The sequence below is a fragment of the Gymnogyps californianus genome, chromosome 4 (assembly GCF_018139145.2).
Source record: "Gymnogyps californianus isolate 813 chromosome 4, ASM1813914v2, whole genome shotgun sequence".
Taxonomy (NCBI): Eukaryota; Metazoa; Chordata; class Aves; order Accipitriformes; family Cathartidae; genus Gymnogyps; species Gymnogyps californianus.
This window is the reverse complement of record NC_059474.1, coordinates 20452499-20524254: the sequence shown is the minus strand read 5'-3', so window position 1 is coordinate 20524254 and position 71756 is coordinate 20452499. Positions and strand designations below refer to the sequence as shown.

General features: G+C 40.2%; 2 protein-coding genes across 3 annotated transcripts; one reads left to right on the top strand and one right to left on the bottom strand.

Moving 5' to 3' along the window:
- The first annotated feature begins 12126 nt into the window (after positions 1-12126).
- Positions 12127-65479, top strand: CCDC149 (coiled-coil domain containing 149). Its single transcript, XM_050895647.1, has 14 exons — positions 12127-12184; positions 21604-21765; positions 22305-22343; positions 33341-33448; positions 38981-39097; positions 40590-40762; positions 42248-42320; positions 43659-43743; positions 45020-45164; positions 51489-51565; positions 52913-52945; positions 56666-56788; positions 61321-61911; positions 62528-65479. The coding sequence occupies exons 1-13, from the start codon at positions 12137-12139 to the stop codon at positions 61908-61910; spliced, it is 1773 nt and encodes a 590-aa protein (XP_050751604.1). The 5' UTR covers positions 12127-12136; the 3' UTR covers position 61911; positions 62528-65479.
- Positions 65480-66336: 857 nt separating this feature from the next.
- On the bottom strand, positions 66337-67819 carry SOD3 (superoxide dismutase 3). 2 transcript variants are annotated; one of them, XM_050896120.1, is made up of 2 exons: positions 67731-67819; positions 66337-67293 (listed from the first exon to the last, which is right to left on the bottom strand). In XM_050896120.1, exon 2 carries the CDS (start codon positions 67256-67258, stop codon positions 66545-66547), a length of 714 nt encoding a protein of 237 aa, XP_050752077.1. In that variant the 5' UTR covers positions 67259-67293; positions 67731-67819; the 3' UTR covers positions 66337-66544. The 2 variants fall into 2 exon arrangements, with proteins under 2 accessions (XP_050752077.1, XP_050752076.1); XM_050896119.1 differs by having other exon boundaries at positions 66337-67274.
- Between the last annotated feature and the right edge of the window lie 3937 nt (positions 67820-71756).

The following is a 71756-nucleotide window of genomic DNA, read 5'->3' as shown; positions in this document are numbered from 1 at the left end:
AACAGCACGCCGACAGATCCATGTCTGTCACACACAGTCTCTGCTTACACCCCGGTCCGAGTGTGCCGCTCAGTCTGCTGCTGGTAGTTACTCCTGTGGACTGACTTTATCCTTGGCTCACATTACTGGAGGCTCAGGTAGGATGTGCTGTAGTGCCTTGCAAGTGCTTCCTTCATGATGCTCTGCAATGGCTTCTGATCAAACTGCAAATGCACCCCGTGCCCAAAAGTAACTGCCAGAGTTACAGCAGACAGCAGTCCTCACTCTGGTCTTGTTTGAGAATGAGACGGGAGCCATGGATGGGCCAGTGACAGATCTGGGGATTCAGGAGAGGAAACCCTCTCTGATCTGGACTTCTGTAATTGTGAACTAGTCCTTCAGTCAGGCCCTGGGGTGGAGAGCATGGAAAGCTGCTCAAAGACAGACGCACAAAATAAAGTCAGAGAGAAAAAGGGCCCATCTAGAGCCAAAGGGCAGAAAGAGATCAAAAATAAAATACAAAGAGGAGGAAAAAGAGCCAATGCAACAAAAATAGGGAAATTTAAAGTAGATTTATTGTAAAGAGGGAGAAAAAGGGAAAGGGAAGCTGAAAGCTAGAAAATTACCCAGTAGGCTAATAAAGGGCAGGTAGATGCACATTCTCAGGCTCTAATTGTCCCTTCAGTTAAACTTTCATGCTTTTATTTAGAGTTAAGAGAAGGAAGATGGACTTGTCAGCACATAACGAGCTACTATTTTAGGTCACAGTGACTATCTTAGATCTTGCAGCCCTAGGGATAATATTTTCTCTATTACTTGTGGGCTATCTCTACAGCACTCAATTCTGATGTAACCATGCCACAGCATGCAAAAACTTTTATAACTCCTGTCTCAAAAGGAAGGATTGAAACCTTGGCCTTTCTAACGTCAATGAAAAAACTCTATTTCACTTCAGTGTGAATTCAGGATTTCACCTCAAACATGGAGTTTGTTCAATACTGAGAGCTCTGTGAACTTAAGGTCATCACTAAAGCCAAATCTTGGGAGTTCAGATGTTTTTTTCCAGAAACTAATGTAAGTTGGCAGGAGTTTCTCCCATTCCTCATAAGTGGAGAGGCTGTCCAGGGTTAGTATAAAATAAGCTGCAATTCTTCTTACTTTGAAGAGGAACTGCTCTGTGTGGTATAGCAGGGGCAGGTTTCACAAAGGTGATTAGAAAACAAGCATTTGCACACAGGACTTGCAATGAGGACGTTATCTCCTCTAATCCGAGAATTCTCTCTTTTTTTCCTGGCTTGGGGTGCGCAGCACTTTACAGGCAAACACAAAGGCAAAACAGCCATGTGCTCTGAATAACTTACATTCAAATTAGATTGACAACATAATGAAAGCTGAATAATGTTATATTTGGAAGTTGTTGATAGAAATCATCCCCAGCTCGTATCTTGAGAGGATAGTAGGATGAGTGGTTATCTATGCCTCTGCTGCTCTGCTTCTTCTTTCACAGTCATTTTCTTCTCTCATCTTGCCTGGCACTCTTCCCAAATAGCCTCTTTAAGATATGAAATTTATCTCTATTCTTCTAAAAAAATATCCTCCTAACTTTCTGGATGGACTCTTATAACGCTCCGATTATGTTTTAGAGTTGGTGTACTCAAATCCTCACTGATTTCCAGGATGGGTCTTAAATCACACATTATATACCCTTATCCCCCAATACTCTGCTTTGGATTTACAGTTCCAGTTAAAGTTACATCTGTGAAGGAAGATGACATCTCGCTGCTCCCTATCCTTTTAAAATACCAAATCGATTTAAGGGCTTAACTTATTGTTATAGTTTATCCTGAACCTTCTGAATCAGTTCATTGAATTTTAGCTGTAGCTATATAAAATTCTATACAGTGAAATTATTTGGCCATACTGAGAATGGCTATGCCATGATCCATCAATGCCACTAACTGTCAGCAATAAAGAAATCCTCCTTTATTCTCCATTCATTTCAGTGAATTTCTAAAACAACTATTGAACACCAGGAGTATATTTTACCAGGTTTTAATTTTTTTCTTCTTCTTTTAAGGAGCATATCAATTATATTTACCTGAAATGCACTTCACTGTTGAGTGGCTTCAGTAGCTGTCAAAAAGGGACACTGGGAAGGCCCAACGAAATACAGACTTGTAAGACTGACTGTAATAGTGAGCAAGATAATGGAAACATTTATAAGGAAGAAGATTACAATTCAGTTAGAGATGTGATTTAGTAAAGGGAAAGCTGCATGGTTCTGTTAAAAGAAGATCATGTATGACAAATGTATTAGGGTCATTTCAATGCAGTGCTGAATTGATAAAGATGAAATCGTTGACATAATTCATCCAGATTTCAGGAAAGTATTTGTTACAGACTGTACAGGAGATCGATTTACAAGGTCAGAAAGCCGAGCATAGGGGACAACTATTGAAATGGAATACAAATTGGTTTAGGCACAAGAAACAGATGGTGTCAGTAAAATGAAACAATTCAGGGTGCGATGAGGTACGGATATGCCTGAATGCGAATACTGAGTACCACATGATTCAGGTCCCAAATAATTTGTTGCGCTAGGAATGTGGACATGGGCAGGTCTTCACCGCTTTGGAATGAAAAGATTTGCAAACCTCTCTGGGGTGATTGATTGAAAACAACCATGAAAATGCAAATCATCATGGAGAAACCCATGCAGTAAATGTACTTCTAAAGTCCTCTATGGACAGCAGAAAAATGCCTAAAATTCACAGGTGATTAACTACTTCTACCTGCTTTTTAACACCATCTGTGCACCTTGTTAAATACCAAATTGAAACAGATACATTTTCCTGGTGTGTCAGAATCTGCCCAACCACTGAAGTTAAGAAAAATGACACTGTGCTGTTAGTGAAACCCATGAACAGTGCAGAATTGGAGGGCTGGAGAGTGCAGTGTGCACTCTCCATCAGCAAAATGTCCAAGAAAGTGCCTTAACCAGGCTTCGACTTCTTTTTTCTGACTGTGTGGATTTTTTCTCTTTATTTTAGGAATAGACTGAGAACAGTCTAGAACTGAGAACAACTATGACTGAGCACAGCAAGCTCATAGGAGGGTCCTAAAAACTGGCAATGTTCCACCAAAGTCTTACTCCTTGCGTACACAAATTGGCTGCCATCTTACTCAAACACGGAAACACCAAGGGGCCACATTACTCAGTATCCTCTGTTAGATGATAGTGTTATTGCTTCTTGTAAAGCAGAAAGGCTAAATGTCTTAAAGTTTGGATGGGAATTAGGTTCCTCGTAGCATTTAAAGTTCCACCATGGGTCTCTCCACATCTTCTAGCCCTAAAGTTGCTTAAACAGTGTGGTCCTCTTGGACACCACCTCCAGTGCTGAAAGCACTAGTTAATTATATTTTTTCCAGCCTTTAAATGTATGTATTTCTGTAAAGCAAAGATGCTTCTACCTAACAGGAATCTTGATATAGAATCATAGAATCATGGAATCATAGAATCATTTAGGTTGGAAAAGACCCTAAGACCATCAAGTTCCACCGTAAACCTAACACTGCCAAGTCCACCACTAAACCATGTCTCTAAGTGCCACATCTACATGTCTTTTAAATACTTCAGGGATGGTGACTCAACCACTTCCCTGGGCAGCCTGTTCCAGTGCTTGATAACCCTTGCAGTGAAGGTACAAAAGTTTTAAGTCCATGATGGAGAAAACCCTTCATGGAGAAAATATTTCTGGCAAAATCATGCAGGGTCTGACCTATTCAGCAGAGATTTGAATGTCTTTGGCTCCTTATCCCTGCATACAGCTAACCACACCAAATTGCTTGTACACACCCTCACAGCCCCACCTTGTGCCCTGTTGGCAGGTTTCAGGAATCTCACTTGCAAAGGAAGGCAGATACAAAACAGATGGCTAAAGAAAGTACCATAGATACACATGTGTCGTGGTTTAACCCCAGCTGGCAACTAAGCCCCACACAGCCACTCACTCACTCCCCCCACCCCGGTGGGATGGGGGAGAGAATCAGAAGAGTAAAAGTGAGAAAACTTGTGGGTTGAGATAAAGACAGTTTAATAGGTAAAGCAAAAGCTGCATGCACAAGCAAAGCAAACCAAGGAATTCATTCACCACTTCCCATCGGCAGGCAGGTGTTCAGCCATCTCCAGGAAAGCAGGGCTCCATCACATGTAATGGTTACTTGGGAAGGCAAGTGCCATCACTCCGAATGTCCCCCCTTCCTTCTTCTTCCCCCAGCTTTATATGCTGAGCATGACGTCACATGGTATGGAATATCCCTTTGGTCAGTTGGGGTCAGCTGTCCCGGCTGTGTCCCCTCCCAGCTTCTTGTGCACCCCCAGCCTCCTCGCTGGTGGGATGGGGTGAGAAGCAGAAAAGGCCTTGACTCTGTGTAAGCACTGCTCAGCAGTAACTAAAACATCCCTGTATTATCAACACTGTTTTCAGCACAAATCCAAAACATAGCCCCATACTAGCTACTATGAAGAAGATTCACTCTATCCCAGCCAAAACCAGCACAGCGTGGCATATACAAACTAACTGAAATCCATTTTCATTCATTTCAGTACACTTGGTTTAAAATTGTGCTTCAGAAGCTGTTTCATGATTTTCATTTGTCCCTACAAGCTGCCTCTGGAGGACAAGGCAAGGGCCAGGGAGAATACCCACTTCAGCCTGTGATTTCTGCCCACTGCTGAATACAAGTCAGAGCCCTCAGCCCTTATCTTACCTAGTTTTATGGGGTTCTGCTTGGTACTGACTGTTTGGTGCCTTCACCATTTGTCAGAGTAAATAAATAAACATACCATCCACATATGACCTGTCACTAGGACCAGGAGATAATATGTTAAATTGATTCAGTGACCAACAAGCATGAAGAAAAAACCCTTTCTTGGTGAAACAGTTTATTTAAAAAATACACAGTTAGGAACTGAGAATAAAAAGATATGGAATTCAAAGGTAAAGCAAGCAGCAATGAATAAATTAAAGGTATAGATCTACTTTCACTGGAATAATAATTTAATAGGATCATAATCTCATCAGTAGAATTGTCACCAATACAAGAAAGCGGCAGGGGCAAAGAAAAGAGACGGTCAGTTTAGAACAGCATCTACTCCAATGGCTCCTGTGATAGGGGAATCATGGGGTTTAACTTCTTTCCATCTGATTCAAACCTGAACCATAGAAATAGATCTCTTAATTTCTTCTGTTAAAGCTGTGGCACCTTTATAACTAGTATTTCTGTGAAGGGAGGGAGGTTATATCCTGCCAGTTATGAAACACAAGCTTCAGCTCCTTGATCCAATTAACATTTAACTGCTTTTACCAAGTAGAGAAGCTTCCATGGAGATAAAAGAACGGTCACCAAACTTCACTTAGAAGAGGCTGAGGTTGAAGTCCCAAAGGTCCGCACAATTTGAATGTAAAACAAGCAAACTTAAGCTCAGTGTCTCTGTATGGTGCCATTGCCCATTCTAAGGCACACAGTCACAGTTTGATGAGAAATTTCCTCATTAATCCAAAAAAACTGCATTTTGTTTTTTCCAGATACACATTTTCAAGTGGAAAATCATTTTGCTGTGATATTCTCAATAAGTTCTGTTTAACTTTTCTGCTATCAGTCAGTGAGCTTTCTTCCTTTATTCCCTCTAAATTGACTAGGAAGCACAATATCAGGCTGGTTGTCCTTCGTATTCTCCACCTTGTTCTTTGCTTACAGTCTGCTCAGTATTGACCACATCTGTAAAGTGATGGTCTTTGTGCCAAAGAGTCTGGGGTGGTCACAGCACTAAATGTCTCTGCAATGGTCAGACAGCTTTCAGGGATTTGATATACCCCACCAGTTGGAAAATGAACTTAAAAGTCTGAAAAGCCACTCATGTCAGATCTGATGACAGTAGTAGGTCACTCTTCAATTCATAGTAACAGAAAGTAGGCTGAATTCCCCACCTGGATTTCTTAGTAAAATGAACTACTTCTTATATTTTTCTAACACACTCAGAGGAACATAAAATGCAGTACACGTTTCCTTAGTACCCATCAGTTGTGCCTGTCTGAGTCACTTGACAAAATATTTTCTCTGATCTTATACTGCATTTTTAGTTACATCAATAGCAAGATATTTTAAGGGAAATAATAATAATGCAGAAGGAGGGCAGTGAGAGATTTTTGAGTCTCTCCTGAGAGACTGTCTTGACAGAAGGAGTTTGATGCCTCTGGGAAGACAGAATTCATTTACATTAAATCTATATTCAATTGTAATGACAAAGCCTTAAAACAGGCTCTGAGATTTGGCACTTCTTTTTTTTACTGCTCTGTTCTAGTTCCTACTGAGTTTTCCTTATTCTTAGGGTGAGGGGAAGAAAAGCCATGAATTCTGCTGGTGAATATAAAATAACTTATTCATAATCCCTACACAGTCATCTACTATCACTAGCAGAGATAACAGTGCCAAACTTTTCCAATATAGCCTAGATCAAACCAATTAATTTTGCAGATGTTTTTAAAGAACTTAGAGCCTTCTTGTCTGACTGCCCCCAGCATCTTCCAGAGCCTCATCGACAGCCTGGTGTTCTGGGGAACTTTACTGAAGTCCATGCTTGGTGTCAGGCTAAGTATGTCCACAAAAGAGAGTGTTTGAACGGAACAGTTCTGTATAATGGGGGTTTACTAGCAATATCTAAGGGCTGGTAACCTGCTCAAACACCTGTGCCCACCATCCTACCCATTTTTTGAGCATTTCAGCCATAGCAAGCGAGGAAGCACCCAACCAGCTGTTTTCCAATGCAACCTTCTGTATTGCCTGAGGCTGAAGATTTCTCTAGACAGAAGTGTGCCTAGGAGTTAGATGCTGCAACATCACAGGGCCTTGGAGATACTAGCCTTTAAAACAAAATTGTGCAAAGCACTTGCATATGAAGTTATACATAATACAATACTCCTAGAAAATCTATACAACAGAACACTTGACTTTGGATTTTCACTCACTCAGAAAACCTCAGAGTTAGGATAGTTCTCTTGTTTATATGTGTTTGTTCATTTTCAGAATCAGTTTGTTTTCAAACTTGCAGTCTCTCCTCTGCCCCGCCACCTTACAGCTTTCCCCTCAATTCTTTCCATGAGCATCCCACCCACTACCTGCAGTCCTCCCTCTTGGCTGCTGCTTTGCGTCATTTTTCCCTTCCCTCCTTTGGCCACACCTCACCACCTAGCTCCTTCCCAGAGCTGGTTTGTGCAGATCACAGTCTGTTCCTGTCTCTTCCCCCAAATTATCTTTTTTCCACTCACTCTCTCTAGAGAGAGCTACTCTGCTCTGAACTCCAGTATCCAGTCGCACCAGCTAACAGTCATACAATAGCTTAAAAAAAAAAAGAAAAGAAAGACTGTCTCCAATTTTAATGCTACACGCAGCATCTAATACACAAAGGAATACAATACATTGAAGGTCCAAAACTGTTGAAGAGGAAAAAAGAAACACCATCACTTTAAAGATCTTTGTTGTTTGCCTAAGATGTGTCCTTCACAGACTTGGCTGGGCACAAAAGGATTCAACATAAATGAATAACTGCTAAACTGCTTCTGATCTGCAGATCATATTGTCCTGCTGACAGATCATGCATGTGAAGTAGAAGAGCTGATACAGGACAGTGAAACCAGCAATGAACCTGAGAAAATTGAGAAGGCGCAGCTGGAATATAAATGGACAAAAAGCAGCCTCTAAAAAGGAAACGCAAAAGCAAAGGAAAGAAAACAAATAGGGGAACAGATAAATGCTAGAAGTAATAGTACCCCCCACAAACATAGGATGCTTCCTCCAAAATGTGTGCATAAGGGTTTGAGAGTGTATTTATCTGTCATTAGATTAGCAAGAACATGAAATAGAATAATGCCGACATAAATTACCAAAAGTACTAAAATGGATGTTTTATCTATGATAGGTTATATCCTCATTCAGAGGTATTTAAACCCTGATTAAATGGAACCCTGAAACATCTGTGGAGAGTCAGATTGAATCATCCTTCAGGGGACAAGCACTACATGTTTTCATTACTTTTCAATTATGTAGCCTGTCCAGATCTTAAGGATTTACACTGGTTTTTTAATCATATATTTCTTTAGAGTTGGACATGGATGTAATGATGATGTTAGTGCAGTAGACAAATGCTGACAAAAATAAGCAGCAAAATTTGAAGCGATCCATTCATTGGCTTACCTATGGATAAAAAACTGCGTTGTTTTCTTTCTTAATGCCTGACAAAGACATTGATTTCTGAAAGCTGTGTTTTAGAACTGTTGATTAAATCTCCTACAAGTGAAAACTGTTGGTTAAATCTCCTACATATGTTTACCTGAGTAGTTGCATCAAAGAGCCACGGTAGCTTGGATCTGATTCTGAACGTGTAATTTGTCCAGGCAAAAAAAAGTTTTTTAGAAAGTCTGGAGCCTTCTTAATGAAATGTAGAAAACGCTTAGAGAAGTGGAGGGTAATCTGGTGAAAAGACAGATGAACTCGAGATACCGAAGGAAAGATTGATCACAAAGCAGAATTGCAGAGAAGGGAGATGAAACACTAGAAGCAGATAAGTTTATCTATCTACTGAATGTATAGAGGAAGAAAGCAAAGAAGATAACAGATCTAGAGACAAAGACAATGGAATGGTAGCTGAAGAGGAAGGTTGAGAGATGATTTTTTTTCTCAGATGTTCAATGACAATACTGTATTCTTCTGATGTTGGCAAGGTGACAGTGCAAAAGCAGTTACTGCAGCAGGCAGGAGAAGAATCAAGATACCTTCTTAGTTTTGCAATTAAAACAGCAGACTGGTGCTCCTGAAACCTGCAATTTCGCTTCCTGGTTATGTTTGAAACTTCAGTTTTCTCAGGCAAGGCACTTTTACTTCTCTCTTCAGTTTCCTATTTATAAACTAGGGTGATAGTACTTCTTTTCTATCATCTTCTTCTTGACTTGTTTGTGTGAGTTAAGACAGGAACCATATCTCAATACCTGTCTGCCTAGAGGCTAGCAGAGTAACCTGGTCCAACCGGGAGCATTACATAGGAGTGTCGCAGTAACCACTGGTAAGTAAGGCAGAGAGGATCAGGAAAGCTGAAGAAGCTGCCAAAAGGCTTAATATCAGGCACTAACAGTGATTACCTAAAAATACATATTTGGGTTCTTTTATTTCCTTTCTGATCCTATCAAGCGTACTCAAGGCACATTTCAGCTTATTTTTTATTTATTCCCTTGAATCTTTCTTTTACTTCAAAAGAAAGTGGTTATTCTCATCCAAGAGCTTGGGCTTTCTGAAAAACACCACCTCTCATCAGACTTTTGATAAAATCATAAGAGCTGGAAACATTGAGAGTTCCTTTTGTTTTAATAACCTATCTTTCATGAATATTTACTTCTCATTTGAATAATTATCATCAATAAAAATTAAAACCTTATGTTTGCGGGGAGTGCGAGCAGCTTTAGGATTAAAATGAGTGACATCCCTCAAAAATGAGGGCTATTAGAGGGTTATCTTTCTTACAAGAGGAGCTCTTTCTGCAAGAGCATTCTGAGTCTGGAGTACTACAAGACCAAGAAAACAGAGGAGAGAAATTCTGCAAATAAGAAGCAGAACTGGGAAAAAGATTGTTTGGTTCATCTACACTAGCAGTTGTATAGCTTTAACTATTAACAATACTATGAAAATGATGGAGTTTCTAATATCATTAACGATTCTTTTAATCAGTGGGTTTAAATTATAGTTCTTGTTCATTTAATTTTCATTATTTGCTATTTGCCTGTGCAAACAAGATGCTGTTTTCAGCAATGGTTTGCCGAGAAGTCTGCGAGGACATGCAGGATTGTGATATATCACACACATGACAACATAAACCACAGAAAAATATGAACAAAGAGGAAAGACAAATGTACCCTCTAGAGCACTAAAGTTACAGAATGCCTAGAGATGAGGAACAGCTAATTTAGGAGAAAATGGGCTATAATTTGGAGGCAATGTCTAAGGCTGATTTATAATTTGCAGGTAAAATGTATGAATTCTGTATTCATCAAACTAAAGTCCCATACTAAAGCTAGCTGCTCTCCTGGACTTTTTTTAATATGGAGATAACCACAGGCATTTATTAAACCTGATAATCTTACATTCAAAGAGAGCTCCTGCTGGGTTTAGATGTGGCCTATGTTTCTTCCCATATAAGCCGTTAATTAAGCATCTGGAACAGAAATGTTGTCACTGGTGAGGCCGAGGCATCACTTGCTCGAAGGGATATGAAGTTGTCAAAGGAGGATCTCTCAGCCATTTTAGAGAACAGAAGGACACTGTGCCTAGATGCCAAACTACAAACAAATCTTAACAGTGGGGAAATTGTGGTAAGGAAGGAGGCACGCATATTTTATTGTGTTGTCTTGCACTGTTTGTTGTGTTATTTAAAACAAAGAGTAATTGTGGGTTAAACTGCTCGAACACTCCATGCAAGTACACTTGGACTTTGCCTGGAAAACCTAAGTCCTAGGAGCACTCGCCGTGTTAGGAGTACAAGAAAGATTGCACATGATGTGCCTCAAGGTAGACCTGGTCAGTGGGGACATACTGTGCAGCAGCTGTGGCCACAGGGCTGCAGAGGGTGCGGCTGAGCCATGGAGGTATCTGGAAGGGTGTGGAGTGCCACATGGGTAGTGTGCTTCGCTTCCAGTGCTGATGGAGGACTCTGCACGAGCAGGGAGAAAAAGAAGCCAGACCAAGTCCTGGGCCATAACATTTACACCTTCATGAACGAAGTGACAATAGACATCTGTGCCCAAAGTGGGCAATGTAACAGTATCATGTTTTGAGAAGATGGTTTTCTACCTCTTTGTCCTCCTGCTGTGTCTTACTTTACACATACAATGCGAGCGTGTACCTAATTCGCAAGGGTTTTGTTACATACAAATAATATCTATGGTGGATGAAAAATTGGATGTGAGCTGGCAATGTGCGCTTGCAGCCCAGAAAGCCAACTGTATCCTGGACTGTATCAAAAGAAGCGTGGCCAGCAGGTCGAGGGAGGTGATTCTGCCACTCTGCTCCGCTCTCGTGAGACCACACGGGGAGTGCTGTCTTCAGCTCCAGGGCCCACTGCATAAGAAAGACACAGATCTGCTCGAGCACGTCCAGAAGCGGGCCGTGAAAATGATCAGGGGGCTGGAACACCTCTCCTATGAAGAAAGGCTGAGAGTTGGGGTTGTTCAGAAGAGAAGGCTCCAGGGAGACCTTATTGCAGCCTTTCAGTATATAAGGGGGGCTTACAAGAAAGATGGAGAGAGACTTTTTACCAAGGCCTGTAGTGACAAGACAAGGGGTAGCAGTTTTAAACTGGAACAGAGTAGATTTAGACCGGACTTAAGGAAGAAATTTTTTACAATGAGGGTGGTGAGACACTGGAACAGGCTGCCAGAGAAGTTGTGGGTGCCCCATCACTGGACGTGTTCAAGGCCAGGTTGGATGGGCCTTTGAGCAACCTGATCTGGTGGAACACGTCCCTAGCCACAGCAGGGGGGTTGGACTAAAAGATCTTTAAAGGTCCTTTCCAACCCAAACCATTCTGGGATTTTATATTAAAGTCTCTTCTGCAATACAGTATCCTGATGCCCGTCCCCTCGTTGACCGCTCTACGGGTATGTCTGGCTGTTCAGTGCCTGGGATGGCAGCAGAGCCCTGCTGTTAATTAGGAGGAGAACGTAAGGAGAGGAGGACGCTTCTCTGGGCAACGCATCTCAGACTTCTGCACAGCCCCAGGTGGCTGTCTGTGGTGTGACCCACGCTCCCCTCAGCACACTAGCCCTCCTGCCCGGGCACCGCGGCCCTGCACGACTCTGTCGGGGTACTTCGCCGTGTGGAGGCGGCCTGGGTGCCGGCACCGCTCCGCGGGCAGGGCCGCGCTAGGCCGCGGGCGGTGAAGCACCGCCGCAGGCCCAGCTCCAGCAGGCCCGTGCCCGGGACGCCGCTGGGCGTCCCCGGCCGGCCGGCAAGAGGCGGCCGCAGGCCCCGCCTCTCCCCGCAGGCTCCTCGGCGGAAGACCGGGGCGGGCGGAGCCGCTCGCCGCCGCATGCCGCCGCGGCCCGCCGCAGCCATGAGCTCCCACCGCAGCGAGAGCGACTGGCAGGGGCTGGTGAGCGAGGTGAGGCGGCGGGGCGGGGGCAGCCGCGGGCCGGGGCGCCCTGCCTCCCGCGGCGCGGCCTGGACGCCGGGCACCGGCCCCTCCCGGGGCCGCCGGGGGAGAGGGGCGGGCGGGCCGACCCCGCCGCAGCGCCCAGCTGCTGCCCCGCCTCTTGGGGAAACTGCCGGGGCGAGGGCCAGAGCCGGCGGGAAGGGACCCCGGCCCGGCCCGGAGCCGAGAGGGGCCCCGACCCCAGCGGCTGGGGTGGCAGCAGGTGGAGCCGGCGGGGGCGGGGGGGCTTTGTACTGCAGCCTGGCAAGGCTGAGCTGTACGGCCACGTCTGCCGTGTGGCACAGCCCTGCCACGAACCGCCCTCACGCCGCCGGCCGCGACCCCCTGCGCGGCTGCTAAATACCGGGGACGAGTGTCTGCAAACCTCTCGCGTGTATTAGCTGCCGTGTGGCTGCCAGAAAACAGGGGTTTAGGCACCGAGCCTGCTGTTGGTTTGAAGTCGGCGGGGATTCACCTGTGGCGATGGCCCGCGGGGCTGCGGCCTCGGGCCTCGCACTGCTGCCAGCTCGGGGGGAGGTCCAGCAGCAGTGCAGCCCTGCTACGGCAGCCAGCGTGGGTGGCGGGTTTCCTCCTGTGAGTTCGCTCCTCTGGCATATGCTTTGTTTTCTTACTTCACTTGAATCACAAATGCAAGGGTTCTGAGACCCATAGTGTCATTTATAAAATGGGAGAAAAATCTGTAATAGCACAGTGGCCATGAGCTTCAACAGGTGGAGGATTTTCAGAATACAAGAGTAGAAAATTTTATTATCATCTACTATGTCCACATTAAAAGATCCACAATGTTTACAGGTACACATTTTCATGTAGGATAAGTTACCAAACTCAAAACGACTTTAGGTCAGTATAATTTAAAGTAATATCATCAAAGTCAAGTCTGTTTAATAGTCAGAACCATGAAGTTTGAAGTAGGTTGGCATGCTGATTTTTGCACTGCATTTTGCATTACATTAATTTTGCATAACTATAAAAATAGTATTTTTATATTTACAGCTAGCAAACAAAACTTCTGTGCAAATGGCACGGGCCTAGATCAACCTGACTGAGTCTACTGTCGTAGGGTACGATGCACACAGGTGAATTCCTCTGATTGCAGGAGGGCTTTGCCTCTGTTATATTATGTGAGCATGGCTTAAGGCCCTGACCTGTCAAAGAGATGCATGAGTTCAGGGTCCTGAACCTGTCACTTCTCCCGGTGATTTCAGTGGGAGTTTGTGTGGGCCCAGATCTGTGCTAGTACAGTACCTCCAGAATCAGAGTCTACCTATGCACACAGTTCTTGCAAACACACAAAATAATCCAGAAGAAAGTGAAAAGTGTACTTTTAGTAGTATCCTGATCATGCAGTGTTGCATCTGATATCTCATTTCCCAAATGGAGTTTTATTTGGAGGTGCGGGTGGTGTCACATGGCAGGGAAGGGTAAGAGATAGAGACAATTCACAAGGTGTATTCCAAGGAAACATCCCTATTCTTGGCTTTAAAAAGTCATTTAGAGTTACTTTGGAACTTTTTTACTTTTGATATCATTTAACCTAAAAACTCAATCCTGAAATTGAACCCTTATTTCTGGTTTAGGGGCGTCTTGATTGTAGCGAAGTTTAATGACTGTGCTAAGCTACATTCTTGCAAATACTTAAGCATACATATAATTTCTTTTTTTCAGGAACAATTAGAGGCCTAGTGATTTATATTCCATTTTTCCTTCCTTTCTCTCTGTTCCCACAGCAGGCTTACAGCCTGTTTTTCTGCGTGAAGTCTGTAGCACATGCTGTCAGTATATAGGCTTCCCTCTTTTGCCTTCCTCTTTCTTTGGCTGTTGTGATTAACTTCGTGCAATTTACCCATTAACTCCAACATCCTAATGGGTCTGTGAGAAAGTGGCTCTAACTTCTGAAGTAACTTGTAATAAGTTTTTCCAGTTTACTGTATCCCTCAGTGGTACAGAGCTTCTCCAGGCCTCTTAGCTTCGGTATCTGCTAGGTAATTTAAGTTTTGTTCTCTATGCATTTCATAAACATTTTGAAGTGCTTTCAAAATATAAGATAACATAGGCAGGAAAAGACATGGTAGCTCTAAACAAACACTCTCACGTTGCTGATGCTGGACAGCTGAAACATAGAATTGGGTTCAAAATCTTGGTATAAAAGACCAGAAGCTGGTGGGTTCAGATCCATGTTCACATTCTTTTTCATTTCCACAAGCTCAGTCCTCCAAATTTGAAAGGTAGGAGTAATTGAAATACTCGTCAAAGCAACTGTAATATTTTTAAAAGTCTGGTATTGCAGGTGTTAAGAGAAGTGGTAGGATGTATTTTTGGTCCTTATATATATACATACACAAACAGTTGTACACATAGCTGTATATTTTTGTAGTTTGGCTCTTCTTTCTTCATTAGATAAAAAGAATGCTTGGGTTTTTTGGTGTGTTCCAGTCTTTTTCTGTATTTACTCTTTTTTTTTCCTTTTGACTTTTGTTCCATTTCAGTGTCTTTTGCTCTGTACCCTTTCACGTATCTTTCTCTACTTTTATTATGCTCATCACCAACTTGCTGCTTGTTCTTTTGCCTCCGTGTTTATGTATTTTCCCACTTACTCTACAGCCACATGCATTTCAGGCCTAGTGTGCACTTGGTACTCTGAACAATCTTTGCACCACATGTGCCTTGAACAGTCTTTAAACTAACTCTGAATTGGATGACGTAGGAAGGAATGCTGGGACAAAGCCAACTTAGCAAATACTGAAGGAGCAGAAAGAGTCATTATTTCCATTGATAATCTCGCAAACTGAATGCAGAAGAACAAGCTTCAGGAGTGAGAATTCATGTAAATTTTGCTCATTCTTTAGCTGAGTTCAAGTATTGATGGTGGATGAATATACATAAAAAGTAAAGTACTCTGTTTGGTTACCACATAATTTTTCCTTGGAGTCTGGGTTTTTGTCTAACATTTACCTCACTGAATGACCCATGTTTAGGATATTTAAAAGCCTTTGTAAAGCTGTAGGATGAAGACCTGGTCAATAATTGCTTGTTTGACACAAATGAAACTGAGCTGTAGCAAGAACTTTCTTGCTGGCTGGACTGAGATGGTGGCCTAAGTCCTCCAGAAACAAGTGATCTTCATAAATCTCAAAATACTATCCCAAGAGTACGGCCCATTCCTCTGAACATGCCTTCGAATGTCTCTTATTTTAAAAAAATAAAATCCTTAGTGCAAACAAAATACCTCTTCCATCTGGAAGAGGATGAAAAGAGGAAAGTGTGACAGTTATTAGTTGCTTTGCTGGGTGCACTGCTAGAAGACAGTCATGGAAAGGTGGTTATACCGTACTCTTCACTGAAGAGAACAGAATTCTTGAAAATAATTTTGGTCACCAAAATCTTGGTTGCAGAGGTTTTTTTTTTACTTTTAAGTGTTTTTAAATGTCCATACTTACTTCTTAGCCTGACAGCCATGTTTATGGGTATGCTAAGCTGTTGACTTACACAATCTCATGTGAGTCAACTCCTTAGTGGCTCAGTTTTCCTGTCTCTATAAGGGAGATGAAACATAACTAAATCCCATGAATATGAATGAAAAACACAATATGTGAACTCTGTTCGAGGGTAGTTGGGGGCTTCATTTTGAAAGGTTGTAGAAGCTTCCAACTCTGTATGTTCTGCTGTGGAAAAGGGTATGATTTCTGTTTTTGCCTGAATTCCATGTCATCTGTCTTGGAATCATTTGATCTAAGGATGATGACCAAATCAGTGACAGAGAAAGGAGTAGGTGGTAGCATGATCTTGGGGTGGTGGGATGAGTTGAACAGTACTGGGAGATCATGTGTGGCAGGGAAAAAACACTTCTACATAATCTGCAAGACCACCTCTGTCCTTGCTTTAGAGAGCTGACTTCTACGAGTTTGGTCTCCTTTCTGCTGAAGTCAGTGAGTGTGCTTCCATTCAGTTCATTGAGAGTTGGCACTAGTCCTAATTTAATACTGCTTGGAGAACGTGTACTTTTGGCGGTGTTTTCCACTGGAAGCAAGAAAGGTTTCCTAGGAAACCCATAAGACTAAAGTGGTTGTCCTCCGTCCTTTCTGCTAGCTTCTCCCTCAGATTTGCCAACTTCTAGAATTAAATCCAATGTCAAAATGCTTCTCTCTTCCTTGTCACCTCCCACACATTAGAGCATTTACTGTGTGCTATTTACAGCTACTCATATGTGACTGTGCCTCCTAAAATTAGTTTGAAGAAATTTAGTCTCCATTTAATTTGTCATTCTCAAGAGGGTATTTCTTGATTATTAACTGCGTGTGGTCTTTGGCACTACAGAGGGAAGTGATATGCTTGTGCTCTTGAGCTCCCTTGCCTAGTAATCACCAACTTAAAACTTGGAGAAAGAGTTTTGGGGAATTGTTTATCAAATGCACAACTATTGAGCAGGAGTTCTAGTTGAAATAGCTAAATGTTCCAGATGTGAATACTGAATAAGAGTGAGAAACCAAACCTGCTTGTAATTGGCAGAGCATACCTTTCCCATTGGTTGCACAAATTTTTTTTCTGTGGACAAGAGAGAAGAGGAAGGAAAATTAGTGAGATTTTCTTGTTTGTAATCTCTCTCTACCTTTCTGTCACGTTGCCTTTTCAAACAGAGCTTGAAGTGTAATTCACCAAACCTATATGAGAGGACTCGACAGGCTTTGGAGCCACTAATTTCAGAGCCTTTCTGAATGCAGGCAAATGCCAGGGGCTGTAGGGAAGAACAAAGTGGAGCGGATGCTCTGAGGTCCCTAGGTGGTTGGGTTGGCATTGTAATGGCTTTGTCATTTGGAAAAGGAAGTGGAAACACTATAAGAGCTGGCACTGTGACTTACTGCTCTCCAAAGTTCTCAGGAGCTACGGGAGAGGTGCTATGGAGACTTGCATGCTGGGCTTTCAGGCAACAAAACAAGTGTTTTCTTCTCATGTTTCCATGTTCCAGGTTGGACTAAGATACCCACAGGGATGTTGAGGAAAAAACACGGAGAAATTAATAATGTAATCCGGTGCACAGCATACAGAACTTTCAAGGGCAGGGCCACATCGCAAAATAGTGTTATTTTGACTAATCAAATGATGGTAATTCCTAAATGACTGGTGAAGATGATGTGGTATAATATTGTCATCAAGACAAGACGCGATGTTCTGGGCAGCTGCTTGTATCATTTACATCATCAGTGAATGACACCAGCCTGCTTTGTGTTTCAGCACTCAGGAGGTAGCTAGCGAAGCGAGCGCTGGGCAGCAGGAAAAGCAGAGTTGATATTGTGGGATAAAACCAAGGACACTGCATTGTCTCAGGTTTTATCAGAGATAAGGACATGAGATGAGATGGCAGGCAAATGGCCAGTAATTGTGTATTTCTCTGGGTTTGAGTGCTTGACTCTTTCAAATAAGTTGAACAGTTTAATCTGAAGTCAAAGGGAGCAACATTACTGCAACACGGTCAACAAACAGCCCGAATAGTGACGTTGCAATGCATTTTGGGACTCTTCAGTTTGTCATTTCCACAACAAAATTGCCTCCAAGAGTACAGTGAGGAGAAATTTGATAAAACTTCAGGCAGTTCAGTAGCAGTTGGATCTCTTGTCCAAAAGATGGTGAGTAGAGTTCATGGTTTCTCTGAGAGCGTGGTGGATGATAGGTTTCCAGGCCCATGTACAATGTGGTGGCCCATCGACATTTGGGAGGACACTATGTCCTGGAGTGTTGAGAGAACACAGAATATGATCCACAGTGATTCTGAATCACAGTTTGGAGATAGTATCTCTGCTTTTACCCTCAGAAGATTAGGCATTTTCCTTCTTGGCCCTAATTGCCATTAAATACCCAAGTACAGGCCAGTAATTTGCTCCAATTTAAAAGAAATTATTTTGTGATAGGAATTCGGTGTGTTTGTTGGTTTAAAAAAAGAAAGTCTAAAACCTTGACAGTGTCCCAGCTTCATCAGATTATTAGACCATGTCTACGGCGTTGTTAATGAGATCTATCCAGATTTGTCACTAAAAATAGCAATGGACAAATAGTAAGTGTTCGATATAGAGGGTCACCTTGGAGCAGCTACACTCTCCTGTAATGTCAGTCTCTTTTTACTCAATTTCACTAAAGTAGTTATCTAGCTGTAAAGCAGTTCAGGCAGTAATGTTGGATGTCATATATATTCCTTTAATTATTATGATCTTCCTTGTAGCAATTATAATTTGCTTTATTGCAGATAACAGCGAATTGGTAGATAAAAGTCACTAGACAGATATGAAAAGTTGTACGTTGTAGCGTTTAGATTGAAAGTATAGCAGCTGGTTCCTGGTTAACTTTTTTAAACTCAAAGATTATTTTGGAACATTGATTAAAAGAAACAAAAGACAATAAGAATATTTTGTAGTAACTAAAGTGCATAACAATTCACTTGTTTGTCTCACTGATAGACAGTACGTGAGACGTAGGCTTTCCTTCAGTTGCAGAGAAAGAAATCTCTATGTGAATGCCAGAAGCATCTATTGAATGCTTTTTCTCAGACTATATGAGAAAATTTTCCTTATTGCTTGCATTGCTCCAAAAAGACTGTTCAACTCCTACGTTCCTTTTGACAGCATACCAATTTTGCTGCACTGACTTGTCCGTATATGGGAAATTGTTGGTGGGACTGAGTTGTTTCCCTGAGTAGAATCCATTTCTGGTGTACAGTTGTCTTTATATAATTTGTTTTTCCTTCAAAAATGGTAATGGGAGTTGGAAACATAGCTCTGTCGAATAATCAAATTCCACAGAAATGCTGTGGCTTTATTGTTTCTTGTACCATAAGCCCATGGCAACAAATTACAATACATTATTACTATTTTTATCCCATTTATTTGAGAAAGTCAATATATCCAAAGGCAAAAATGGCTTCAAAAAGTCTTCTAGGTGGTCATCTTTATAGTAAAATCCAAACAGTACATTGATGAGAGATGCCAAGCCCCTTCCTTCCGTATGGCACATCATCAGTATATAATTCATCAAGTTAAAATATACTTTAAACAAGGAGGAGATCATTATTCTTTTTCATTTAGACCCTGAACACAACTGTCCCCACAATCTGTTTATGGTTCGTTATCCTCAACCTAATAGATAATGGAGAATTCCCTTGCCCCCACCAGTGGTGCTGTGAAAGATGAAGCCTTCTTTTATGCTTTGAGTGTGTCCTTTGTGGAGAGCTGTGACTCATGGCAGAAGCAAGATTTGTTTAGCACTAGGTCTGCGTCTCCTGCCTGATAAATACTATTTTTTATAGTCTTATCCACATGCTCCAGTTAGCTTCCAACTCTCTTGTACACTGTTTCATATACCAGCACTCGTGGCAAGGCACCTGCTGGTGGTGTGGGTGTTGTAAGGTGAGGTGTTTAGCTTTGCTCCCCTCCCACTGTGTACTTTGTATAGGCTGTTCTGCTCCACGTAGGTGTTGGCTGGATGGGCCAGCTTCGTTCTTCCTGGTGGTTAAAGGAACAGGACAGCTGCTTGGTTCAGGGATTTGGGCTGTTGTTTTTTTTTAAAGTGATTGTGAGGTTTGCTTTTACTCATTTTTATTTGCAATTACTGTATCAGATTGTTAGTATTTAAAACAATTTAGTGAAGGCATGTTTTGGAATTGACTAAGACATGAGATGAAACTGGAAAAGAAGAAGAGATATTGTCAGAGGCAAATATTTCACTGTAAGGGAAGGAATTATTTTATCAAGTTTGAAGCAGTTTACCATGTCACTGTAATCACTTGCTGACAATACTAAAGTTTAGCTTCTAATACCTTTCAGTGCTTTATCAGAGGACTTGACATTTGTGTAAGGTATCAGTAAGGACATAAGTACATAGGTACAGTTGCCTTTGTTGATGCCAAGGCATCATAATCCAGAAAATTTATGGCAGGCTTTCAACTTCAGTATTGCCAGAAATAAAATTAATCCAAGGTGGAAGTGTCCTTTTTGAGAGTTCAAATCCTTCTCGGAACTGCTTTTCTCATTCCCTTCCTGCTTTTTTGCAACTAAGCGTTTACCATTTTTGGAAAACATTGACTGTACTAACATACCAAACTCACTTTTCTCTTTCTCATTGACTTGAAATTGAGGTTAACAAAGTCAATTCCAAGCAAGTAGTACATACGAGTAATGATTTTTGTCCCAAAGAACAGCACTGACTTGAACAGTATGGAAGTGCTGATGCTCTTGCTTTGTGCAAGAGCCTATAATGACAAAGTATTCTTGTCAGAGTATATAATGAAACTATAAATTGTTTTCATGACTGCTGTGATATTTGGTCTCTTGCAGAGCACATTCAGAAAGTATTTAGCGCCACGTTTTATGTGAGTAACATCAGAAATAGAAATACATGCTTTAGCATGAGCAGTGTCAAGTGGTGGGTAGGAAGAATCTGCTGATTGAACATCAAGTTAAGTGAAAAAAGTTGCCTGAAACTTCTGATAGATAACGTTCAGCCACTGCAGGAAAGGGTGACATACATGTTACTCTCTCTTCCTGTCAGTGGGGAAAGGCAATGAAGCCGATCAGACTAATGCAGAACAGCTAAGATTTGCAAGTTCTGCTTTGCTTTGTGCATGAGCCCTACGCATAAGAGGCAGTGGCTGGAGGGGAAGGCTCACCTCTGCTTTCCCTCCTCATTCAGGTGTTTGCAATATTCCTGCATTATTTCCCATTCTTTTGACTCAACAAGCACGTGCGTATAGTATCACAGCTGAATTAGTTTCTTTTGCTTGTGCCGATAGGGTATCACACTGTAATTGTTTCAGACTCAAGGTGAATTTAGGTTGCCACTCATGCTACCCCTTCTGCTGTAACATGGTCCTGTTTCACTGTCCAGGTGGGAGGCTGAGCCCATAGGACATCGCTGGTAGCGGGGACGAGGAGGAGGGAAAGGGGAATGAGGTGGGAAATGCTGGTTGCTAACTGAGAGCTGGGTATTGTGGACACAAGTAGAAAAGGGAGTTTGCAAAGGCTTCTTCCTTCTAGCAGCCTTCCCAGGGCTGCTGGTTAAATTGTGAGGTTCCTCCTACTATTGCATATGAGGAAAAAGAGGAGAAACTTGAATTGCTGAATTTTTCTAACTCACAGTGGTCAGGTGAGCATGTGGCCTTACAAATGGATTTCAGGCTTCTGATACAACAGATTTCTTTCCCGTGATTGTTATTAATAAGCTAAGACGAATTGTGGCAGACTTCGATCTCATGCAGAGAGTCTGAGGCTCAAGAGGCTCACAAGAAGGCTCATGCAGAAGCTCAAGAAAAACTTGAGCCTCTTGAATCCAGTATGGCTGGGGTAGAAATGGCTTGTTACAATTACGGGTTTTTTTCTCTTCTGCAGTATCTAGTGTGCAAAAGGAAGCTCGAAAGTAAAAAGGAGGCATTGCTAATCCTTTCCAAAGAGCTGGACACCTGTCAACAAGAAAGAGACCAGTACAAGCTTATGGCCAACCAGTTGCGGGAACGACACCAGTCTCTGAAAAAGAAGTATCGGGAGCTGATTGTAGGTTGTTCTTTATGAATACTGTATAATTGGGGGACAAGGGTGAACCTCAAAAAAAAATGTAAAGAAGTCCATAATGACTGCTGTAGAAATGTTCAGATACTTGTTTACAATAGTCCTGCAGTTGTACAGCCCTAATCATATTATTACTCATTTGTTCTGCATTGATGAGATAGTGCCTGTTATATAAGACACAGAAAGACAGTGCGAGCTCTGAGAAAATTAGTTTCAGTCATAATTCCATTTAAAAACTGACTGCGGTATTATTATTCCACAGCAACTTAATGTACCGTTATGAAAAATAATGCAACATAAATTTGTAATGACCTGCTGTTCTAGAAATGTAAACAAATCTTCAGCCTTAGACAATTTTTTGAGTTGAAATTAATATTACTGGTATTAATCAAGATGCAGTATTTTAGAAACAATTTTGATAACATTTTAGTTAAAATATGTGTTTTAAAATTTGATCCACAGAGTTAATATAGTTGCTGGCTTCAGAAGTAAGTTGCCAATAAAATATGTCCATTTATTTGTAGGATGGAGATCCATCCCTTCCACCTGAAAAGAGGAAACAGGTAGGAATTATTTTTCAGTTGACATTATTTATCTGCTACAAAAGTACTTCGCAAAAGCGTGAAAATATTAACTGAGAAATCTGGTAAAAAGCAAGCATTTCTGTCTATTGAAAAGCTCAGTCTTAAACTGTGCTTTTGTCTAAACATATTTCACTCTGAAATATCTGAACTATCATTAATTAGAATATATGGCTATTGCCTTTATGTTCACCTGAGACTGAAATTGGTCAGTGTAGATTGTTCTCCTTGTTGTTTATCCTTCTTGTATTGAGTCCTAAAATGGGTTCGTGACAGGACTTCTCATACTTAAAAGCAATCTAGGAATGCATTGTCTGCATTCCATAATTGTTAATTTATTGTTGTGAGTACTGTTTTCCATTAGGTACTCTCCTGGGTCACTTGGGCTCTATGAGTTATAAATGGTAAGAACAATGGTAATTGCATTTTATGGTTCCCCTGAAAAACTTTTTGCCTGCTCACTTTTTTTTTGTTCCCGGAGATCCATGTAGTGTGTCCCTGTTGTGGAGTGTTGGTTGTCACATCTTAAAATTGTCTTAATTTTTAGAGAAAAATGGCACCCTAAACACAATGTGTGAGCAGGGAGAGGAGGACAACCCAAAAGAACAAAAACTGTTACTGTAATTGCTAGTCCTGAAAGTCTTTTAACCATGTTTAAAACTTGGTTATTGCATTCTCTTAATGGATCAGAAGTTTTACTCATCATCCTTTCCCTGGGAGTTTGCATGTAGTTTTTGCTATTTTCTTAAAGTTTTAGGGGCTTAAACTAAACTTTCAGAGGCAATATAATTACTCCTTCAGGCACTTAAACAAATAGCTGCCAAGAAGTCAGCGGCTCGGTGTAAAATCATTTAACTTCCTCATTATTTAGCATAATTTATTTGAAATTCTGTTATTTCAACAGAGTTCTAATAAAAGTTTATGAGCAGATACAGGTTTATGCATTCTGACTACTAAAATAGGAGCTGAAGAATATACAATTAAAAGGAAAAAACCAATGCAGTATATGGGTCATTACAGAGATAAGCAGGAAGGGAGATTTATCATCCAATGGATGTTGTTCTAATTCATCTTCCATCTTTCAAAACAAATAAATCTGACACTTGTTTCTAAAACACTAGGAAAATTTAGTCTAAATTCAGAAGCTGCGATTATATTAAGTTTTGGCAAATCTTATCATGGTAAGTGCCTGGAAATCATTTAATAATCTAGCTAGGAGTCTTTTTTTCTGAGGAAGTTATGTATTCATGCTAAGTAACAGTGAAAGAAAGAAAGTCTTGTTCTCAGATGGGGTCATTTATAGGTCTCCCCCAAGGACAATATATACTTTAGGTTGTACAGTAATAGGCTGTTAGTGCACTTCTTGAGTTTTTATTTTCCTGAGAAGTGTGTCTGTAGCATACAAGGTAGATAATCTGGAGTAGTTAGGGCAACCTTTCTGAAGAAGAGTATAGTTTTGCTTTGAGAAATGCATCAAAGAGTAATAAAGTTATGAATATTTTTCCATTATTACTGTACGTATATTTCTTAACATTTTCTCATCTAAGAAAGAGTGAAGTTCTCTGTGCTCTTGTGCACTTTTTCCATCCTCTTTTTGCCTGGAAGCCTGGTTGCCTGCTGGGAGAAGTTTGTGACCTCAGTTACTTTATAGAAACAGAGGCCCTGATCCTATAATGAATTTTGTGTGACACAAAAATACATGCTGTTCTCATGGTCGGAAATGAGATGAAAACATGATATGCTGAATAATTTGCTATCTGTTGCGTTTCTTTACTGCAACTGAGAAATTACTGTTGAAATTGCAATCTAGAACCTTAAATGTAATAGGGGGGTTGTAATTGCTACTTTCTTCTCCTTCATCTCTTCGTTTTTCACCTTTATGATCAATTATGCTTTGTGACTTCTTAAAATACCTTGTTTTCCACACCGTGCCTTCTCTCCCTGTTTTGCAACACAGAATTTTCATGTGTTGTATGGAAATACCATGTAACCAGGCAATTTCTATCAGCAAGCAGTTAACTCAGAATGTGTTTTTGTAAAATTGGTGTTACTTAGAGGTGTCTTTAACATGCAGTGCTCTGCAGTGTTTTCCCTCTGAAAGCTGCGTGTGCAGTGGTACACGTCTCTGACATAATCCAAAGATTGCTCCATGTGTATCGCTTTCTGCCAACCAACAAAAGCAGGAAATGAGAAACTCTGCTGCTGAAATCTCTTTTCCTGCAGTAGGTGTTTTACCATTAGTGGTGTTATCACAGCCTGTGAGCTGTCAGTGCTTTCCTGGCCCCTCTTACCAAACGTTCACAATTAAATGCTGCGGTTGAAGGTAGTTTTACAATGTCTTGTGGTGTCAGGTGTAGGGTAATTTTTGGATAAGTAATGGAGAGGTGAAATGTTTCAGGAGGATAGGAATAATGAAGAGTTGATTTTGATGTTAAAATTCACCAGAGATGGTAAACAATAGACACTCCCATTTTGAAAGGCATGTTAAAATGTTGCTCTGTCTACAGAGCCTCTGTTGTGCATCCTATATAAATAGAAATTCTACCATTCTGCAGTGGTATACAATTACATGCATTTGCTGTGATACAGAACATTTTTGTGACATTGGCAAACAGATACTGGATATCTGTTGGACAGTGTTGCCATGCTGGGAAACTTAAAGAAGAAAACATAGATGGGATTTCTAGCTTGATTTATGCTGACTATTATTTTCGTCTACATTGCTTGCATTTTCAGTATGACTTCAGTTTGGGAGAAGCTTTGTCATTCATATAACAGATCAGTGAATCCTTTGACCTTCTATATGAAATGGAAGTTCTTTTAATACAAATGATATCCTTTGAATAAACAAAGGTGAAGTAAAATGCATGGTTAGGAAAATGACTGTGCTGGGCCGCAGTCCTAAATATGCTTTGCTTAATTTGATCTCAGTGAGACCACTCAGTTGGAGATAATGGGTTTGCAGTGGGGCTGTGTGTCAAGAATAAAGCTGCAATGCATATACTCACTGGTGAGGGCTTATATTTGTATTTTAAATGTGTGAGGCATCAAATTAAATGGAGCTAAACATCACAAGATCACAGAATGGTTCAGGTGGGAAGGCAGCTTTTGAGATCAACTAGTCTAATCCCCCTGCTCAAGCAGGGCCACCTAGAGCCAGTTGCCCAGGATCATGTCCAGTCAGGTTTTGAATATCTGCAAGGAAGGAGACTCCACAGCCTCTCTGGGCAAACTGTTCCAGCGTTTGACCACTCTCACAGTAAAAAAGGGGGAGGGGGTGGTGTTCAGATACCTGCAGCTATTGGGGTGGCTGAAGTCCCTCATGAGGACCAGGGCCCGTGAACATGAAGCTTCTTGCAGTTGTGTGAAGAAGGCCTTATCTACTACTTCTTCCTGATCAGGAGATCTATAGCAGATACCCAATACAACAGCACGCATGTTGATCTGCCCACTAATCTTGACTCAAAAGCTCTCAGCTGACTCCTAACCTGTCCCAAGGCAGAGCTCCATGCATTCCAGCTACGCTCTCACATAAAGGGCAACACCCCTCCTCGCCTTCCTGCTGTCCTTCCTAAAGAGCCTGTATTCTTCCATCGCAGCACTCCAGTTGTGTGAGCTATCCCACCATTTCTGCATGATCCCAATGAAATAGTAGCCCTGTAACTGCACACAGACTTTGAACTCTTTGCCATGCTGCATATGTTACAGTAGAGGCCTCCGAGGGGCATCCAAGTGTGCTGGTTCTGCAGTACCAGCTTGAGAGCTTTCCCCACAAGGCTGTTCTGCAGGCACTTGCTGCTTTACATGCCTATGCTCAAAGGCATTACACTTCAGCTCAGTTGCTTTGTGAATTGCTATGTCCCTTCTCTTCCCATCATCCCAGGCTCTTGGCTTGCCTACCCTATCCCAAGCCTCCTTGTTCCCTCCCCCATAATTTCTAGTTTAAAGCTCTCCTTATGAAGTTGGCCAGCCTGTTGGCAAAGATACTTTTGCCTCATGTAGTCAAGTGGATCCTGTGTCTTCCAAGCAGCTGTTGAGCCTTAGAGAGGGTCCCGTGGTCATAGAACCTTCTTTGAGGCTCCTAATAATGAGCCTCATAACATAATGATGACATAGTCCTAGCAGCGTGCTACCCGCTCACTGAGACGTTGGTCAGACAGCTTGACTTCTGCTAATGAATAAGTTCATGAGCATGGCATTTTGGGGCAAGCAGAACATCAGAAGGACCGGAGGTTCCAGACAGCAGTATGTTGTGACATACCACAAATGGACCCGTTTTGATCCCTTTCATTTCCACTTCCAGCTTCTAGGTTAACGTACTCAGCTGTCACAATTCACTTTCGAAACAAGCTTCAGGAATTACCTTATGACCGTTTTTGACGTCATCAGACGAAATGACTAGTGTGACTATAGTGTGACTATTTCTTGTAATTAATGAATTCAGGAAGTTTTGCTAGTCTTGTGCTAAGGCGCAAAAGCTGCATTCAGAGTCCTGTGAGATAAAATCTTCAGATAAAATACACTACAGGGTAAGCAATCATTTTGTATTTATCTCACGAGGGTGCTGTGAAGATTAATGTGATTTCGTCCTCTCTTCAGAGAGTTTGAAGATGAAAAACATTACGCGTGTGCCAAACTTAGACCTGTGCACTTCGCTCTGGTTTGTAGGTGCGTGTGTTTGACTCCCATAGTGTGAGGCAGCAGATGGAAAACAGTGAGATCGTTTGCCCTTGCAATGCATCAGAGAGCAATATTCCCATGGGTTTCAAAATGTGCCTGCTCTGAGAGTGTAGCTGGTAGAGAGATTTTGGTTTCTGCACGCTGAAATTTGTTGTTCCATTGATGGGAGCAGGAGGCAGTATGCAAACCCTAGAACTTCTTAGCCACACTAGGAGTCATGCTTTGTGAAGTGACACTGTTGTTTCTTCAACACATGGGTTCTGCAGTAAACATGAGACTAGGAGAGAAGACATGTTGATTCTAATAATAGATGTGGTAGTCCTTCTTTAAAATTTGGAGTGCTGTTCAGACCTGACGTGTACAACAACCTCTCCTCTGGTTGCTATGTCTTACCTTAATGGAATAGAGAGACACTTGTCCACACCTCTGCACCTGAATACTCTCAATAAATAGTCTGTTGGTTAGTCACAACACTCAAAATGTTTAAGGGATTTTGATTCTTTTTGTGCATTATCTCAAAGTTTAAGTTGTCCTTAGGATCTCAAAGCAGCTAAATATTTCTGATAAAACAAGCCAATGAAACAATCTTTTCTTCTATCCTAGTATAGTAGTCTTTGTATAAGTACAAATTAATGATTTCTCTTTGACTACATTCGTCTGCTTTCAATAAAAATTTAATGCCTATATGAAGTATGGGGAGACTGAAGTACCTTATTGAACCTTCACAGTGAAGGAATTTCTGCCAGGTAACTTCTCATGATACTGGTAGCTCATACTGGCACCCTCCTTTGCTGCTTAGGATGTATGTTAACAAGTTGCTTTGCAAAAACAGGCCTCATAAAAGAGTCTGTAGTTGATGCTAACCTTATTTTCTTTGGCAGCCTTCGACAAATGCTCTAGGTCTGTCTCGGTGGTGTTTGGTCATGTACAACACTATGCTAATCTAACACACAGAAGACTGGTTGAAAAGCAGGAAAAAAGTATTCATTTTATATGTCTACTGCTAAAATGGCTTTTTGGTTCTATTAATGAGCTCTATAAAAATTCCGATTGCTGAGTGTCTTGAAGGTATGTGAGCGCGAGTGAGTCTGTCTTGTTCTGCAGAGCCTTGTCAGATTTTGACTGGTGTGCTTCTGTGGTGGGATTCCTGCCTGGTTCTCAGAGAGGCAGATACTCAGAGGAGGAGAGGATTTTCTTCTTCTCTTGTTTTTTGTCAAGTGACTGCTTGGCAGGGCTTTCATTTTTGCTGTTGTTTTTCTGTGGGGAAATATGACCCATATGAAGTGTATTTTGTTTAGTATGCCCAGGACCTATAATTTCAGAAGTCTTCTCTACATGGTTTTTCAACTTAAAGAGAAAAATACAGTAATTTTTGCTTTTTATTGTAAGGAAGCTAGTACTAGGGGAGGTCATCAGTTCTTCTACCTTGGAGTGAACAGTGGTAGTTGGTAAGCAAAGCAGGTTTTTCTGTATTAATTCAGCCATTGCAATCATATAAATGCATTGGAGGAGAAACTGCAATTAAATTTGCTATCAGTCACACCCATCAAGTGTGCTTAATGTTTCATCAAACTTTTTTTTCTGTCAGCCCTATAATTCAGTGGTGTTCTTTGTTTGAAGGTGTGGCTGAAAGAAACATAAAAGACTGTAAACTGCAGTATAGAAATGCTTGTTTGTATTTAAAAATATTTTTAAACTGTAAAGGTATGTTGGAAGTTTCCCCCTCTTCCCCCTTGCCAAATTACTGTTTCAGGCAGTATCTAAAGGCAGAAAGTCCTTTTTTTAAAATTCTTTTTTTTTTTTAGTGTCGGATAAGATTTATGTGCAAGAGAATTGAGAGCTATATTAAAGACTGTGTTACTATCCATCATTTTTAAAGTGGTGTGAAGAAAAATAACACTGTATGTATGTGTGGCTAGATTTGCAAAATTGTTAAAGGAGCCAAATTCAAGTGTAATGCATAATGCCAGGGATGACTGTTTGGAGTTATTCCCCCCCGCCCCCGCCTTCTTCTTGGGTCATCGGTCAGTAGTGAGCAAAGATCTGTTGCTGTCTGACAGGTATTCACTGGCTTATGTTAATAAATATTTATAGGTATTTTTGTCAGTAGTTTCAGATGCTCATCTGTAGCTAAAAGTAAGGTTCTCTCCCACCTATCCCAAAAATGTTCTTGCAAATTTTAACAAAGTCTAAGTGGAAAAGGCCGAGATCTGTGATCCCATCCCATTGAATCTTTCACTCTCTGGTCTGTTCTGATTTATGGTGTTTCTTTTCCCCTATGTAATACAGGTACGCACTTCCCACTTGGCACTCTCACATCAATCTTTTTCTCTTTCCTTCCTAGCTTTGTGTGGGATTGTTGGCTATGATCATGTCAGAGGAAAAAGGAATATGGAGACAGTTTCTTATGTCTAGTACTGCAGTGGGGGTTTGGACTGTGCTCAAATCATACTTCACTGAGAGGGTGGTCAGTCACTGGAACAGGCTCCCCAGGGAAGTGGTCACAGCACCAAGCCTGTCAGAGTTCAAGGGGTGTCTGGACGACGCTTTTAGTCATATGGTTTAGTTTTAGGTAGTCCTGCAAGAAGCAGGGAGTTGGACTTGCTGATCCTTATGGGTCCCTTCCAACTTGAGATATTCTATGATTCTATGACACATACAAGCTTCCTGTGACAGATGGATGTAAAACAAATAGCTTGTCATGCTGCAGAGGCTCAAGAATACCTGCCAGAAACTGAACGTCACCAGAGGTGGACAGAGCTCTAGAAAGATTGTCTGATACTGGCCAGTTAATCAGAGACTTGAATGAAGCACTATCTGTTATTTAGTATTACAAACAGTTGCATTGAGAGAGGGTAGGAGAAACAAACAGTTTCCACTGCTGCGGGTTGTTGCAGAGGCAAGACAAGATGAGGCAGCAGAAAGGTATAGACCTCTGCGTCTTTCCCTCCCATTACCCATGGCTCAGAAATCTCTCTTCATCAGTACTTTGGAATTAGTTTTGAATAGTGTGAGTGAAAGAAGTCTCTGACAGTTACAGGAGTCTTTTTAAGGCTTCACCTAGAATCAAAAGAAACTGTTGAAGAAATTGAGTCTAGAGAAGCTGAATTTGGCTAATTTTCAGAGAGTTGTTCTCTGTTGCGCAGGTAAATGATATGAGCTTTATTGTCTGCTGAAGTAACTTGTCTTGAATTTCTAAGTGAATTCTGTGTTTGTTCTATGAATATTGAAAAGAAGTTGCCAGGTGGAAAAATGAATCGCCTTTCTCCTTGCATAAATTTCTCCCCTTTCCTCAAAAAAATACATGCTTACAGGTTCATGAAGGCAGTCCTCCATTGTTAGTTTTATCATCTTTCAACCATATGATATGTTTTCTTATATATGCCAAAGAAATGGTACCAAGTCCAGGTGTTGTTCAACATATCCTCTTGGCCGGCTCTCTTTAAGCCCAGTAGAGCACTTTTGAAAATCAAGTATTTCTCCTTCTATGCACATTTAACCGAGAGCTTTAATGAGGTCTTGCCAAAACCTTTAAAACTGAGAACAATCTAAATTATTCGTTGTATGGAACCTCTAAGCCAGGGAAATGAATAATTGCTGGAGACTACTTCTGTGACATAGTTTGGTTGTTTTAGTTTAACAGAAGTATAATAGAAGCTTTGCATTAAGGAACAAGTCTATATTTAGCTTATTGTAATGCTCTTAGCGTGCTTAAATGAGGCTGTTTTATTTTGGTGTCTAAAATTCTTCGTTTAAAGTTTCTTCCAAAATCCCTGTCTCAAGTATAAAGGGTTTTGTCACGTTAAGTCATTTATGACTGACAAATAAAATTCAGCATAGAATTGCAATCCCAGAGAAATGGTTTTAAAGGAAATAAATCTGAGCAGGAAGATTTAGTATAGGCATGATAATGCCTTTCCTGTAGCTACTGGGAGCCAGGTTTTGACTACAGACTGCTAGAATCCTGGTGTTGTGGCTGTAAACACTGATTAGATTAAGTTCTTCCCAGGTGTTGAAATTACACATGCTATTGCAGTGTTAGGAGTTGTTCAAATTCATCATAAAAAGGGACTTTATAAGTAGAAGTGTTTCAGAGAGGTTTATGCAAATTGTGTTCCTTTTAACTAACTCAGTCTGGTGGTTGGATGGCCTTTACTGAAAGTCAGCTTTCTTCAAAAAAAAAAAAAAAAAAGGCATCTGAGCAGTAGCCATAGATACTTCAGTTTAAATACAATTATTTCCTGCAAACATGGGTTCTTTGTTTTCTTTCTTTCAAACAGCCATTAAGAAGTACCTCTCAAAACCATTGACTGAATGTGTTCTGAAGCTCCTTGATTCATTCAATATATGAGTGACTATTACACACTTTTTTAATGTGTAGAAAAAAAATCATTCTACCAAAGCATACTTGAGGAACCTTTTGCATTGCTTGAATGGTTGGTGTCTTGAAAATAAAATTAGAGGCAGCTTAATTTTGGCCCTATAATTGGCTATTTACGTTTTTTACTACTACACTCTTTTCCCAAATTGTTTGCAGTCTTCAGGTTTATCAGTAGTTTAAAAAATACTTTAATCTCTTCCAAAACTGTGGGAAACTTACCTTACTTTCTTCTGAACTTTTGATCTCAGAGTACCAGAAGTACAGAAGCTGTAGCAGTGAATTAGGCTTGTTGTTCGTCAACTAGGATATATCGGTTTCTCAAGTTATTTTTCCTGTTTAAAGGTTTCAAGCTATTGCTGTTTTACACCAGGTGGAATTTGGAGCTGGCTTCTTCGTATAGTAGCATACAAAAGTTCCAGTTGATTATAGTTTAATGGTTTAATAGTCTAATCCTGCAAATGGTCAGATGCATGCATAGCTATATTCATGTTAATATTCATGTTAATACATTTGTGTTAATAGTTCTCTTAAAAATAAAACAGGACATGTGGAAATAGCAGTTGTTAGTAAACAAGGGGAAAGATTGCAGGAATGGCTATGAAACACCTTGTTGGTTTGATAGCGTATGAGTTTTAAAGATAAAACTCACAAAAACATCCTGTGAGACTGTCAAGTGGTAGTGAGAATGACTGGGTAAAAGAGCAGGGCTGAAAGAGAGAGAGATATCACAATAGAGAAATGGGAGAGTTGAAAGAGAAGCACAGCAAGTAGGGAATCTAAAACTAAACCTAAAATACCAAGAGAGAACTAGGAACAGTCAGTTCATGCATTGGCCTCAAACCCAGGGAGTATGTGTAAGGGTAGCTTAGAAATACTGACTCATGGGGCTTTACCAGGTCATGCTTAGAAGATCTGAAAATTCTTTTTTCATTTCTTTTTATACTCTTCAGATTTATGGCAATGGATGACACACCTAGCTGTCCATAGGCAATGTCTTGAAAGGCTGCACATTAGCCACTCTGATTATAACTCTCTCAGAAGAGATGTCCTTGGTAGACTTTTCCTATGCTGCGTCAATGTTTGTGTATTTGTGAGATATTTTTAGGGTAAAAATATAATAAATTTATCTGTAGTATTTGCTCATTTTCAGGTATCATAGATAGAAAAGGAGGAGATTGCATTATTTTTTGGTTAGTGATCAAGCTGATGGAATTTAATTGTAAAATTATAGACCAGACTGCTCACCCTGCTAACTTGGTAGGTTAATGTGAATGATAATTTTTGACCTGGATTATTTGGGGGTGGGGTAGGGTTGTTCTTTATCTCTAGCTTTCACCTCTGTTTTTCTAGAAGTCTACATACTAGCTAACAACACAAGTCAGGTCACGTTTGAAGTTTTGTGCTACTAGATATCCATGGTACAGCTCTGTGTAGGGGCAGGGACTCTGGCTGGCATCCTCTTTACTGGCCAGGAGTCTGCTCTAAACACTATGAGGGAATATAATTATATCATAATTATTTCTCAGCTGTGTCCTTTGTCTAAGTATATGCAAGTTTAAAACTATTATTTTGGCAACTTTGTATAAATATTGTCAAAGTACTCTGCATTTTGCTCTTCCCACCAGCCAAGATACCAGAACTGGTGTAGATGTTGTCGCTTTGTCTTGTTTGGGGTTTGTGTGCTGTTCTGGGAGTGTGTATGCACACATGCTGTATGTATTTCCTACTAGTAAAGGTAAAGGAACCCCAGTGACTTTTTTTGTTATCTCTCTAATGAAGCATGAAGTCTGGGTACCAACAACAATAAAAGTAAAGATTGTTGGCAGATAAGGAGTAAGTCTAGGGTTTCTTTTCAGTCACCACTTAACACTTCTCTCCATAGGCACTGACTTCTGACTGATATTTACTCCTTTTCTAGGCAAATCTTGCTCAACTACTGAGTGAGGCTCAAGATCGAAATAAACATCTTGGAGAAGAGATTAGAGAGCTTCAACAGAGACTGGGAGAAGTACAAGGGGACAACAAGGTATTACAAACTTTTGTTATCAGTAAATGGCATAGAATGTGTAAACTGGGCTGGAGTTTTGCATTTACTTCTTAGGAAAACAAAACAATGGGTTACAGAACTTCTAGAATACTTTGATTACAATAAATGCTCAAAACAGTAGGACAAAAGAAGCTTGTACAGGATACCAGTAAGTGCAGCTGCTTATATATTTTTGTATGCTGCTTTTGCTCTGTTGTCCTTTACTATGTATTTTGCACCTAGCCTTGCTTTAATGATCTCAGACTTTCCTTCTCTCTCTTCCTTCTCTCTTTTCTTTCATATATTTTATTAGTGGTATTTCCTCTTACAAATAAGTACGGATAAGCATGTCTTCTTCATCATGTGATAATTTTCTTTTTTTTTTTGCATTAAAATGCAAAATTTTAGTAGATGATAAAACCAGGGGAGGCATAATTTTTCCCTTCAAAAATATGGAGCAGTTGATCACAAATATATATAGTGAGCTTTGTATTAAGCCCTCATCCTATTACTTGTACATAACCAATCTATTTTATTGCTAAATTTAGCAAGTTATATGGAACATTGCTCAAAATCTGCCATTTGGTATTAATCAAACTCCTGTTGTCTCTGTTAATTGAAATATTTAAACTCAAGCCAAATGTGTGTAACATTCACAGCTGGAGCTGTATGCAAAAGTACATTCAGAGATCAAACTAGTGAGAGGTTGAATTTGAGAGTCGAGGTGGTTAACGAAGTAAAAAATGAAACAAATAATGAATGATAACTTCCCTCCCTCAACTACAGTTTTAAAGTTACGGGATTTAAAAACGTGAATAAAAATGTTGCGGCTTTTAATTATTCAGGTGGTTTTTTTCTTCCCATTTAAGTTAATTTTATTTATTTTATTTTAAACATAAGTATATTGTGATAATGCAGTTTTATCCATTGTTTATCACAAAGGACTTGCTTGAAGGTGTGCAGGGAGCTGGGAGAGGGTCAAGTGAGACCTGAATTTGTAGTATGCATAGCATTCAGTGTAACTTGCTCAAGTCTTCAAAGACCAGCTTTCCCAGTGTTTCTTTTCATTTGCATGTTATTGTTTGAACTATATTACAGTGTAGAAGACAGTGCCTTGCAGCTCTCCAGTACCAATATTATGCCCTACAGCCTTTCTCAAGCCAGTCCTGAACAGATAACAAGGGTTTGTAGATACAAACAGAACACAAAGGTAGTAAAACTACAACATATTTAAAAATCAAGGTTATGTACCTATTCTAATTCCTTATAACAATATGATCTTGGTGACACAGAGCCTACTTCTTTGTGCTTGAACTGGCTTTGTTTAGATTTGCCTTTGTGGGTTAACTTGATATTAGCTGGTCATCTTTGTGACATCTGTATTCTCAGCATGAATTTAAATTTATGATCCTCATAAGGAATGGAAAAATACAAAAAGAGTTATTCTGCCCACTGTGCCCCTCTCCAAAAGGTGCAAAATAGTGCATCACTAAATAAAGAGGAGGAGGAAAGAACTGCATCAGACAGGGATTAATTTAGACTAGGATTTTCATTTTTGGAACACATTCTTCACTTTCCTAGTAAATGAGAAATAGAGCTTATTTTAGAGTCAGGTTGCTGTTTGTTGAAGTGCCTAAAAAAGCATTGCCATCTCTCTGAGGGATTTAACACTCTCCTCCTGTGTCAAATTTTGCTCCCTCCTAGCTTCGGTGATAAAATTCTAGGCTTGTTCCCGAAGCCATTCTGTTTTGCTCATCAGTTCTCCTGTACTGGCAGCTGGGTTACTTCAGGCACTGGAGTCCAGATAATGCATGGTATATACAAAAACAAAGAACTATAATAATTTGCTTGTTCTTACATTTTTTCCCCTGCATTATTCTCTCTGCTTTTTCCAAAGTGAGGGAGGGCATCCTGCCCAGCTGGTCTACGTCAACCTTACTTCTGGCAAGAGATGAACAAACAGCTGCTTTTGCAGCAAGTGAAGCTGCTTATGGATGAACAATTCTGCCTGTGTCTGAGCAGGGGTGACTCATGCAGGCTTTGTCACTGAGTGGCGAGAGCTTTGTAGGACTAAAAAAGAAAAAAACTCTTTAAATATCACACATTAGCTCTATTGATAAAGAATTGTTTTGATAGCTTGACTTGTTTTTCACCACTTTAATGTTTGCTACTAGTAGGATACAGTCACTTGGATTAGCAAGACCTTAAACTGGTGACATTTTACTTGTTGTTGAAATCATGTTAAGTACGTCATCAGTTAGGCAATAACAAATTACTTGCATTTGGTTTAACTGGACTAATTTTTTCCTTTAATTTCAGCTAGAATTCTGTTGGCACAAATAATAAAACTTCTTCAGGCAGTCTCTGGAAGGATTTGTTGCTGCAGTTTGAGAAATACAGCAATAGTTAGACTGCAGCGCTCCAGCAACAGATATCTAAGGCTATTTATTTTTATGATTGATCACAATCTCTTATCAGCTCTGACACATGAAAACTATTCTATGTTTATGATAGTTATTTGTAAATCTTTCTCCTTCCTAACATTCTGGCAGCAATGCTTGGAGAACAATTACTGAAACTTAGAAGAGGATAGTTAGGAAATCTAATTCTGTCTTGTAAAAGGGTGAAAATGGAAAGCATAAGACAAACTGGAGGCTTCTGGAAGACTAGATGACTCAGTTGCCTTCCCTTGAATTCCTACCCACGCAAAGAAATGGTTTTGTAAGCTGTCGAGGGCAGTGCTAAGTGAGAGGAAGGTGCATGGAAAACAATGGCTGCGGTATTACTGACAGTTTGTTATTATAAGGCAGACAATCATTCATGCAGCAACAGTGCAAAATGTTAAATGTAGTGCATATGTTCTGCTAGAACTGGGACTTAAAGTAGCGAATTTGCATAGTTCTGGTCCGCTTTTTAAGATTTTGTAGGCAACGTGGGGAAGACAACTGCTGTCAGTGAGTGTGGCTAAACATGATGGTTTCTGCCTTCCATGAAGAATTTACTGGTTGTGCTTGTTTCCCCTTTCCTTCTGCATGTTTTATCAATAATCAGGAATGTACAACTTTGGTGCAGGCATTGTCTGTGGACTCCTAGCCTGCACAGAAACTACTGCAGTGAAGCCTGTTTGGGGCATTGTGGGGCTGCTACAGAGTTGCTACTTTATAAATAATTATTTTAGCTGACACTGATTAAGAAAAAGCTGCAATATTAAAATAATAAAGACTAGTGGCTTGCAGCACTGGATTGTTTTGGTTAACAATCTATGGGTTCTTGACAAACAGGAGCTATCTCTGGTAAGGTGCCATTAATTTAAATACACTTTGCTGTGGATGCTGTTCACAGAATCCTGAGGGGCAGCATTAACCTATTCTCTAGCTGCAAAATGGAGTGCTCCTTTCCTCAGTGATTTCTGAATGACGGAAATAAAAATACAGCAGCCAGAGGGCAGGTGTACAAAGTTTATAACAAAGCACTAATATATGAAATAAACCCTTAACCCTCTGGCATAACACTCAGTGTCTCTTTGGGTCACTGCATTTTCAGGGAAGAATTTTATAGCAGGTGGTCCAGCCTCATGAGACATTCGCAATGCAGAATTAAAGGACTTGGCCTGTTCTGCCCTGTCAACTCTCTGATTGGCCAACTGTCTGGAAAAAGCACTCTCTTGTTTTATGGATTGGTATTTTACTTTACTTTATGTATGTTTATAATGCTGCTTTTACTGGCTGAATTTGGATTTCTGAAGCATTCTTTTCGTAAGACTTCATACATATTCTTTTTCGCCTCAAAATTAGTAGTAAATAAAGAGTTCTCCTTTTATTGGCAGACTGTTTGACCTTGCAAGTAATAATTGCTTGCAGTTATAATTGCATCTTATGCCTCACCCCCTCCCGGGCTGGAGGAGAGTTGGTCATAGTGCATGAGTCACAACTCTGATCCAGTTTCCAGCCTGGTGCCAAGCGTTATGCAGAGGTTTTGCTCTGCTGCAGGCATTGGAGGCATTGGTAAAGTGTGATTCCCCTTCCCATTTCCAATTTTTCTGAACAAGATTAAGTCCTCAAAGTGTTATTACGTTTGTTTCTTACTGCCTTTCTCACTAGCGAGAGATTCTAGAAATTAAATTGATCTAACTGAATTAAATCACATTACCACACTTTTCGTTCATCAGCCTTTTAGCATTTAAAAAAACCAGTCCCATAGCTATGAAGCCATTCCAGGATTTGCTAGTTGCCTTCTTGACTTATTTGTTTTGATAAAGAAATTAATAGGAATTATATCTCCTAGGATCCATTCAGCCTTACTAACTGTGCAGTGGTTTGTACTTTCCCTGTGGGGATAGGGAAATGTAGTTTGCCAAAACCAGTTACTTTTGGGGGCACAGCTTCCCCTGAACAAGTGAACTGCTTATCAGAACAAGTTGTACTAACTTCAGTGACTTGCACTGAACTGGAGCTGAAGTAAGTGGGGAGGATGATTTTGGTAGTCTTGTCTTGCGTCAGCAGGATTTTAATTGGCACATTGCAGCTATGGTGACTGGCATCCCATAAATACCAAAGATAGATTTTAATGTACAATCTTCTGCTTCAGAAGATTGATTTTTTTCCTAACTCTACAATATAATGATGTACATTAATTCCTTGGTGCAGTCAAAGATATGAGGAAAGTCAGGCTGGTTGTTGTGGTGGGTTTCTCTAGTCCCTGTGGAGCTCCTATAAATGAGGCCATGGGGAGGCAACACTTTTGCCTAGTTGTACTCAGTATAAACAACTGTAAATGCTGAATGCCTTATAGACTGTTATTTTAATACTCCATGATTCTTGAAAAGTAGTTGCTTTTTGCTTTGGATATTGAATATAACTGTGTATTAATTCAAGTCAGACTGTTTTCAGCAGTCACAAAGCTCATGAGTTCATTAGCTGTTCGAGCATTTTGGCCAAGTCTTGTTGTTGTTGGCCTGTTTTTTTGTTTTTAACATGAATTAACTTTTGTGAGTAGATGAAAAAAAAAATGCACAAGCAAATGTATTAGCAGCTGTCAATGCAAATTATGCACTGATGTAGCGCAGTGGGATTTTAAGTGGTATCAGTAAAATGAAGCTGGGCAAGCCACTTCGTGCCTTTTTATTCTTAACTAGGAAGAGTTCTCTGCTGCAGAGAATTTTAAGATTTACATATGAAAATGGTTTTCTGAGAATTCTCTAGTTTTAGTCTGACCAGAATTAGTTCCTGTCACTCCTAAAAAACATTGACCACGTGTCTGTGTTTACTTGGTCTTTCATCATTTGTATACTCGGTGACTATTGTTGCAGGGTCTAATTCAGCTCCTGTTGATGCTTTGCGTGGTTGACTGGAATTTTTCACTGAGAACAGGATTGAGCCCTCAGCTCAGAAAATTCCCTCTGGTTTAAATAATACCAGCTGTTTGGTCTGGAAGAGATGAAATCTATGACAGCTTTACTTTTTCTAATGCAGATGTACCCTGATGCTACAGCCTGTGTTCTCTTGCTTACCGAATCGGATTTTGTAATTGCAGCTCCTTCGAATGACAATAGCAAAGCAAAGACTTGGAGATGATGAAGTTGGGGCTCGCCACTTTGCAGCACATGAACGGGAGGACCTTGTTCAACAATTGGAGAAGGCTCGAGAACAAGTAATAACTAAATGGGCATATACTGTCATGTTTTACAGAGCTAGTGCAGTAGCAAGTAAATGACTGCTTCTGTTGTGTTTGGAGGGCTGGTAGCTGATTAACATTGCAAATAGTGGTGAAGGTGTTGGGATTTTTACTAAAATAGTTCTTATTGAGCACTAACTTAAACATGCATACGTGGTTAGAGTGAGTTTCCTAATCTCAGGAATTCCTTCTCTAGATTATTGATTCTCCTCTTTTTCTAATGTGCAGCAACAACTTGTGACAATTGAATATTGTCAATGAATGTCAATGAGAGAGACTCCTTAGTGAAAGCTGTTACAAGTATTCAACACAGTATGTGGTGGCTGATGCATCTCGTAAAGATATCCTCTGAATCAAATTTTCTGTAGAAGTGTTGTTATTCTCCTCTTCCTCCTGCCTCTTAGCTATTTCTTCCCCTCTTTTGAAAAACTCTTGCATCAGACGTCTTTTCCCTACCTCAAGTCTGTATTAATGCTATGTACCATGCAGCATCCAATTCATCAGACTCCTCCCCTAATACCAATACATAGCTTTCTGGACAATTTTGGGGGTTTGTGTTCTCTGTTGTTCCCACACTCATTCCTACCAATGTCAGTTCCACCCTGAATGAGCCATTCTGTGATCCAGCAGGAGGTGCGTATTTCTTGGTTTTCAGTCTTCACTCAAGTGCAGCGCTACTTTAGCTTACCAGAAGGATTGTTGACTGCACTTGGTCTTCTTCCAATGTGATTCTCTCTGGTATCTCTGTTCCCAAGCTTCAGTTCTCTCTGTTCATCACCTGGCCTCTTTTCACATGGTCTTCTGTTGTCCTTCCTGGCTTATCAGTGTTTTCTGAGGTGCCAGTGGAGACTTCTCAACTCATTGCAGACTTTTCTCTCACTCTCCGTTTCCTCTCCTTGGAAGTTTGAAGCTCTTTGTCCTTGAGTATCTTTCATACTGGACTCCTTCACCCTTTTGCTTAATAGCAAAGCTCACCCTGTCAGCTCCATGCTGGCTTATTTTGTACTTTTCTCAGTTCTTCTTCCTATTCTGTGGAACTTCATTGCAGAAAGTCCCATAATTAGTATAAATTCCCTCTTACAGACTTTTTCTTCATCCTCCAAATTTGCCAAATTTTTATTCATTTGAGTTCATTCCTGGAGTCCTAGAAATTATATCCTAAAACCAGCTTAGTATGTTTGTAGCAGAATTACAGTATGGATTAAGGTTTCTTTCGCTGTTACGTTTTAGTTGTTTTCTAGAAATTTTGTAAAGCAAGTCTAACTGCTGAAGTTACTTAACTTCAAATTAATGAAATAATACCGAAATAGAGTAGAAGTACCAGGGGTTATGAGCTTTAGAAAGACTTTTGACTGTCCAAAATCTATCCTGTTCAGACATGCAGTGATTGTTGCTGTTCTCAGTTTGGGTGCTATGTAATCTCTTATTTAAACTTCAAAATAGTCATACAGCTCTCCTTTCTTCTCAGATCGAGACTCTGAGATATGATCTTCAGGCTGCACTGGATGAGTTACAGGATGTGAAAGAGGAACGCTCTTTTTACCAAGATAAGTCTGACAGACTAAACCAAGAACTTAATCATGTCTTAGGAGGGCATGAAAACCGTATCATCGACATAGATGCTCTATGTATGGAGAACAGGTGAGTGCATTGCAAACCTTACTGTTTCCCTAGAACAAGCAGTGTATTGCTTTAACAGGAGCATCAGGAAGTCAGTAACAACAAAACTTTAAAGAAAATACATCCAAGAATAAAAGTTACGAGATTTTGGTAATTTGTTTTGTCTGTTTTGTTTGTACTATAGCTAACCATCAAATAATATTGAGAAAGTTAGGCTGCAGGAAATTACCCGTGTTTTATTTGGCTACAGAGATGTCAGTGATATTCCCAAATAGAGCTTACAAGGAAAAGGAAGAGAAGTGCAGACCTTTTTATTCCCATCACTGTATGGCACCAAAAGCAAGAATATTAAAAATCGGTGTCTTCAGAAACTCATAGTGAACTGTAATGGGCTAATCTTGGATTGGAAACAGGGACTTTGAGTACCCTGAGTTAACAGTTTCGGACATAATTCTCACCACAAGGAGAGGTTGTCAACATGGAGTGATTTGCCAACAAAAGTTGCTGGTGAAATCACCCATGTAGATATTCTTGCCACTTCCTTGGGAATAGAATGTGTTTTATGGTCTTTGCTAAGGACGACAGAGAGGAGTCACTGACAGAGCCGTAGCAGGTACCTCCCTGAATGTCAACAATTCCCTTAAAGTGAAATAGATCTTGTAAGACACTTCCTATTTACAGAGACTTATGCTTCAGGTAGGAAAGTGTAATACCAAAGGCATTACTTCCTCCCAGCAACTCCAGGGTTTTTTTCTGTTTTGTGTGGCCTAGAGAGTTCTGTATCAATTTAAGTCCCCTGCTCCCCTGACAGTGATAGGATTTTTTTCTCTAAAATAGTTAAATTGTCACAAACCCTAATACAGCTGCAGTTGCGCTACATGAAAGAGGTTATTTTATAAACCCTTTATACATGAAGAAGATATTTTCCTATGTGGAAACAGCCATCTAATCCAAGTGCATAAACTCTATTAGGAAGAACTGTACTGTTTCAGTTTACTGTATACCATTTTTCAACTATACTGTTAAATTTTCTACTTTGTGATTGCTTTGTAATGAGGAGTGCCATGTAAGTGATGGATATTGCAATGCAAAAGTTCTGCATAGTTGAGTCTTGTGTTGACATATATACAAATCCTCGTGTGTCCATCTCACAAACCTTCAAGTACAGAGGACACGAGTAAATGCTTCATGACTATTTCCTCTAGACATAAATACATTCTTTTAGCTTCCCTCCCCAAAAACCTGAGGACCGATATAAAATGGTTGTGCAGCATGCTTGACAAATCTAACAGAAGGGCAGCCTCCTTTTCTGATGCAATTTGTTTCCCTACTTAAAGTTTTATGGGGTCAAGAGCAGTAAGATTTTGTTATTTTATCCCTCACAGAACTGCAGAGGGAAAAGAACTCTCAGTAGTTCAAAGAGAGGACATGCCAAATAGTAAAGAGGAGCGCTTGAGGCAGTACTTGAAGGTAACGTGAAGTAAAGTATTACATTTCTTTTTCCAGGTATCTTCAAGAGAGATTAAAACAACTTCAAGAGGAAGTCAACCTTCTTAAGTCTAATATTACTAAATATAAGGTAAGATCCTCTCAGTGTATCATCTAAACTGTGCTTCATGTTTTGTGGAGATTATTGTTCATTCTCATGTTCATATGCGTTTAAAGAACAAAATTGTGTCTTCAAAGAAAAGTCCACCATAACATTCTTACAATATTAGTATGTATACATATTACATGCTGAGTTTTCCTTGTAGGCTTCTTAGCTGATGTAGTACAAAGGGATACCCATTAAGAGTATTTTGAAAAATGAATTAAATACCTTTTTTTTCAGTTCTGGGGGGGAACCCTCCTCCTGCTGGGGGGCGGTGATCAGCCTTCCAGCCTGCTGGTAGGTGAGAAGTAGCAGGTCACGCAGTATGTGGTGAATGACTGCAACTGTGTTGCCATCACAAGGAGGTCTTGTCTCCCTGTTCTCTAATGGCCGCACTATTTCTTCATGTGTCTTAATGATTGCTAAGTCTTCATTGTTCTTCCATTCCTGGGTTAAGATATATGCTGTTTTGCATGAAACCTTCAGGACTGAATCCTGGGGGCAAAATATTCGTGCTCTTCCCTGAAGTCAAGCACTCTGTTTCCTTCTGCAAGTGATTTTTGGGTGTGGGAGGGCAGGGCTGCTTGTCAGGGCATGAGAAGGATTGTCTTAGGACTGTCAATAGGAACTCTTAACCATTTAGGTCACTATGAAGCAGTCACAGCACTAATTGCTTTTTGTGCATGAGCAAAGCTCCTCAAAGTACCAAGTTCATTTCAGTGTTTGTTCACACTTATGACTTGGGTCTCTTGGAGCGTGAGTTAGTTGATCGGTGAGAACTGAGCATCTTGGTGGTCTGGTGAGTTTCACAGAACTGTGATTGTTTTGGAAGAGCTGGACTTCTGTAGCAGGATCATTCTGCTGCTAATTCCTGAAAGTCAGTATTTGCTACTAAAAGGGCTTCTGGAAATTCTAATAGAGGAGTTTGAGCTTTCCCTTTGAAGCCTATCCAAAGAAACGCTGGGAAAAGTCTGATTTTGTTCCCAGCTGATATTCTCTACAGGATACTGGAGTATCTTCACTGGCACTCAGCAGATTATTAAAAAATAGGCAAGTCTTAAAAATGCATTGGGGGGCATGGATGGGAAAGACAGCAATAAAGTGATTGCAGTGAGACAGAATGAGTCTTTGTAACATTGCAAAGACTGTTTTAGCTGGAGAATAATACTCCAGGAGAGTGACACTCCCATAGGTTACTATGGGTGTAAGCTTGAGGCCCTGCAGAGTTGTTCTGAGACCAAAATCCAAAGTTCCAGATTCTTTACTCCTAATGAAAGGATTTGTTGGCTACTGTTTTTATAAATAAGATATTTGTTGTTTCCTTAGAATGCACTAGAGAGACGAAAAAATGCAAAGACTCATAGTAGATCCAGTAGCAGTGCTCTGACTGGAGTCCTGTCTGCAAAGCAAGGTATTACGTAAATGCAGCATGGTGTTGCATATCTCATTGAATTCTTTCCATCTTACCTCTTAATTTCAGTAACCCTTTCCTCACCAACCAAACCAAAATCTTTCTTCTCTTTCCTGTTTATTATTATGTGCTAATTTTTGTCCTTTTCTCAGTTAACTTGACAATATAAAATTTGCCTCGAGTACTGCTTCTCCTTTTGTTACTCTTTTGCCATTCATTCTCTTCCCCATCAGTTTTATCAAATACTTTTTTTTAATCTCTAAACCCTCTGCAACTTTGACCCTGACAAATCACTTCTTTATTCATCTCTTTGCTCTGCTAACAATGGCAATCACAGTTCATATTCCAATGAAAAATAGACTGGGTGGTAGAGGAGGGGGTCCTAAGTCAGGTTTTCTGCTGCTGTTCTTGGAAGCTTTTACATTCAGATGTTTTGCAAGGAATCCTTTTGTCTCCTGTTTCTTCATGGATAGCGAAATGGAGTAATCTCTTTTTTTCCCCTTCAAAGAAAATAATCAAGATTAGGAAAGAAAGGGGAAGAGAAAATTCTTTGAGCCAAACAGTATACCTGGCACCCTGCTGTTTAGGTGTTGGTGTATTCATACACACACACATCAGTAGTATTTGTCATCGTAGGTTGAAACTCGCTTTTCTGTTTTTGACTTCTCTTCTGTCCTCTTCTCCATGTACTTGCATACATATATATATATATATATGTATATAAATAAAGAGGCAGAGCCAGATTCTAGTTACAGAAGTTAATGATACTAGTGAACTTCCTGATGTGGTTGAGAAGGTACAGGCTCTAAGCTGCCAAGGAAGAGTTCATGGGTGACTGTATTTTTACATCAGTCTTAAATAACCTGAAGGATATAATAATTCTAAAAAGTAATATAAAAGCTTCCCTGTGGGCTTACATTTTAATGTAAGTGGGAGAGAAATGACCAATTTTTACCAATCTGTAGGCCTGTAGAAGAATGAGTTTGTTTCCTGCTGAACAAAAATAATTTTCCAAAAGCAGAATTAAGTTAACATAAGATGTATCTGCCTGTACTACTTCTGGCAATTGCTGTGGAATAACGATCAGCTTAGAAAGCCACCATCTTTATGCCAGCTAGAGATTATATTTCTGGTCTTTTAGCTTTGTTTGTTAATTGAAGGAAAAAAATATGTATTCATTTAAGTAATGAGAATAGTCCTTTAATGCTAAGTAAATGTTTGTGTCACATCTCTGTGCATGAGAAGCCAAAACTCATTTGTGTTTTTAACATTATAGTCCAAGAGCTGTTGTCGGAGGATCATGGATGTAGCCTACCAGCCACACCACAGTCCATTTCAGATCTCAAATCACTGGCCACTGCATTGCTGGAAACTATCCATGAAAAAAACATGGTTATACAACACCAAAGGCAAACCAACAAGTAGGTGGCATGACTTCTAAGTAAAACAGAACTTACCAAGCTATGGAAAAGTCGTAGGTTTGGGGGAGTTTCAGGGAAATGGGAAGGAAGGTCCATTTTCACAGAAAATTCATTGTCATTGTTAACTGGTAGGTTCTTTAGTTTTTAAGATCAGGTATGTGTTTAGAAAAAAAATACATTTTCCACGTAAAGCCTGGGGTTGACGGAGACCTGTCTGCCTCTGCTAGGCAAGGATTGGTTTGCTGCTCAGGTTTAAGACAAACCGTAGTAACACAGAGGGAACTTCTAGCAGGTAGTCTGTAGGGAGGGCTAAAGAAAAGCTGCCGGGAGGAAGGACACCCTTGAAGTGGAGGAGAAGATATGTGATAATTGGTTGTTAATGTAGGAATTTGCTAATGAACACTGGTGGGAATAGTAAGTGTTGCACCTAGGAAAGGATCCGAAAAGATTTAGTGTAACATTTGTCACAGGCTAGCGGCCTATGTGTCATACAAATGACAGCTGTTGCTCCTATAGTTACTTTGCCAAAAGTCGTAGGAGATAAACACAGTTGGACTGCTACTATATGATTTTTTTTAAAGTCTCAACTGAACTTTCAAGGAGAATTTGTTTACTCTTAGCTGTTCTACTCATCAGTAGAATTCTTTGTGTCTTGCACAGCTCCTGTCATGGCAGAATATAACAATTTTTGACACATTTTCATACACTGTATAAGGACAATAATATCAGAATGTCAGAAAATCAGAGCTAGGAAGTGTTCCTTGATTCTGTGCTCAGTTTTTTTTTCTTTTAACACTGAGTCACTACTGGTAATCACAGGTTATTCAGGCTTCTCAAAAGCACATCAGGACCAGATGCCAGAAACAGGCAGAGATCTTTCATGAAAGGAGTAGTAAACTGTATTGCACTAGAATACATAATTCGTTTTGAAAATTGATAACTCTGATACTAGGCAGACTCCATTGCATAATTCTTAGTGATGTGGCAACAGAAGTGGAGGAGCAGTTTATAGCCACTCTTAATACTCTTGAGAAAGTAAATGCCTAATCAGCTACAGGGAGACTAAAGCGGTGAAAACGTAGCCCAGATCTAACCGATGGCAGCTCAGCCAATTCATGTCTGTAAGTGTGTCAAGTAATGCAAGAGGAGTTCCTGTGCTGAGCAGTGCTAATGAAAGGCTAACACCTGCTTGCTCCCTTCTTACTGCTAATGTAACATCAGAAGGAAAACTTCCAGAGAACAACTTTTGTTATTCCAGGTGTAACCGATCTTTGACTTCTACATCCTGATATTGTATCATTACATGGTGTTCTAGTTTGCATACTCTTGCCCTATAACTATAGCAAACTTCTTTCTCTAATTTTCCATCTCTCTGATCACGTGCAGTCTCTTGCATCTCTCAAGTGTATCATTGCCATGATGGCTTTACTTTCTGATACCACAGTCTCTGCTTTCAACTGTTGAGTATGGGTTTTCTTGAGATAAGCCTTCACAAGGAGATACGATTCTTTTTTCTGCGTGCCCAACTGGCCATATATAGCCACGGGAGATTGGATATGTGCACAAACTAGTATTCTATGCCCAATAGAAGATCAGGTATTAGAGGGAGGTGACAGTCCACATCTCTTCCAGGTCGGGAGTGTGCTCAGAGCAGTAGTGTTGTATTTAGTTCAGGATGCTTCAGGGGAAAAAAAAGAAAGATAAATCTTAGGCAAGTTGCGTGAAGAGCCTCAGCAACACTCCTATGTGGTATGCTCATTCTTTTTGACACCTTTGGCTTTAGTTGGATTAAAGAAGCTTTTAAGGAGCTAGGAGGAATGGGAACTACTTCAAGTAGAAACACCTAAGACACAAAAGAGTTAAAGTAAAAAAGGGAAATGCAGGTAGGGCATCAGGGAAAACACCCTTTATTTGAGGTGCATTAGCTGGTTGTTGGGGACACTTACTTGCCATCTAAAAAGTTACAAGTAAAGACTGCTGACTTCTGAAAATGGGGAAGAAACTGCCCACCTGTCAGAGAAGGTTAGAGGTGAGAGTGAGGTCAGTGCACAAGTAAAACTGACAGGTCCATAAACTGGGACTAGTAGAAGATGCATTCTTTTGTTGAAGACATTTCTCCATTCAAAGCAGGATGTTGAGAAGGATGTGGGGCTAGAGAGAATTGTAATGACAAAAGGTTTTACATAAATCAGAAGGTAGAAGTCTCCTACTTCACCCCTCTGTTCTGGTTGCCTGGCTTTCCCTGTGCAAAGAGCATGTTTGAAGGACACAGTTACTCTTTGAGATTGTTGTGTGAAGAAAATGAGATTTATTGGGTAAGGAATGTGAGATTTTGGGGTGGTTGTTTCATTCAGGGAAGAAGTTCTGCTTTTGATATTTGACAGATGATTGGCCTATTAGTGATTCTATTATCAGTAAATGAGACTTTTCAGACCATATGAACTTATTTTCCTCCAAACAGTTAACCTACTCTAAAGTCAAAACCTCTTTTGTTGCTTGTAGATTGAGATAGAGCTATGTAAGTTTACAATAGCAGAATGGTAGATTTGCTTTCTGATTAACTGAAGCAATGACAAGACAGTGGATTTTTTTATGTAGATTGGAATTTGGATGTGCTGTTGAAGTTGACTTTCTGCTGTTATAGTGTTGTTAAAAACATCCGTTACCACTTGCTCTTGGAACAGACACTATTATTATTGCTGCTTTTCTAAATATGTGGCATGATAAAAGGAGCTGTGGGACTATGTGCCTAGGAACAAGTAGGCTAAATCCAGCCTTTATTTTTTTTTAGCCTCACTTTTAAGAAAAAAAGAATTTGTTTGGGAAGAAAACAGGCCATTTTCTCCAGGTGATTGGTGGCTACTACTGCTAAGTTTAAGTAACGTCCTATGTTTTTCCTCACAAGCACATTAGCTTAATTTGAAAAGGCAGCTGTAGATGAATTCTGTATGCAGTAATGTGTTGCAAGATTAAATAGTTACATAAATGGAAAAATAAACAGTCCTAACCCTGCCTAGCAAATGGATAAAAATCTTTTTTTCTTCTGCCAGCAATAAACCGTTTATTAGATGTTCTTTTTAGTGCAATTTGTTCCTGAAATTGCCAGCACCCATGCAAGCCAGATCAGTGTAGAAGCTGCTCTGCTGCTTAGACATGTTGCACTAATTTTAACATTTCTAACTTGGGCAAGCTCGATCATGACCAAAATTACAAGAAGGATTGTGTCAGTCTGTAACTGAGTAAATGTTTCCATGTGATGTATAGAACTAGATATGTGACCATGACAGACCCTATTTACAGACATTTGGGTGATTGTATCTGTATGAGGGTATATGTCTTCGGTAGCAAGATCTAAATTGCAAGTAAGGTGAGCGGAGCTCAGGTGCTGTAAATCAGCACAGCTCCCTTCAGATTATGGCCATGTATGTTGGGAAGCATGGGATAGCCAGAAAGGAGCTTCTAAATTCAGGCGGGAGCATTGCTGCTGTTACATGAACAACGGATTTCTGTAAAACCTTATCCTGGAGGGAGGTTTAGACTAACTCCCTTGTTGCATTAGACACATGACCAGAGGACAATTGAAATAGCTATCGGCACCTTTGTCCATGACTTGATCCTTCTGTTTTAGTTAAAGGATCTGGTCCACTATGGCTAGAGATAAAAATAGATTAGGGAATTTGATGCTACCAACCCATGCAGCCCCTTTAAAAATACCTACTGTTCCAGGCCACCACTGCTCAGTCTTCCCACAGCACATATGGAGGTGGCAAATTATCTGGAGGTCACAGGGGAAAGGAAGGAATGGGATAAACCACACTGTGTTCAGGATTGCTTACACATTTATTTTTCAAAAAATGTTTCTATAAGAACTTGCAGCTTTATGTAGGTTCATTTCTCCCATATCTATCTTCAGATAATGTGGTTTGAAGCAAACTAGAATCGTACTCACGACTGAATGTATTTTGCTTTCTTCCTGAGTGAAAGGAGCAGGGTTAAGTATTGTCCTCTCTCTTTGCCAACCATTGTTCAGAGCCACAGAATGATCCTTCTATGTGAGAACCTGCAACAAAGGTTAAAAAATAGCTCAGCGCCTCTTCTGAGGATCCAGTAGGAATTATCAGGATATATTTGCTCCAAAACCTTTAGAAATAGTGTGGTACAGCTGATAAATGAATTATAAAATTTAAGAGAAGCAAGAGGAAAGTGACTTTGTTATTGTTGTCTGAATAATAAGAGCAGTAGCAATAACTGAACTTGATGCAGAGGGTTGAGTTTCCTTCTGTGATACGGCTAGCCGACAGGGAGGGCAGTATCTCTCCCCTCTTTTCTGCCCTGGAACTACTGGTGAACTACTTAAGAAAATAATACGATTTTTTCTTTTCCTGGCAGAAGTGCTAAACTTGTGACCCGTTTTTTGGTGACAGTCGTTAGCCAAATCAACGTTTTTTTGTCAGCTCCCTGGCTGAGCTAACATGATGCGGAAGGAGTCTTGCATCATCTCTGTCTGTTCCCTGCCCCTCTAAGCGAGGGGAACTCCATGTCCTTCAGCTGACCCTTGGTGGGGCCGTAGACAGGGAGGTGGGAATGGGCTCCCTGGGCGCAAGGCAGCGCTTCTTGAAAGTTGCTCTGTGCCTTTCTCTCTCGCCTGTTGTTTGTACTGCAGAGCGCAGTTGCTGGATGTCAGGCCGTACACTGGGATATGAAAATAGAGTTATTAAGGCTGAATCTCTCATACCAGATGGAAGCATTCTGAAAGTGAAGTCTAGACTTGAACAATTTTGATTGTAATTGGAGAAGACAGTAATAGATCCATCATAACCTTGGTAACCTATTTGATTACTGAGTTTCAATGGGGAAGTAAACGTAACTGCTCCCAAATGTCTTCTCTCCTCTGCTTGTAAATGTGATGGACTGTTTGCTTTTTAGTTGATATACACCCCTGTACCTCTCAATGCTTTCTTTGATATTTATTATAAGCTTTCTCTTTCTCTTTTACATTGTCTCTCTCATCTTGATATTTTTGTAATCTTTAAAATACTTACAGGCTTTTATTGTGTCATTGCAGAGCCCTCACAGTAGAGATTTCAAAAATACTTAGCCCTTGTTAATCAATTTTTCTAGCCCCTTTGATATTTGCTGGGTTTGCTATTCTTCACGTACTTCCCAGATTCTGCCATCTTGTCAGTAATGACATTCCCAGTATGCTCAAATGTCTGCAGCATAAAACCCTTGCTGGAGAGCACACAGTGCAGTATTACACAGCTCTGGTGAGCATGGGAAGATACTATTGCCTTGCTGTGTTGTGACATGCTGCTTCTCAGCATTCAGTTCAAATTTAACTGACTTACCCTGTTGCTGTAATTTGATGAGTAAAACTTGCTGTCCATTATCTCTGCTGTCATGTTTAGAATTGCTGCCTCGTCTAGGTTTCTCACTCTATTGAGTATTGTTTGGGATTTATTTAAATACTTGTGACTCTAGGAGACTTGCTGTGCCTGTGAGAGAAACACTTTCAAAAATTCATTGGAAGAAAGAGCTTTCTTTGCAAGATAGAAATCTCTCATTTGATCTGGGGAGAGAATTAAGACTAAAAGTTAAATCCTGCAGCAGAGCTAACTGCAAATAGTATTTGTGTAGGAATCAGATACAAAAGAAGAGATGACCCAAGAAATGCAGTGAAAACTAAGAGTGGGTGATAAAGGCACTAAAGAGTTTGAAGCTTTTTAGTAAAGTAGAAAACAGAGTTCAGCACTAAAAGAAAAGATGTAGTGGAAAAGATATTCCTTGCCTTTTTAAGCAATCTTAGTGATAGAGAAACCTCTGTGAATAAAGGGCTATGCCAAAATTGTGTCTTAGAACTTCAGAATCAATCTAGATGTTGTCTTGAGTTTTCCATATTTTGTCTGCATAGCTTTTACCTTCTGGTTTTAGTTGTAGAGAAGGTAAAAGTAACTGGGAAGAGATATTTGCAGGCAAGGAAATAGAAATATTGTGAGTTGCTATTCTTTGTCTTTACCGAAGAGCAAAGGTTGAATGTCCAGTACATCCTAGACCTTTTTTTCTTTTTTTTTTTAATTTTTTTTATTTAAACCATGGAATAGAGTAGACAACTATATTTCATTTTCTTTTAAGTCGGGGGGAGGTTGTCCATTGCCATTAGTGAAAAGACATGACTGTATACAGATTTACTGCACTAGTTAAGTAACAAGTTAAAAATTCAACTGTAGTTGTGTAAGCAATTGGGCTTTGGTTACGTTAGTATAACAAGGAATCTCAATTCAGCTGACTATCCTTGGCTTTTGTTTTTGTTTTCTTTTTCCAAAGAATTCTAGGTAATCGAGTGGCAGAACTAGAAAAGAAATTAAGAACTTTGGAAATTGCTGGTTTGTGGAGCCTTCCAGGTTAGTAAAAGTTCAAGAGAACAGCTTGCATTGTTTAGTTTTCAAGGGTATATTTGCATTTAAGAAAAGCTTGGCTATAATTTTTTTAATGACAGTTATTTTGCAAGTGTGCTGTTCAGCACACTTGCAAAATTAGAAACCTCTAATAAATGTTAAATTGAAACCAAAAATCACTAGACTCTTTGAACTCTAAGTCAAATACGTATACTGAAAAAAAAAGTTTTAAATACTGGAAATAATCAAATTGTCTCCATAGTCTGCAGGCAAAAAAAAAAGAACTATTTTATTTAAACGGTTGTATAAAATGATACACAGGATATTGGCCATTATGTTTTTCAACAAATTTTATTTATTAATTTTGTACTTCTTGTAACTTCCATGGATTTTATCACCGTATTTTTAATGTTTTTCTGTAGAATCATAAACTCTGAGAAATTGGAAATGTAAATGATCTTAAATTTTCTAGTCCATCTCTCCAGAACAGGCTTATTCCCTGTAGCATCTTAAGTATTGTATTTGAATTACTCAAGTAATGGGAGATTAATCTGCTTCCTAATGGACCTCGCTGTTAGGAAAATGTGCAATATTTAATTTACATTTACTTTTTGCTTCTTTTCTTCCTATTACACCTAATTGTGTCGTCTTTAACCACTGTAAATTATGCTACTCCATTGTTGGTGTTTGCATCATTAGGCTTTGTTGTTTACGGCTTCCTATCAGTGCTACTGGGGGTGGGAGATAGTGTAGTTTAGGCTTCTAGTTTTTTGGCTCTGTGTTTTTTCCACCTAACCTTTCCATCTAGAAGAAAACATTTGACAAAGCTAAAGAGACCTTGTGACAAACCTATGCTGTTCAACTGTTTGGCCTGATGTGGTGTATTTCCACTTTAGCTTGCCCGTTATAGGCCTTCTCAATCACCTTTCTGGAACTGGCTCTCTTCTTGACACTTTCCAGAACTGGAGGTCCCAAATTTGTCTCCATGGATTACTCTTCAGTTAGTCACCTAATGTACATAGTGTACTTAGTGCATTTGTCCCTCCCCACATTCTCCAAAAGATGCAGGTGAAATATTTGTCTAAGACCCTGCTAATGCGGTTTTGTATGTTAGTACCAATGTGTATCATAAACTCACCAGTTTAAGGTACTGTAGGTTTTTCTTCAAAAATAGTGTTCCATGAAATTCATACACTAATAAATGCAGCGTTTCTAATATTTGCAAAATGTATTACAAGAAATGGAACAGCGGGAACTTCTTGCACCATTGTTGGTCTATGTAGATAAGACATCAAATTAATGTTTATACAATAACAACTTGTCTCTTTCCTTCCTTTCTTTTGCTGCCTGAAGGCCTGAGCTACAATGTCTCAGTGGGATTTGGGAGTAGGTTCTGCTTAACCTATATTTTGAGTAACTGATTTTAGCAGTACGTTAAATATTGTCATTGCATGTAAATAAATGGAAATGTTATCTGAACATTTTTATATCCGGCAGATTAAGATGTTCAGTCAAGTTAGTTAGATGACCACAAGAGAAGTAGAGGCTGCTCTACAAGACAATTCCTTTAAATTGAGGAAAATAGTAAGAAAGGATGATCTTAAATAGTTGTAAAGGCATTTTACACTGGATTGCGAGTTCTGTTGAGCCCCAAGGTTTACTGATTTGCTGTTTGCCTTTTAAATCAAGAGTCCGCTTTTTTTCCCAAGTGCACTCTAGTCCCAAGGTGGTCAGAAAGAGCCTTGCAACACCTGGTGGGTCACCAATTTTCTTTTCAGAGCATGGAAAGCTTCCGCTCCATAAAACGGTAGCGTGTAACAAATAGCATGGGAACTACTACAGTGGACTCTGCAGCTGAATGCTGGCTCGGGTGAGGGGCAGAACGTGGAGAGTATCTCATCTTGTCAGTCGTAAATCCAGAGAGAAAAAATTATTATTTGGTTGTGAGTTCAGCTTTTTGTCATTGGAAAAAATACGCAGATGAAAGCTGATGTTCAGTCTAGCACTGAAAGAAACACACATTATAAATTGCAGGTTTTTAATCTGAAGTTAATGTTCCTACTTAGGCATCATTGTCCATATAACATTTATAACATCTGCTGTCACCATGATATTAATATCTTCCAAATGGTGTTAATAAATGATGTTAATAAACTTTATCCTATTGAAGAAAGAGCTTGACCGCTTCTGATTTTTTGTTAGGTGACGTATTTGTCATCTGCTTTTTGAGCAATGCATGAATGAACTATGGGGAAGCTAAATCAAGAGGAAGTGCATAATTAATTTTTTAAATGGTGAAACTGGTAGCATGGTTCATTTTCTGTAGAAGTTCTGCCAACCACAAACTTTAGCTTCCCCTGTTTGGAAAATGGGCTTTAATTAAACGAATCTCATGCAAGGTTCATTGCTGAAAAGAAAGCAAGCTTGGGCATAGATTTGGCTCTGATTTTCTTTTTATGAGCCTAGTTGCCTTGAGAAGGAAGCAGAGAATGTGATGGTTACAGAAGCATTTAATTCTTTGCTTTGTCGTAGGTACATTGTGGTTTAAATATGCATGCATAATATGTTAAGTGTATTCAGTAATAGTACGTAGTAAACACCACCTTATTCCTCTCACAATTTGATGTCACTGGACATTCAGATAAGTAATTCTGTATTTTTTAAAATCTATCATATCCTGAAAATTCTAGATTTCCAGTGCAAAAAATAAGAAAAGCGCTGACCATGACTCAGCGTTTTTCTGTCTGGGGTGATAAGAAAGTTTCAGCGCTGCCTCTTGCTCTGCAGTAATCAGCGTGGAGCAGAGGCATGGTAGGATTAATGGGCTCAGCAGCTGCCGTGGGTATAGCCAGTTACAGCCATGTAGGGTGCAACAGAGGCTATAAGAGGGTACCCAACCCTGGAGAAGAAAATGAAGAATTTACTACTACTGAAAACCTATTTGTTTGCTTATTTTGAGATCTGTATACTTTTCACTGAAGTCCTTGAAAAATTCATTAAATAGAGGAACACAAAGCTATGTAAGTTATGAAACTGAGCTTACACAGCAGCTAATTGAAATTCCCTGTGTGTAATCCAACTTCACATCATGATTCACAGAATATAATGCAGCAATAGCCCCATGTCCCTCCTTCATGAATGGATGTGAGTCACTGTTAATAAATAAATATGCATCAGACTCTTTGGGCCACATCTGTTGCTTAGATGTGTGGATACTGAGCTCAGCTTTATTTTCTGTATCCAAGTTGGTTTTCAGAGGAAAATGTGAAAGTAAATGTGTTCACTGTGTAAATGCTGGCTGGAAGTCAAGAAGTTTCTTTTTTGAAGCTTGTCTTGCAATCTTCAGGGACTTTAGCTCAGGCTTTACTTTTTTTTTATTCCAAAGAAAAAGAAAAAGACTCTGCTTTCTACTTTCCTGTTAAAGCCCCCCGCCCAATTTTTTTATTCATCATCTCTTTGAATTTTACTTCCTCTGTTGGATTCTTTTGTATCTTTTTGGATATGTGGCTACTTTGACTGTGTATGAATATCTATTGGATGTTTTCATACCACTAGTTCCCTGTATGATTTAGTTCTTCTTCCAACACAGAATTCCTTCACTGTTACAGGAAAGTGCATTCGTCTAGGGGCTTTTGCATTTTGAAATAGCCATCGGATTTGTTTTGCCCTTCTTTTTTTTTTTTCCCACTTTAATTAATTTTGCCTTACACTGAGGGGGTTCTCCACTTTGCTGTTAGTTAATATTCTTTTTTATTACTTGCTATGATGAAGGCAGAATTCTGATGCATACTTGACAGGGGGATCAAAGCTTGACAAGATCCATGTTTCAAAAGCATTAATTGCATTCATGTTGCTGCAGTATATACCCCAACATGTTAAGGATATAAAAACGTCATTAATACCTTCAGGATCAAGGTATTTACAGCCAGTGCTTTCAAAAGTAGTTAGGGATTGGGGTAGTCCAGTTAGACTCCATGGGAACAGCTTGACTTTCATTATTTCTTAGTAGGTACCAGAACTTTCTCAGAGCTGGATTTATTCCGAGTATCTCCTGACCTGGTGCTCTTTTGAAAGTCTTTGCCTTGGATGGGTGATTAGATTTAGGATGTTGCCTTAAGGTGAAACGTACAAACAGATTTAGAGGGGAGAAGTGGTTGTTCCATAAATGTCCATTCTTATGGAGATAAATAGAGCAGTAGCTTGCCGCCTCCCCAGCCATTACTTATTGGTTGGCAGTTGTTCTGGAGGCCACACAAACACCACGCTTAGCTGATCTTGCACATTTCCTGCCATTTCCCCTCTAGGTTTAAGGTAGTGTCAGTCACTAAAAACATGAGCATCCTGAATAGTGGAGGACTTCCTAAATGATCTGCAGGTGTTGCTTTCCGTATTGCTAAAATATGTAAAAACTAGGCATCTACAGCAGAGTCCTCAGCTGAAGAGTTTCGTGCACTATTTCGTCTGCAAAAGAGCTGGAAAATTGCCCTTTTCCATTTGGTTTAAAACGAAAGTGCTCAGAAATGTTTTTGAAATTTTCAGATTAAAATCCCGTCTGTTCCCCAGCAATGTATACTTGTTTGCTCCCTCAGTTCTTAGTTATGCTAAACTTATAATATTTTTTTTAAGGGAGCATTGTAGGATAATATGTGTGTGAGTCTGTAGTGTAAAACTACGTATGTGATACGAGCAGGTTCATCATTGAGGCAGAGTAATAGAGAGTAAAGAGTCAGTGCTGAACACTTGCTGGTAATAGCATGCAAATGATCCATTACTCTTTGTAAAATTTTTTGTATGATCTGATTATTAATATTCGGCATTGAATGCTAATTGCTAATACAATTTGCTGCATACAGCACCTGGTCTTCTTTCAAAATCTGTCCTTTACTCTGTACTGCGGGTAAAAACATACGCCTTTTCTGTATTTGACTTGCATATTCCAGCTCCAGTACAGAGTATTTTTTTCCATGCTGTAGAAGGATCATTTGAGATGCTTTTCCTGTACTTTTCAATAACATTGCAAAAAAATTGTAGGATATGTTTGAATATCATTAGTGCACAATGGATGTAATCAGTGAATTAATGGTTCTAACACTTTGATTGTTTCAGGTGGAAAGGATACCATAACATTCAGTGACCCAGCCTTGCCTGTTATACAGCGGTCCAGGTCACCGTTGTTAGCGTTTACTGATAAGCCACAGAAAACTGAAGTACAAGCTGAGTACCTGGAACGTAAGGAACATGATGAGAGCTAAGCACTCATTTCTTTCTAAATAAAAACTAATAAATTTTCATGCTGGGATAGCAGAAGGCAAAGTTTCAGTGGTCGCAGGGATTGAATAAATCATCCACAAGTAAAATGGATAGATGGTCCCAGTACAAATAGCAAAGAAACGACTGAAAAATGACTGTTGAATAGATTGCACAGGGCTAGGGATCAAGTCTTACACCTCAAAGAATTTTCCTGCCAGATAACTTGATACTGTGAGAAGTTATTCATGCCATCTATGTTACAGTTAACTGCCTCCTGCTTTTTTTCCCTCAGTTAAATGCACAGTAGGAAAGCAGTCTGTGGAACTGGCTTAGCACTTTCCTGCATTATAGCTGATATCTAGATGAAAGGCTTCCTGATTGCGCCTGGTAAATTGAAATACCTGACTCGTTTTCCCAGAGAAATCGACTGCTTTTTTTATAGTCTTGCATGTGTTTTGTTAAAAATCCTTCCCCAATAGCAAGCTTTACCAGCTCTCCAAAGTCAAGCTTAAGTTTATTTGACAATAGCAGAAGATAGTAGTTTGCTGATAACCTTGATTTTTTTTTTTTCCCTTAGTTTTTCATAATGAATGCGAGATGGATTATTATGCTTGCCTATCAGCATTTGGATAAACTCTTTAATGGGCATAACATTTTGGTATGCCCAGATCTTACTCAGCTAACCATGAAGCATCATAAACAATTTATTTGTTAGTCCTGAAACTAAATAGATTGTGGCTTAATTTTAACTTCATTATCCATGTCATCATCTGATACAACTTGACAGCCAGACTGATCATTTTTTATAATCTTGATCAACTGATATTTTTGCTAAAAATAAGAAATGAAACTATAGTGAATAGTTCTCTGGTGAGTAATAACAACTCATAAATATTCATTTTTTGCCTGCTTAATCATTGATTTTTAATTAAATCTACAATTACTGAAAGTATTTACTTGGTGGCATTATGCTCTTTCCTTTACATATTTGTTCTAGGTGAGGTTGGTGTTACAGTTTTGATTAAAGCTGCCTGTCAAATCTCATCAGACCCTGTTTCTGTTGCTTTGTAACACTGCCAAACTTTAGCTCTGGGCTGAAGCTTTCCATGCTGTGTTTTCTACTTCAGCTGATTTTTTTAATGTCAGCCAAATCACTTTTTTGTGTTAAATTCTGATGACCACATGTTTTTGTTTTGGTTTTTTTTCTTTCTTTTTTCTTTTTTTTTTGAACATGCAAGCATTTAGTGTATCTATAATTGAAAGGAATTTGAAATTTGGGGAAAAGGTTTCCACCCTGAGAAAACAGACTGGAGTTTCCAGCCCATTCTAAACCATTCACTTTCAAATCTCATCTGCTAAACAGAACGAAAAACAAACCCATGATTCTGTTGAGCTTGCTTTGTGCCACCAATGCTGGCAAAACTCTACATGCACCATTCCTTCAAGATAATGTAAACCTAGAGGGAACAAAACCTGGAGCAGAGAGGAAAGGAAAGCTGAGATCAGGACTCGCAAGTGATGGGAAGACTAGCATAGATGGTGACTGACAGAGCTGAAGGAACTCTGAGTGAGGGGGGACCTGCATCTGGCTGAGCAGAGGTCAGAGCACAGGAGCGAGGAATCAGAATGCTGATAAGTGAAAGCAAGGTGTGATAAAAAAGATTGAAAGGTGGATGAGAAATGGGCAGTGGGTGTAGGGACTGGATAAACAAAGGGATATAGGACAGGAGCAAAGAGCTAGGCAGGGGAAGAGAAGAGTAGATGAAAACAGCCTTGGAGAGGAGAAGGCAGACAAGGATTAGGTCTGTGGCAGTCATGGGAAGAATCAGCTCCCAGTAGGTCATCACCCTCTTTCCTCCTCCCCATCCCATAACCGTAACAGAGCCAAGAGCAGTGACAGAAATCCTGTCATTAAACTGGAGTAGGTTAAGAAATTACTGTTCTGCCTGCACAAACTGCTTGGTTTTTCCCTTTGCATGTGGCCCAGTATACCTGATAACCTGCAGTGAGAACTCGGACAAAACTCACCTCTGTGATAGTTTAAATAAAGTGGGCCAACTTTTCAGTGACATAGATGAGCACATATATACTACCAGCTGTGCAGGGGATGCCATAGCTTCTAGCAGTACGTGGAGCAACAATAACTTCTGTTGCTCCAGATCCTTTTTCTGGAGGATGTTTGGGGCTGCGGTCTTCCCTTTGAAGCCTGGAAAGGAAGCCGTGTGTTTTCAGCTGTAGGGCACGTCCCTGTGCTTGGAGTCACACAGCTCCTCGGCAGTCAGCAGCTATATGGGAGTGATAATACTGAGTCACCTTTTGTGCCACTCTGCATAGAGAATGACTGCGGTTGGGTTTTAGGAGCTTGGTGCATATTGCAATTTTTCATCTGTACAGTGTACCTCCAAAATCTGGGGGAGCTTGGCAGCTGGGAAGAACGTAGGAATGTGTTCATCTGCCTTTGTTTACCAAGCAAGTATGCCCTTGGTTTAAAAGTATTCAAAAAATAAAAGCAAACCCACTTTTATTTTCCTATTAGTTGAATGATCAGTTGAGTGAAAACAGTTGATAAACAGAATACCAATGAAATTCTTGCATATCTTTAAATACTAGGCCTGATGTCACATCAGTCAGCTATGGTCCTTTAAACAGTACCATTGATATTTGGTGCCTGTTTGGCCGAGGAAATGTTTTTAGCTTTTGCACTAACATACATTCTTTATCAGAACTTTCTATAATACATCAAATGTTGCTCTAGCTAGATCCTCAGATAATCAGAGGGATTTTTCAGGCTTTTTTTTTGTCTAATCTATCTGCTTACCCTGGTCTCACCAAGGCCTGTTTTAGTCTGTACTTGTTATCATTGTTTCAGTTAAGCTGGATGGTGGAAGTCTGTAGGATATACTGTACAGTTCCTGTGTGAAAATGTGTAATGACATAGTACAATCATATGAATTAAAGACTGTCTTGCGCCACCAAATCTCACTTTATCCAATGCATAGGATGGATAGTGTCGTGCGATAGATTGTACTTGAGCATCACAGCTGCTAATGAACAGCTATTCAGGTTTTTTTCCTCTTCATTGTTGAATGCATTTTTCCTGCTGTATTGCCTGTGTGCTATTTCAAGCATTCCCTGAATACAGAAGTACTGTTTTTCTATGAACTTTTCTCTGGTGATACAGTGCTTTGAAACAATTTATCTTCAGAAAATTGCATCAAGGTGAAGGGGTGGTGTTATCCCACTGTAGAGGGAGGAAACTGAGGCACGCAAAGAATAAGGTGGAGCCCCTGCTAATTTCGAGTGCCAATTTGAGGTACATAAGTTTTGGCTCTTTTTGGAGCACTTTGAGTATGTGTGTTCAGATATACAACATGAGCAGAGCAGTGCTGCAAATCAAGCTCCTAGGTTTCCAGCTGAGTGCTCAGATAATGAGGATTAGATCCAGTGGGTGATCACCTTTTGAAAGTTAATTTATCCTTGCCTTTTCCACAGACTTAAATTCCAGCTCTTCAGAGTAGCATTCCTAGCTTCCTTAATGGTAGTAAGAGTGTCTGTTCCCTTCATGCCAACCCTTGTCTCACTCACTCGGCAGCTCCCAAATTATAAATGAGGCGGGTCTGATAGAGACAGTAGGCTCCTGTATTGTGTAGCTCTGGTCCCTCCCTGCAGCCAGGCTGTCCATGCATTGCATGAGGCAGGATTCCTGCGGGAGAAATAGAGTAAATGCTCATATACTAAAAGGTAATGCATCTGCATGACAAGAGTCATTTTAAGCTGTCAATGCAGCCATACTTCTGGCATTTCCTAATTTTTCTTACTTGACTTCGCAAGCTTATTTTCAATGAGGCTTTTTGTCCTTAACTGAGATGAGGACAAATTCTCTGTCTTTCACAAAGCTGTTTGTTTACCCGTTGCTGTTTTCTCTTTTCTGACACTTTGTTCAGTGTTTGCCTTTTGGTATAATGGTATATTTAAAATTCTTCCACTGCTGCTTTGTTTTATGCTGTTACTCAAATTAGAATAATCTTTTATGTTAGGAGAAATGTTGCAGGACCAATAACAAAACTTCATTATTGGATGAAAGCCTGTGAAAAGCTCCAAATAAATGGAGCTTGTGTTAACCCCTGAAAGTGGTAGTGATGTGAGGATTAACGTTAAGCTGTGCTAGAAATTTCTGTAGCTGAGTGCCTTGCTTAGAGTTGATATTCCTTTGAAAACGTTTGCCTGACCCTGCTGTTCTACAGTATGGTATCGACTATGACCCTTTTAGAGTTGTCAGTGTTAGGGAAAGACAGGCTCCAAAACAGGGCCAGAGCCAGCAAGAAACTTCGTGTTGATTGCTTATCATCTAAGAAATGGGCCTGGGATGGCATAGGGAATCACTCTTAGAAATTCCTTACTGAGGTAAACATCTCTGGTCTGGCATGGGTGGTGATGGTCTTCAGGTGAGATATATAATAAATACCTGCGACTGACTAGAGCATCTCGTTGTTCCGTTTCTCTTTCAGCAGAACAGAAGGGAGAACGTGATGAAACTTGTGCTGTTGCAAGTGAGTCCCTGGCTCCAGAGGGAACAAACTTAAATAACAGAAACCAAAATAAACATTTTTATCCTTCATTACCCCAGCTACCTTCCAAGGAAGAAGAAATAAACAAGCTCGGAAGTCAGATAATTAAACTGACAGAGCAGGCAGTTGCAGAACTGGAAGGGAAAAGAGCAGGCGCTTCCGCGGGGGAGCAGAACAGGGTGGTTGGAGCAGAGCTTAATGGTTCATCTGAGGGAGAGTTCCCACTTTCCAGCCCTGACCTATCCGACCCCACAGATCCCTCAAACTCAGAGAACGAACAAACAGCTGAAACTGAGGCCCTGAAAGACAATGGTGAAACCTCAGAGAGGAATTGTGAAATTCCAAATGAAAGACGGGATCGAAATAGCAGCACCGTGGATGTGGTGCATACTGAGCACCCTGGAAGGCATGGAGGGCTCAGTGTTACAACTGCACACACAAATAACAGCTTTGAGGAGCTCCCTGAATCTGAAAAGGAGAAACCATCTGATCCTGCTGAAAACTGTGAATATTTCGATAACAGTTTGGCTTGAGGTATGAAATCCAGGCCCTCGAGCATCTCACTGTAATCCTTTTGTAGTGTTTGTGCTGGTGCGAATATGATCGGTGAAACAGTGTGCCGTAGGGTTGATTTTTACATTGAACTGTTAATATTTGTCTAATAAAGGTATTTTTCTGTTAGTTTCGGCTACAGCGTACCAAAAATACAAATTACCTAAGGGAAAGAATTAGTGATGAGGTTTAACCATGTTGGTTTTTTGTAATGATTTGAAGTTTCTACGTAGATTGGTGTAATTTATATTAGTGTAGCAGAGAGACCAATGATAATGATTTATCATGTTATCACTAGGCTTCTGTAACGTGTGTGGTCCTAGTGCTGGACTGTATTTTAATGGTTAGAAGTGTCTTCCAAGGATGAAAAACTTGGAGTGATAAATTGAAAAGCATCCTAAGGCTGCAAGCTTTTGGTTGTTTCTCAGACTGTGTTCTGTTTCTCTTTACATATAGTGACTGTAAGTATATCCTTGGAATAAAATCACTGTTTCCCTTATAGGAAGTTTCTGAAAACCATCCCTGCATGTATATAGTTCTCTCATTACAAACCTTTGTATCTTCTCAACTGTACACAATTTTTCCCTCCCTCTCCCAGCTCATCTCATGAAAACGCAGGGAGTTATTTCACCAGATACTGAGAACCCAATTTAATGAAGCTCTGAAGGAAACATCATCAGAGAAGCCAGAAGTCTTTCTGTGAGAAACGGCAATGCTCTTCCAAAGCAAGGAGAACAGCAAGAGGAGAACCAGTGATGCGCTGTCTACCTGCTTGGCGCTCTCAGTTACTGGAATTGCATTCTTCAACTTAGAGGAGCTGGAACAGCCCTTGGGCTGAGTAACGGGTGGTAGATTTCAGCCTACTCCATCTGTGCCCTCCTTTTTGAAGGAATCTGTGTCTTTTTATTTTCTTATGTTTTGGAATTAAGCATAACTCTTCCTTTCCTCCTCATTTCATTGCATTGTTGCGGCTTTCTTAAACTTCTTCCCGTGTTGATGTTTAGTGATAGGAAAACATTCCTTTAGTAACTGGGGAAAAGGGAGGCTGCTGTGTCATTCCCTAGCTCGCTCCTGATGCTGCAGCTGTGCCACTCTGCTCCTAGGAAGGCAGCAACAAGGGAATACTTAATGTTGAAGTTAGCAGCTGTTGGAGAAGGGGAGGCACGTCCTTCCTCTCCTGTTTGTAGCATAAGGAATAGTCTCTGCAGCTGTGGAGCTTCTATGGGCCAGCAGCCGTCAAGGCAATTTTTCTGCTGGCTTGGGACCTAATTGTCTGTAAATGTTCATTTCTCACTCCTAGAACTTGAAACCAATCAGAGAGAATTAAACCAAATTTAATAAAATACTACTAATAAAAAGGAAAATCCCTCCCAGATTGAGCCCTTCTTTGACAAATAACTGCCAGCTGCAAATTTTTACAGCCCACTTGTCAGCTACTGAATAAACAGAGTTTATATTAGCAATACTGACAAACTCTTCTGTATATGGAAGATGAGCTAGCAGGTGCTGCCATAATCAAGGTGTCAGAGTCCATGAACAGTTTGTATTCAGCAGAAGAAAAGCTGTATGTAAATTATTACATATAAATATAAGGAATGGTAGTGGGAAGGTGAAAAATGTGGCTTGTCTCTGTCCTCATGTGTTTTCCCTAGCAGGTGCATTCGTGTAACCCTTTCAGTGTCTGTCTGCAGGCAATACACCCATACTCACAGTGCTCCTCAGATATGTTTCCTTTCTCTTTAAAGGTAATTTGACATTGCAGCATTTCACTGATATTAAGCAGCAGCCCTTAGGAACAAAAACCATCCGTATATTTAAGCGTATTAGGGACGTGAAGCAGTAAAAAGTTTTTATTTCATTATCCTGATCACCATTTAAGTTCTTCATCACCTGAAAAACCAAGAAGAGCTTAAGTATTTGAAAGATTGTTATGCTGTTCCCATTAATTGTAACTGACTGCATTATTGTCAGTACTGTCATAGAAATGAGTCAAGTCGGAAGAGAAATAGCTGCAGAAACTGAAATCTCTGGGAGAATGTGGCAGGATTTTTTCCTTTAATGCTTGAATGTCACATGAAGTAGCATTTTATTCAAGATGTATTCTTTTCCACCTTTCACAGACTAGTCCTGCGCAGAGCTAAATATCAATGCAGTCAGAACTGAGGCAAGCGAATAAGGTCAAGATTTCAGGTAGCTGAGCTCAGAAATGTTGAGGGTGTTACATTGTTTTCCTGTCCTGTGTCTTTCCTGACCCACAGTTGCGTGAGTTAGCATTTTGCTCCTGGTCCCTTAACAGCCAGTTAACGCTATTAATTAATGAAGAGCTTGATGCAAAAATTCGAGCAGGTAGAAGCAGTGCTGGACCAACAGCTTTTTAGTGCCTCATTCGTTGATTCCTTTTAGTATGTTTTTTCTGTGAGACCGTAGTGATGTACAACCCAACAATTAGGGCATCTTGGTAATTATCCTCACGCCATTCTCCCTCTTAGATGCCGTTTTTATATCTTTGCAATCATTAAATTCCAGTGAGGTATCTAGATCTCTGGAAACCTCATTTTTAGTGCTATATCACTGCTGCAATACTGTCCCTCTCCTTTCTGCCCTAGTGAATGTGTATTCTAGCTACGTTTTTAGCCTTCTCCCAGGAACACAAGACTTCAAAGCCAGGAGACTTGTAAAAGTAAGACATCTTTGCTGCACTGTGTGATAACTAATTAAATATTCTTGTCAGTATCTTCCTTGGATATTGCTTTAATTGATGATGTTGTGCTATTAGAACAATGATTTTTTCCCCAGTAAATTAATTAGTGTTTTGTTGTGGAATCAACACTACTTTAGGTTTTTCGGGGGGTGGTGGGTTTGTTTGGTTTCAGTTTTTTTTGTTGTTTGTTTGTTTGTTTCGGGGTGTTTTTGTTGTTTGTTTGTTTGTTTGTTTCAGAAATGTGTTCCCTTTTTCTAGGATTTTGGAAATGCAGAAATCACATCCAGACATATAAGCCTTTTTGGTGTTGGGCTCTGGGGAAGGAAACTGGAAAGGGAATGTTGTGGCAGGGGTATGGAGAAGATGCATTTTGCAAACTGATTTTAAGGAGGTTGTGTCACCCAAAAGTGAATTCATGCATTATCTGTGAGAAGGATTTCATTTGAAAGTACGATGTTGTGGTTATTTGAAAAAACAATGTTCACTAAACTTGTAAAATAAGTGTGTGAAAATGACAGATTAAGAAGCATCTTTTAGAATGCTGCTGCTTTTCTAAGTGAGACTATTTTTAAGCATATGGGAATTTGTATAATAAAGACAGTGGAATTTCTTTAATCCATATGAGCTCAGGAATGTATTTCAAAATCTTAACTGAGATTAAGTTGAAAGTCTGCTACATTTCTAAAAGATAGGATTTTGTTTACCCGCTCCCGTTTTGTAGTTTTTCTTTCTAATTTATGCAGTTTAATTTATTTGCAAACCTCTCTTTTGTTGCTGCCTGGATTAACTGCACAACATGGTTCAATTATATTAATACATTTTGTCATCTTTAATAAAAACATTTCCTGATACGCTTGTTCTACCTGCTTGTTTCCTTTTCTCTTCTCAGTATCAGATGAATGATAGTCATGAGGTAGTGTTTTAGTGTTTTCAGTGAGTTGTGTTAAATTAAGAAAGTAAAGCTTTATTGAGTGAGAGTTTTAAGTCTGAAAATTATCTGACTTAAATCTTTTCACTGTCACTTCTCCCAGTCTAAATTGACTGATTTACTTTCTACATTTTTGCATGAAGAAACACACTCAGTATTTTTTGGCTTTGAAAATAATATTTATCTCTGATCTGCTAAATTTATCATCATTGTCTAAGCAGCATTAAAACTTGTGTATACAACTTAGTTACTAACAGGCACAAACTAGAGGCTTTAGGGAATTTTTGCTGGGGAGTGATGGTAAACTGGAATATTCCTTTTAAGTCTGCTTTCAGATGTAAACAGTGTGGCTTAGCTATAGCCATGTGGACAATTTAAAATAGTTAAGGAGCTTATACATGTTTGAGAATAAAACCTGAAAATACAGGTAGAATAACATAATGGATCGAAAGTTTAAAACAGAAATGTCTGTGCTTCCCCTTATTTTTAGGGGAAGTCCATTATCCAGGTCTTGCAACACAACACCCGACACTGTTGAAAGCATAGAGATCTTTTTGCCTTTCAGATTTGCAGCTAAATACAGGATAGCATCTAATGAGAGGCAATTTCTTACTTATTCATATTAACTTTTTTTTCCTTTAGTATCTAACTTGCAATCCCTTAAGAGCCCCTTAGAGCGCACAGACTCGTTACAGACTATCGACCATATCCGTTAGCACTCTTACTTACATGCATTCAACTCCCAAACTGCATAAAAGGGAATCTTTTCTCTTCAAGAAAATACATCACAGTGTTGAGTAGATGCTGGTTTTATTGATGGGCTTACAGAAAGGAGGCTCTACAAAGTGATACGCATTTCTTAGAGGAGCAAGCAAATGGAAATGGGAATCCTTTAGCTATATATCCTAGTGGCCAATGGCACGGCCTAAGGTACTTTGTGCTGCCCAGGCTGTAGCCGGCTTGTTGGTCTTCGCTTAAGCCTGGTTCTATGTTCGTTTGTTGAGCCCTCTCTTCTTCTTGTCTGTAACTGCAGACAGTTTCTCTTCCCACAAGTTCTTGTTGCATATCCCAATCACGCAGCAAGCCAGACGTTTCCCAGCATTTCCGTTTTCCAAACTGGCCTTATTGTTGCCCTTGCCCATGTCGTCTTCCTGCTCATGGATCACAACGGATCTGCCCATGATGGAATATGGACCAAACATGGTGGCAGAGAGATTTGATTTGTATTTTCTGATTTTGCCTTCTTTAGGAAAAAAGTTGCCGAAATCCCCAGGGTGACGGGGGTGATTCACGCTGAAAGGGTTATAGTGTCCTCCTGTAGAATCACAGCCATTGCTGAGATCCCCAAGCTCATGGATGTGTATCGCTCTACCAGATTGATTATTATCCAACGGAAACCCATCCAAGTAAAAAATGGCTTCTAATCTTCCATATGAGTAACACTGTCTGAATAAGACTTGTCCAGTCACTTGTGGCTTGTCAGCATGTATTTTGGAGCTGGGCTTCATTTCACAAGTGGTGTAAATCATCCCATCAGTCTCATTACCAGGCATCACCGGATAGAGCAAATTCTGCCAGAGGTCGTTCACTTTTTTCTGTACGTCATGAAATGGCTCTTGGCTTGGATCAGTTTCTTTGACTGTCATGACCCCAGAGGCAGACAGGGCAAGGCCAGTGACCAGAGAAAGAAGCAGAAGCATCTTGGCAATTCAGGACCTGCAAAAGGTACAAGAAGCTACAAAGAATTCAGGGCTTTTTGCAGCAGCACGGCTGGAGAGAAAGGCACGCAGCCTGTGGCGGGGCTGAGCAAAACAGCTGGAGCATAGTCCCAGTAGACTGCTGCTTTCTAAGTAAGTCTGTCTAATGTGATGAATAGAAACTAAATCAGAATGCATATGCATGTTTAAACACATACAACTGACACCATGTCTAAAAGAAATACTAGTGATTTTATATTTTACACTAGATCTTGATCTTAAAAACTGCCTCTTTTTCCCTGCAGGAAGCAAGTAAGCCAAAGTGTTGTTTAATCTATTTTTTAGTTTGTATTGAGACTTTTCTCCTACTACAAATTCCAGCAAGACAGTTTGCCAGGATGGCTTTTTTTGGTCCATCTACTTAACCACTAGTTAGGCATACAAACGAAAAGTAAAAATCCAACAAGTTGATTACCTTGCAGAGTTGCTGCAGAACCCCTCAGTAGTAGCTCTTCACCTCTGCTCCCCTAAACCGAGATGTGATCAGACAGAAAGCCAGAGCTCTTTGAAGTTGATGCTTATGGGAACTGCGTGTTTGTGTAAAAGTTAGGTAATGCTGGCTCAGGGGAGGCGTCAGCGGGAGAACCGTGGGAGGGGAGGGAGGGAGGGAGGGAGGGAGGGAGGGAGGGGGAAAAAGTTTTAGGCATTTTCATTTTGGGCAGGGTGAACACTTTGTCCTTTCTCGGTTAGTTTGTTAGTCTGGCTCTCAGTCCTCACTGACGTTCCAAAAAAAAAGAAAAAATTTACCAAGCTTTTAAATTAATCTTCCTTTTGATGACTTCATATGCTTATCTAAAACAAGCGACCTTCAACGTGCAGTGAGGGGAAAGGAAGGAGCTTTATTAAGGCACAGTTAGGCAGTTCGCTCACTTAGGTGCTGGTGGTCATAGAGCTGGTTTGCATTTTTATTTCTTTATTAGCCAAAATTGAAAGTGGTGCTTGAGCAACACAAACTGTTCCACATGGACGTACACCAAAGTTTCTGTGGTTTTAAAACCTGAAGGGCACAATTCAAACTGTCAGATGTTGAGGTACATTTTAGCGATGCTTCTCTGTAAGCTTTTAGGGCTACTGTCTGCTACTTTACTTGCCAACTTACCTGCTCCACTGGAGTAATTTTTTCTTTTTTTGAGACCGCAGTGATTTCTTTCTAAAGAGGGAAGTAAGCAGTACTGAGGCAGTGCAACATCAGACTGTGGCACAGAGAAATTGTTTCCCAGAAGCTGGCTGGAGCACGGAGAGTTCACATGTGTTTCATCATCCCGTGAACTGAGAAATGCTCTCCTCTTGGGGGCATTGCCCTGCCTGCAGCGCTTCCCACTGTTGTAGCTGAAATGTGGATTCAGTCGTCACAAGAGCAATTTAACAGGCTGAGATTTCTGTAGAGAGAAAAGAGTAGCTCTTATTACTCAGGAACAATTCTCAACGCAAGAAAATTGCAAAGAAAATCCTTTTTCCCAGTTCACGTCTCCTGCCAGCTGGGTAAGGAATGGGACTGTCAGCTTCTGGAATGGTAAAATTGTGTGTGTTAATCTTACTGCTATCATATTCTGCATCAGATCTGAGATACTCAGTTATCTGAGAGCTGTTTTTTTTTCTTTCTGTATGAGGGAGAGTAGAGCTAAAGGGGTGTCCACTACTTGGATCATTAGCCAGGGACTGGAAATACAGAGTTAACTTGTTCTTGGGATATTGGGATATTGAACATGTTACTTTAGCCCCAGGCTTCAGTTCTGTCATGGTTTAACCCCAGCCAGCAACTAAGCCCCACACAGCCGCTCGCTCGCTCCTCCCTGGTGGGATGGGGGAGAGAATCAGAAGAGGAAAGTAAGAAAACTCGTGGGTTGAGATAAAGACAGTTTAATTGGTAAAGCAAAAGCCGCGCACGCAAGCAAAGCAAAAGAAGGAATTCATTCACCACTGCCCATCGGCAGGCAGGTGTTCAGCCATCTCCAGGAAAGCAGGGCTCCATCACGCACAGCGGTTACTTGGGAAGACAAACACCATCACTCCGGACGTCCTCCCCTTCCTTCTTCTTCTTCCCCCAGCTTTATATGCTGAGCATGATGTCATATGGTATGGAATATCCCTTTGGTCAGTTGGGGTCAGCTGTCCCAGCTGCGTCCCCTTCCACCTTCTTGTGCACCCCCAGCCTCCTCGCTGGTGGGGTGGTGTGAGAAGCAGAGAAGGCCTTGACTCTGTGTAAGCACTGCTCAGCAGTAATGAAAACACCCCTGTATTATCAGCACTGTTTCCAGCACAAATCCAAAACATAGCCCCATACTAGCTACTGTGAAGAAAATTAACTCTATCCATCCCAGCCAAAACCAGCACAAGTTCCTAATCTATGAATTAGGACAACTAGTATTTTTTTTTCTCAGGGCATTTATGAGTTGTTCAGGTTACTGTGCTTGTGGGAGCCATGCCGTGTTCAGTGGAAGCTGAACTCTGAGAGCCAGGATTGCCCGTCACCCCAAGCCTAACGCTACCTCCTTTGCAGCTTTTTTCCAGGTTCGTTCACTGGAGTCTCTGAGCTGGGGAAATCCACACTTGTGACATGGTAATACTATGAAATTGCTCAGTTTTAAAGCATTTGAAAGAAGTAAAATGTTTTATAATCAGGTTTTATAAATATATGCAAAAAATGTTCAGCTAACAACTAGCCAAATGCAGAGGGGGGTGGTTTAAGTTTGTAAAATGCAAGAAGCAACTGTCCGGTCTAGGTACTATTAGAAAAACTATTTCTTAGCGCCATAAACCATTTTTTAAGGGGACATGATGAATGGAAGGAAGGAAGGAGCATCGTTCATGGTTTACTCCTTGAGTCACAAAGTAATGGACTGCAATTGAGTTTAATACTTCTGCAAGGAAATTTCCAAGCCAGCAGTCAGTGCTCCAAGAAAAGAATTTTAAAGCTTTACTTGAATTATAAGGCATTTTGAAATAGGAACTAGGGTCAGAATTTTAGCTGGTTTAAATACAATAATGCTGCTGACTTCAGTGGCATTTGTGCTGTTTTACACCAGCTGGGCTTCTGTCCCTGAAAAAAACTACCCTGAAAAGCCCAAGGTACTTGCTGCAAAGCACTTTTTTGATGTACTGCACATGCGGGAACGAAGCAGAAATGCAGAAGGGTGTAAAGGAGATGATCAAAGGGACAGAAAGGACTGCAGCAAAGCTAAATGATGTATTTGTAGTGCTCTGCACTTCAGAGAATGAAAAGGAAATACTAGCTGTGGGCTGCTGTCAGAAAGATGTATTTTAGAAAGGAGAAGGGCTGATAACTACAAGAAATGCAATTGCCAGGGTGATTTGGCATTCAGTCTGGGTCTGAAAGATGGAAGTCGCTAAGTACTAACCAGGTGTATCATTAAAGTCTGTTGTTACCCACTGCCTATGTTTTAGTTTTCTGGTTAAAAAGAGGTGCCAAATAATGGGCTAACGGCCTTTAAAGCAGACAGCAGTTAATGGGAGGAAAGCCCACGGTGACCTGACCATGCACTTGTATTACAATCCCTGTTTAAAAAATAGACCTCTGCTTTTGTCCCAGTTGTACAGGATCTATTATATCCTGAATTTCATGCGATGTCCTAGAGTCTCCCGGGCTATGCAAGACAGAGTTGTCAAAACAACTTCTGCAAGGCTCTCTAGACCACAGAGAAAAACCAGACTTAGCTTTACTCATAGGCTTTACAATGGGCTTTATACGCAGCTCTGCTCACAACTTCTCAATCCATGCTATGACCTTCAGGGTTGGTTGGCTGGTGGATTTGTTTTGTGGTGACATTATCCCATTGCATCACCCTGCTGTTCAACTCAACATAATTTGATTTGTCCAGAGTAGAGTTAAACATGATGAAGAAACGCTGCATAGGAGAGCATCCTTTTATAGCAAGCAGTAGCCTTGTTTTGTGTCTCCAGCAGCTGGATCTGCTCTCAGTGATTTTACGGTAGAATGATTCTCCATAAAAATGACACCCAGAGAATGCAGGTTTTACATCTTCTGCAGTGGGTGATGGAGCTCACTGCTTTTCTCCACGTGTGGCTGAGGCTGGAGCTGCTAAAAGAAGGGGGATGTTTGTAGCCTGAGGGAAGCAGAGTCAAGATCTTTGGGAACCTAATCTGCTCCTTCACTTCAGGGCACTTTCTGCCTTTTCTGAGTCATGGTCCCAGCCTGGGAGCCAGTTACGCTGGTGGGTCATCGGGCAGCAGCAGGGGCACCCAGCATTTATCGGTGTGTGGGAGTTACCTGCTTGCTGTATAGAGACTGCAGGGTACCAAAACTTCCACATGTTGAGTTTGGCATGGTATCGTACGTGCTCCGCACAGCAATCGCCTGCGAGCACAGCACCAGCCTCGCATGATGTCTGGCGTGTCCCAGTACCTGCCCGTGGGTCTGCGGGTAAAGCCTGCAGTGCTGATTTTCATCTGTAGAGCTATG

Coding starts and splice junctions, on each gene's coding strand:
- CCDC149 (XM_050895647.1), top strand. CDS start 12,137: ATGAGCTCCCACCGCAGCGAGAGCGACTGGCAGGGGCTGGTGAGCGAG. Junction 33,449..38,980: donor AAGTACAAGGGGACAACAAG/GTATTACAAACT, acceptor TTGTAATTGCAG/CTCCTTCGAATGACAATAGC. Junction 56,789..61,320: donor ACAAGCTGAGTACCTGGAAC/GTAAGGAACATG, acceptor CTCTTTCAGCAG/AACAGAAGGGAGAACGTGAT.
- SOD3 (XM_050896120.1), bottom strand. CDS start 67,258: ATGCTTCTGCTTCTTTCTCTGGTCACTGGCCTTGCCCTGTCTGCCTCT.